This window comes from Glycine max, chromosome 18 (assembly GCF_000004515.6).
Source record: "Glycine max cultivar Williams 82 chromosome 18, Glycine_max_v4.0, whole genome shotgun sequence".
NCBI classification, from domain to species: Eukaryota; Viridiplantae; Streptophyta; class Magnoliopsida; order Fabales; family Fabaceae; genus Glycine; species Glycine max.
Genome location: NC_038254.2, coordinates 58,053,708 through 58,109,253, shown reverse-complemented (window position 1 = coordinate 58,109,253; position 55,546 = coordinate 58,053,708). Strand labels below are relative to the sequence as shown.

Genomic DNA, 55,546 nt, shown 5'->3' with positions numbered 1-55,546 from the left:
GAAAACATAATATACCATTTCAAATGTGTTATTTGGTTGTAAGTAATGACGTTGTCCCAGTCGAAACATTAGGATATTTTAAAGTGTGCTATTATTGACGAGATTGTTGATAAAGCATGACTGACTTGGTACAAAATGACGTCGACACAAGCTGGCAGGCGGCAACCATTGTGATAGGTTGTCGTAAATACAATTTACCCAGGAATGTAAAAGCAAACTATGCCGGTGACTGCACATGCCCCATTGGAAATTTTCTTGTAGAAATCAACACAGTAAAAGATACAACTATATTCTTCTCAATTAAAAAAAAAAAAAAAAACAAACTATTTGCGAACTGTATAAGACTTTATTGATTATTCTCTTAACTAAATTTTATATTTAAAACAATATATATTTGTAGTCTTTGAAGAATTTCACTTAGAGGATGTCTTTCTCTTAATTTCTTTGCTATAATAAAAGTGTTATTTTAGTCTTTTAATAATATCTTCAGCAAATTTAATCAATTAATTTTATAATTACTGCAATTGAGTTCCTTCTTCACTTTCTTTCAACTTTAAACCCTCAGAATTTCATTTTCTACTCAAAATATTCACAAATTAAACCAATTAAATCATTTTAAACAATCTATTTCTTAAAATCCATCTATAAAAATACCAAATTTAGCCTAAAATAAAATATTCCAAAATTTCATCTTTTGCTAACCTTAATCTCACATCCTATTTAATCTTTCAAATTTTCTCTATTTTCTACTATTTTTTTTACCTTTATACTTTTAAAATTATTTCATATATCAAGTCCTTTATAAATTTATAACTATTTTTTAAACCATCATATTTAGGATTTTTTTATTTTGTGCTCGTTATCTCCACAAGTTTCCATATTTTAATATGGATGTAAGATTAATTCTCAATCTAGAACTTAGTAACATTTACCGTTTATCTTATCTCTTCAAAGATATATATGTGATAATTGAATCTAAGTTCTTTTCAGCAAACTCAGCATATGCTGTCAAATGAATTATACCTATCAAATAAATCTACAACTATTTTAATAGAAAATTAAAAATTAATTTTTTTCTTCTTTATAATTTAGTGTTTTTTTGCTTTTAATCCTTGCAAAATTATTTTTTTTTGTTTTTAGTCCTTATAAATTATTATTATTTTTTTAAGTCTTTAAAGTACTTTGAATAATACTTTAACTGATGAAAAAATGTTACCTAAAACATTACAAGAATAAAAAAAATATAATTTATAAGAATTAAAAGTAAAAAAGTGTTAAATTACAAGGACTAAAGAAAATTACCTTGTCTAAACTAGAGGACAAAGGTATAATTAAGTCCCTCCAAAAAAGGTGTAATCAAACTTATGCGAACTTGGAAGGATAATAGTTGCTATTTAGGCTACTTACCTCTGGTGGATTTGTAGTGAGGATATTTTATGAGAAAAATTAAGGCAAGTCAGCCCATGCGAGTTGGGCGTTGGGTATCCACAGTCGATTGATGAATGTTGCTTTATGCACAACCAAAAATTACTTCCAGTATCCCGTTACATCTTTAATATGACTCACAAGGTAAGGCTTAAAGGTTAAATTATTGTTTTGGTTGTTTACGTTTTAGTTTTTTTTTTATTTTATAATTTGGTGGTTTATGTTTTTGAATGATTTTATTTTAATTCTCTCAAACAGAAATGTTAGATATGTTAACATAAAAGTGTGACACATATATATAATTGAAAGGATGTCATTTTAAATGATTATATTTTGGTCTTTTATGTTTTTTTAAATGATTCCATTTGTTTACTTTGAGTTTCTTAAATGGTTTCATTTAGGTTCATCAAGTTTGCAAAAATGATACATTTTATTCCATTAATTAGTGAATGTAATTGAGGACATTCTACCAAAAATGTTTTCAATTGGATGTGTTGGATACTATAATAATGTATTTATTATATTTAGTTTTTTTTAGCATCACTAGTTGACCTACTTATGTGTAGGTGTGCAAGTAAAAATTATTTTGAAGTTAGACATATTAATCATATGCACAATATTGAAGTAGATACAAGCTAATTTCTATTTTATCCTAGGTAAGACAATATCTTCCCAAATAAGATATGTAACTTTGGCAAACCTCCATAATATTTACATAAAGTATAATATTTTATTCATCATCTTTATTAAATATATAAATTACATATATTGCTTTTCAATATTTTTTAGCAATAACGTTAAAAACTTGTTACTTCCTGAAATGTTTTAATTAAGAGGGAGTTTAAATTTATAATACAGGAGATAATTAAAATAATTTTTTTTATCCTTATCTGAGCTAGGCCCATTTTTTTTTTGTTGTCATTATCACTCATCACTGCAGCCACGAAAACATTGTAATTAAACTAATAATGAACCCTAGTGAATTTGTTTTGTTGGGTACTGAAAACCTATACACGTTACTATCACTTGATGTGCATTGATAATGTATGTCTCTTGACAACATGTTTTTGATAAAGGTTAAGTGTAAGTAAATTTTGAATGTTATTTATATTGTGACGCACAGTCAGACTTCATACCTACGTTGTATCCTTTGGATACTTGAAAATCAGTGAAAATATTGGACATGGTAATTAAGCAAATAGAGGGAGTCGATCGGTAGCGACAAATTGACATTTGTGTCTACATCTGGATTACTTCTTTAACCTTGTTGCTCCTCACATCTTGACATATGCCATTTAAGAGAGGTTTGGTACGCAATAAAGTTTTTTATACTTGAAAATATATTCCTGAGAAAGTCAATTTATAGAATCATCATTCTTAAAAATTTGTAAAATACGTTATGTTTTCTTAAAATTAAAAGTTTATATAAAAATACATAATTATTTTTTTCACAGATTTTTATCTCTCTCTTTGGAAATATGTTTACAAAATTGATTCTCGATAATCACAATTTTCTGATAATCTTTTTTTTTAATTACACACCAAACATAAAAATCATAAGTTTTCACTTTAAGATCAACAGAAAAGTAAAAAAAAATAAAATGTCTAGCTAACCTTGTTTTAATTTTATGGATTAGTAGTGTTTATCACAATAGGAGATGATGACTGACACAAGCTATAGCAAAAGACTTTTCAGGTTCTCCAGATATGAAAGAGTTTGAATCCATACTCTATCAATATAGGGATATTTTTGTTAATTAAGTTGGTGACAATTTTGACCTCATTGTTCCTTTTAAATTTCTTGTTTTTGATATTAAATTTGTAGTACCATATGACATTATCACACTCGACATTTTTCTTCCCTTAAAGGATCGGATAAGGATAAACACATAGGGTCACTTGAGAAGGAATATAATTCCAATGTGGTGTGTAACTTCTGTTGCATTTTTGCTAATCTTAGTCCAAATTTGTCACTTCCAAAACAAGGCTTCAACTGTAGCGCCTTATCAAACGTACATGGATACTGTTAGTTTATGTTTCTTTACAGGAATTGGGGAATTACTGGAAAGAAAAAGAAGGAAACTGGGTGTCTGTTTGTATAAGAGACAAAATCCAATTTTACCTCCAGCTTGACAATTCTGTTCTTTGTGCTTCCAGTTCAATTTGTTTTGATTTTTGCTGGTATATAAGTGCTTCTGACTTTTGTTTCTTTTTATTGGATTTAATTCTCTCAGCGTAAACGAGGAGGGAGCGTCTAAGGCTCTAAGGAGAAGAAGGGGTAGTAAAATTCAAGAGGAGTTTATGGCGGCTTTCCCAACTTTTTGAGCAGGGAAGCCATTCCTAAATAGATTTATCGTGTAGCATTTCACATGACTTAATTGTATATTATTTATATGTATTTGTTCACATGTCTGCTTTGGTTGGCGTGTTGACTTGCCTCATATATAATACAAGTGAAAGGAATGGGAATAGTTTCCGGCACCATCATTAAAGTGCTGTATGTAGTTCCATCGTCCATGGTTATTTCAATTCTCATTTTCTAGAGTTTCACTTTTAGAAAGTGACTTGTCACTTGGCTCGTCTTCTGAGCGTTATGCATATTTTGCCTTCATGTTTGAGTTTACCTTTAATATTTTGTCAATCATGCAATTCTCAAGTTATTTGATTGTTCTGTTTCAGATTTTATCCCTCTCAAATCAGGAGTTTACTTAGACAAAATATGAGGATTTTTTTTTAAAAGAAAAGATGACGTGTGGGTATGGATACTATCGTATCAATATTGGGTAAGATATGAGATTTAAAAAAAAATTTAGGGTATGGGGATACGTTAATATATAGTATATGTTTGTGTTGTGTGGATTAAACTTTAAGTCATGGAGATAAACTTCTCAACAACAAACAAACTTAAAATTATCCTTCCAAAATTATCGTTTTCAGGATAAAATTATCATTATAGTTATTTATTATTTATGTATATGGTAAACTAATTCTCCTAATATATAAATTATTAGAATAACTCAGTAAGACTGAGACATATGTTTTTATCCTAATCACGTGTTAAACATTTTTTTATTTTAAAATTTCCAAATATACTTGTCAATTTAAATTTCAAATTTTATTTGATTTATCAATTAGTTCAAAAAATATCATTTTCGATTATCTCAAATTATTATTATTTTTTGGTATTAAACCACTTTTATTTTATCTTCGTCTGTATATTTAGTTTTCTTAACCACTTATTTTTTGAATCTATTCTTTTCTCTTTTTTATAATTTCTTTATCAAATAATTGATAGTAGTAAGAACCAGGTATCATAAATCTAAAGTATAATTTATATATTAAAGAACAAATAATTTATTAAAAATTAATTATATAAAAATAACCATTTACCCTGTTTACTTTACAAGATAGTAAAACTAGCTAGTGTGGTTGCTTTTAATCGATCCATGCGTTGGTGTTGGCAAAAGAAGAAATAAAAACTTTTGATTAAAGAAGCAAAATAATAAGCCAATTTAGGAGAAGACCAGTTCAAGAGAGGCCATGGATCCACATAAATTGAATTTTGCTAAGTTATCGTAATTCAGTTACACTTAAATAGCTAGCTACAATCTTGGCCGTTGATCAGTCGTTGGTTGTTTTACACTGAATAACTGATCTCACTAGACCTGGCACACTGGTTAATTAATTAAGATCCGGCTCCTTCGTTGACTATACTATTTAAATAATTTAGAATGCCATTCATTGAACAACATATACAAATAAAATAAAATTTAACTAGCTAGCTAGTGATCAAAAATTTATCACTAGTCTAGTGCATGTGTTCACCGCTACTTGCTGCAGAGAAAAGAAAGGATTAAATTAATTAATTAGTTTGCATGCATGCATGCAAAATTGTACATGCACGCATGAGAGATAGAGAGAAGTGGCGGCGGCATTGATCTTTGCGAGCTCCATCAAAATTATAAGTTTCATCCATAAATGAAAAGAGGTTTGAACCGGCCAGATTCTGGGGGAACATTGGCCTTTGTAATTGCTGCTTCTTGCTCTTCCCCCTCACCAGAACTTGACACAATTCCCCAACAGTTCATTATTTCTGTCACCAGGTTCCGCAAAAGGTTTATTATTTTCCATTCTTTTTCTTTTTATGTGGAATTGTCACGTTTAATTGTTGAATATGTCGTTACGTGGAATTTCCGTCATAATTTTTTTTTTAAAAAGAAAAAAACGTTCATGTTCGTAAAACTTGTAACACAAGTCATCATCGGTGATATTTTCTTGTATTATGTTGATGAGTTTTATTCTTATTAGCTCAATCTGTTGGGCATCAACTTTGTAGGATCGATGCAATTCAGCTTATTTGTGAATGTAAAACAACTAAAGAAGAGTAGCAAAGTACCTGCTTTGTTATGCTTATGCATAAATGAATAAATATAAATACTCTTGTTCCTTTACTTGGCTGCTTAATGCTTATTCAGATGATTCTGTCTCCATTTTATATATTCATCCTTCCTTATTATTATTTGATCGAGTCGCCCAGCTTGGAGATCGGAAATTCATTGATTCTTATGGAGATAAACAATCTATCTTATCAAAAACATACTTTATTTAGGATTCTAAATACTTATACAACACGAAACAAGATAGGAGTGGAAATCCATGCTTGAAAATGACTCTAAAGATGAGTTTCATTGTCTTTTTAAAAGAGAAATTCGTATATGTAGAATTTGAAGTGTTTCAATATTTTTGTTATTTCCCCATTAATATTGAAGCTTTCAAATTGTTACCTTTTCCCATCTTATCAACTTCAATCATTATGTTTTCTCTCTCTCTCTCATCATTGTCTATATCAATAATGGAGCTTAGTAGTTTTAAACAGAGTTTTACATGTTGCAGATGGAACCAGGAATTTGCAATTCTGTCAACTCCGTAAATGTTGAAGCAACCGAGGTCAGTTATTCTTACTTAATCAGGTTTAGTTTCAATTTGCTTCCCAGTGATAGAAAAACAAAGGGAGGGGTTCTTTGTGTTAATGCTAAATAGAAAACAATTATACAAAGCATTTATGGCTTATAAATATTTCTTGTCACACAAATTGAAACTAAATAGTGACACAAAGAATCCCTCTACATTTATTAATATGATACTCAACTTTTTTACCTCTATTTTCAACGTAAGACTTCACCTCACACTTATAGTTTAATATTTTGTTTACTCATATTAAAGTGTGACACATTTTGCAGAAATAGATTGAACATCATATTTTTCAACGAAATACATATGCCTATGTTATCCACTAAAATATCATATATAGATTCTTTTTGTTGAATGAAATAAAAAAAGGTTATAAACTAAATTTGTAATTTTATTTATGTATATTGTGTTTTTTTTTTAAAAAAAAAAAGAAAAAGGTGACAGGAGGAAATGGAAGCTACACAGAGCAGTCAGACACAAGCTATAAGAAGATTAAAGGAGGTTGGAAAACTGCAATTATCTTGTTAGGTAAGAAATAAATTCTCAGTTTTCAAAAATCAGAAATGAATTGCAACAGATAAATAATAAGTTGGAATGTAGATGCACCATGACATTAATATTGTACTGAATGCAGCGAATCAAGCACTGGCTACACTAGCTTTCTTTGGAGTTGGAGTGAACTTGGTTCTGTTTCTGACCCGAGTCCTTCGCCAAGACAGTGCTGAGGCTGCTAACAATGTCAGCAAGTGGACCGGAACTGTTTACATATTTTCACTCATTGGAGCCTTCCTCAGTGATTCTTACTGGGGACGATATTTAACCTGCGCAATCTTTCAGTTCATTTTTGTTGTGGTATTGTATTGTATTCACCTTACATCTTACCATAACACTTTGTTGGCATTATGAAATTCTGAATATGCACTACTCTGAACATGAACATGAACATGAACAGGGCTTGGGGATGTTGTCATTGTCGTCTTGGCGGTTTTTGATCAAACCGGTTGGTTGCGGCAATGAAGAAACTACATGCTTGGAACCATCATCAGTGGGTGTTGGCATTTTCTACTTGTCCATATATCTAGTGGCATTTGGATATGGAGGGCACCAACCCACCTTAGCAACCTTTGGTGCAGATCAATTTGACGAGAAGAACGAAAAACAAAAGAACGCGAGAGAAGCTTTCTTCTCTTATTTTTACTTTGCCCTCAATGTTGGATCTCTGTTCTCCAACACTATATTAGTATACTACGAGGATTCAGGAATGTGGACAATGGGTTTCTTGGTGTCCTTGGCCTCAGCTGTTATTGCCTTAGTTTCATACTTAGCAGGATATCGAAAATATAGATATGTAAAGGGATATGGGAATCCGGTGATAAGGGTAGTTCAGGTGTTTGTGGCCACTGTTAGAAAGTGGAAGGTTGGTCCAGCCAAGGAACACCAACTTTATGAGGTTGATGGTCCAGAATCTGCCATAAAAGGGAGTAGAAAGATTCATCACAGCAATGATTTTAGGTAACACAAAATATATGTGATTGAGTAAAACAACTATATAGTTTTGATTACCTGGCTTGGTTGCATGTAATTGAAACTTACTTTACATCCTTGGTTCATTTTTGTTGATGTTGAGCAGATTCATGGACAAGGCAGCAACAATAACGGAGAAAGATGCAGTTAATCTCAAGAATCACTGGCGGCTATGTACTGTAACTCAAGTTGAGGAAGCCAAATGCGTACTGAGAATGCTACCAGTTTGGCTATGTACTATAATTTATTCAGTTGTGTTTACGCAAATGGCTTCTCTTTTTGTCGAGCAAGGGGATGTGATGAACAACAAGATAGGAAATTTTCACTTGCCAGCAGCCAGCATGTCAGTGTTTGATATCTGCAGTGTCCTTTTATGCACTGGAATTTATCGCCAAATCCTTGTTCCTCTAGCAGGAAGATTTAGTGGCAATCCTAGGGGACTAACTGAGCTTCAAAGAATGGGAGTTGGCCTAATTATTGGAATGTTAGCTATTCTTGCAGCTGGTGCCACAGAGTTTGAAAGGCTCAAACACATTACACCCGGGGAAAAGGCTAGTTCTTTGAGTATATTTTGGCAAATCCCACAGTATGTTCTAGTTGGTGCTTCAGAAGTTTTCATGTATGTGGGTCAACTGGAGTTCTTTAATGGGCAAGCCCCAGATGGCATAAAAAGCTTTGGGAGCTCACTTTGCATGGCTTCAATTTCTCTTGGAAACTATGTGAGTAGCTTGCTGGTGTACATGGTGATGGGAATCACTGCAAGAGGCGAGAATCCGGGATGGATTCCCAATAACTTGAATGTGGGGCACATGGATAGGTTTTTCTTCCTCGTTGCAGTGCTAACTGCTCTTGATTTTGTACTCTACTTATTATGTGCTCGCTGGTACAAGAGCATCAACCTTGGAGATGGTGACATGGGAAGCCAAGAGGACGAGGAAGTGATCAGTAAAGTTTGATTCAGTTGTTTTGAATTTTCATTTCCTTGCTAGGAATTTGTTTATCTTAGTAGTTTTAATAAGGCTGTTCAAGGATGTCCCTTTTGGTGACACAAAGCATGACCAGTTCAATTGAGAGAGGATTGACAAAATATTGGTGGGATGATTGCTTTCTTGATACCATTACAGCTTTGGTGAGATGTCAAATTTGGCATTTGGACTTGTGCTACTCTGTGAATCACTGAAAATGTTTTTAGTGAATATAAATGAATATGGTAGGCCTTCTTAGTTTCTATGTAATGGTTCTGAACATTGAAGCCAGCCTGCTTGTGCGAGAGGATCAAACTATAAATTCCCACGTCATTTTTTCAAGACCTCTTAACAATTTATCATTCTAACACTAGTCTTTAAGGTGTGAAGCATATCACAATTACAAACTTTTTTGCAAATTTCCAATCCTAGACAAACGACACATTCTGTGGTTATTCATCCCGATAAAACATAAAAAAGTCAATGAGATCAATTTACATTTTTTCTAGACAAAATGTATCATGTTGAAGTATTTGTTTTTTCTAGAACAGTCTATGCAAAGGATTTTCATATATAAGCAGCATAAATTTTCTGACAAGAAAAATTCAAAATTGGAACTTCAGAAATGATGATACGAGAAGATATGTTTCCTGAATACTACAGATTCTCCCTCGACACAATGGCATGAAGCTGTTTTGCAGTCCATGTTACATCATCAAGTTCATGAAGAAGGGGACCAATATCTTCTGCCATAGTCTTCAAAAGCGTTTTGCACTCTGTTAAAACAATTTACAAAGCGTTAAACAGCATAATATAAATTATGCATGCTTGGTGTAGCTGCATGCTCATGTTATCATCCTTTTGAATATATTTCACACCCTATGTCATAATATCACAAGACAACAATGAATTTTTTCTTAAGAAATTGGAAAAATGGACTAAGTCTCATAAAAACTTGCTTAATATTATCTTCGGTAGATGATTCTCCAACAATTGGTTAAGCAAAACTCAGAGTAAAATATTATTTAGTCTTGTCCAAAGGTCCTAGAAGAACAGTTTTACGAAATCTTATTTCCATTATTAAGAAAGAAGAAATAGCATTCTAGGAATCTAGATTCACGTCTTGGTTGGTTGTTGTGAAGGTTTCACGTAGAGGTTTGATCCATTTCAAAGGGTATTTGATCGATAATTTGAAAGAGGGTCTTTGACTCAAAGAACCAAATTAAAACATTGGAATTACCTATTGGGAAGAAAAACGTATTAGAACAACCTACGTAGGTTACAAAGGGAACATATCCACCTGTCTTCAAATGGCATGGCATATATATAAAAAATAAAAAAAAGGAATAGGCGAAATAAGTAAGCAAAATTATTAAACTTCACGTTTTACCACATCCTGTAACAAATATCATCATTTTTCCATCACATTATATGGAATAAGAAAAGAAAAAAGGGGATAAAATCATCCCAGCATAATATATATATATATATATATAAAACTGGGGAAAGAATGATAATCGGCTGTGTACTTTGTTCTCACATAAGTTCATACCAAAAATGGCAAGATTTTTAGCATCAAAAAACAGAAGTGCAGAAGATGGTGAACCTGATATTTTACTGAAATTAAGCAAAGACAGAGAAGCAAGAGTCTTGAGCTCAAGTTCTCCATTTTCCAGGATTCCTTTCAACTGAGAGATGATGGATAAGAAGGCGGGAAGATGCAATCCAGCACTAAATAGCATAGACAGTGAGGAGCTCAACCATGTCACAGTTATTAGACACGCTCTCACCAAATCTAAGTGCTTAGAATCTAAACATCTAGATATGTTCTTCAAAAACGGGCTTTCTCCATCACCAATCAATGACTCTAACAACTTCTTTAGCAACTCTTCACCCCTTTTTTCTTCACCTTCCTACGATTTTAATTAACTTATCAGCCAAGATACATTCAGTATCCAATGCAAGTTACAAAAAATTCATTTGTGCACAATTGGAAGACAAGTATTTTACTTTCTTCAATCACATGCCAAGAGATTGATTGTATCCAGTATACACAAGAAAACATTGTTTTTCATCCAGAGAAAGACCTTAAGAGATGACAAAGTCCCTAACAAAGAAAACTTACCGATGAAATGGCTACATATAACCGTTGACCCTCTTCTTCATGGCCAGGAGGTTTAACTTCTAAGCTATCATTATTATAACCTGCTTGTTTTAAGATGCTAGTCTTGGTTGGTATCTTTCCAGTAGAAGAAAAATGGCTACACAAGATTACTAGTGCTCTGCAACACTTTTCTCTGCCCTTCTCATCATTTAAGCTGGCATCAAGTGCCTCTGCAATAGCATTCACAGCCACCTCTCTGTATATGCTAAACTTTTGAGGCTCAACCTGCAGTGCAAACTTGTTCTAGTCTTTAAGTGTGCAAGGCAGAAATTGAATTCCATTTATCATTTAATTCAAGAAAAAAGTTATAAACAAAAGAAATCTAAAGAGTGCTAAATATTGGATGAAACACTGAAGGCATTTGGTCTTTATATATTATACAGATAATGCCATATTTATGCCAAATCGACAGAATATCTTAATCTATTTCTATTGAAAAACAAAGGTTGATGATGAAGCTAATTGCAAGATTTTAGGTTAGGTTAGGATTGCATGGTACAAGCCATTATGTAAGCGTATTAAATAAGAATAGCATAGACATGAACTGCTAATGTTCTGGTTTCTAGTGTTTGTTCTATTCTAAACATCTGCTTTTTTTTTTATTTACATTTTTTCTGCAGAAGATGGAGAAATGTTCAAATGCAGTAGTATCCCTTAAATGCGTTGAAAAACAAAGATGATTTGGCGAATTGTCAGATGCAAATATGCGTTACAAGTAATCATAGGTAGTCATTTTATATGTAAGTGCACAATCTGCAGTTTAAGTTGCTATCGAGTACAATTGTATATGTCAATATTTAGAAGCAAGAAACTACAAAGTAAAAATTGTTCATTACTTTTCTTAATCTGACTTCTACAATTATTTTAATACAAAATTATATTGAAATATGGGGAGTTTTGTCAATTTCCTGACATAAGATTCCTACAGTTAACTTGATAGACCAGAAAATGTCTACAAAGTAAGGGGTGCGTTTTAGAGGGTAAAGTGCACAGTTATAACCTTTGGTTGGAAAATCTGTTGTTGAGAATTTGGGATTGTGTCATTGTGAGAAAATACATAAATAACAAATAAGAGGTTATTAAATTTAAACCATTGATTTTTCAGTGAATGGTTATAACTCCTCACTTTTTAGAGGAGCCATTTGTTAGGTCTGTTAGATTGCCTCATCCACTTTTCATGTTAGACCACCTAAAGTGATTTCTCTTTCCCCTTCAAGTTTACCTACTAGGGTACTGGAGTGAACATGATCTCCCCTAATGTTATTTCTAATGATGATACAAGAAAATTGAAATGAAATGTTTGCACTGGGAAAACAGGGATAACTTTTTCAACATTGCTTGAGCATACCAGCAGATCAAAGTGTAACAGAAGGACAGCGATTAGGGGCTTTTCAAATGGAGAAGATTTCTTGAGATACATGAGCAGAATATGCATTATATTAAATACTTTTTCACCCGCCAAGCCACTTATGAATGAGGTAACATCCTTTCTCCTACAAAAAAGTAGTCCAGAAATTAATATTTCAAGAGAAGTAGATATTAGTTGTCCTTGTAACAATTCGTTTCTGGAATTTATAATATCCAGAATATGCTGATAAACAGCTGACCAGAATTATTTCTATTATTTATGAAAATGGTTGTTAACTACTTCAACCATTAGATCATTATGTTTAATGCATGATATTATACAATTGTTTTTTTTTATGCGTAGGAATCGAAGACACGTCCATAGGTTTACAACAACTCACGTATCATATTTAACCAACTGAGCCACACCCCAAGGGTATTATACAATTGGTTTAAAGATCTATTCTAGCTGCCTTTAGCCTTTTAAATAAATTTTAGCATAAAATAGTGCTTACGTTAGCACAACTAGACAAGGTTGTTCTACGTTTATACTCAGACAGCTTTTCTAGACAAATGAGGAATCATGTTAGGAGTTATAAATCCAATTTCAGGCCTTCATTCAATAATTTAAACTCTTATTAACATATTAATCTTCTTTTCTTTTTTCTTCAAATGAGGTCATATTCACTCCTCAAATAAATAAGTCCATAAATTTTAACACCCGATGCCCATTTCCCCAGTTAATGTCCCAACCAACATCTAACATTTCAGATTGCAGCAAACTGTTTTCCCTGTTCTAAAAGCCTGAGTTATATCTCTTAACTTGTTTTTTGTATGTAACTGATAATCTTGAACAACAATCCTATGGTAACCAATTACAGCCAATTAAAAATATTTTTATTTGAAAAGAGCTCAGTAAGGAAAAAATTTAAAAGCTGAATAAATTTGACCCATATGTTGCCCTAGGCTATAAATCAATCTTATGTAATTGAATACCAAAATATGATAACATTCACCTCTTCATTGATAAAATTTCAGTAAGGAATAGTATTGCATTTGTTGTCGGGGTAGCCTTCTTACTGTGAAGAAGCTCAAGAAGACATTTTTTGTTAACACTTGTTGCTATCTGATATATGCAACCAGAGTCCACTTGAATACAGTTTAGCAAGAGTGACATCACATGTGATTTTTCTTCCACATTTCCCTGTTCAAACCTCCTAAAAAGAAATGGAAGAAATCCTAAAGAGATCAGATGCTTAGCATAAGTTGATTTGTCCTCTTCTTTCAAAGAGGAGAAAAGACTCTCTAACTTGAAAACAGCAGCCTCATCCCTCTTTTTCAACTTAAGCTCCTCCGGATTCTCCACTGTTTGAGAAGGAAGATCAATAAGGTAATCAAAAAGTTCTGACTTCCAAGTATCAATCAAACGCTTCAAAATAAGGTTGGTAAATGGCATGGTCACACATTCCAAAGTATTTCCTGTTACTGGGCATGTTCTATTTCCCTTTTCAAACCATGCTTTGATGGCTTCTCTTTCAAAGGTCTGACCAGTCTCTAGGGTGACTGGTTCCTCAAAGAGATTTCCAGTAAGAGGACAAATAAATTCATGAGGAATACTTGGAAAATATGGTCCTGCGCCAATATTTTTCATGCACAACATTTAGGAAACCAAAAATTTAATAGATGTTATCTGAAGGAAGGTATATCAATCAAACATATGAGTTCTCTCACCTTCAAGAGAAGAACATGTCTTATTTGGCTGCACATGAAAGATTATAAAGAAGGTGATTAGATATATGAAGTCATAAACACAACATAGATAGTGAAGCAGTAGTGAGACTAAAATAATATGCTTCACATTTCTAAAACAGATGTTGCACCTTTATAAGAACAGGTTCACTCGCTTTTTCATGTGATAGAGCATCAATACTGTGGCTGTTTAAATTAGTTTCCATAGAGAAAGAGTTATTAATGTCATTGCTGAGATTCCTTTTCTGCCATTCTTCTGAAGCTGTCATTGAATTTCCTTTCTGCTGTCAAGTATCATTGACATTGTAAACATAAGTGAGATGTAGAGCAAGAATAGAAACAAATATGTCAATGCCTCTCCAAGCATAAAACATTTTTTATAAAATGCACAGTGGTTCACTCCTCAACCTATATGACTCCAAATCTACAAAGTGTGTAATTTGGTTCAAGATGTAGAACCAACATAATAACGGTATCGATTCCAAACAAACTGACCAATGGTACAATTTCATTTCATAAATATACAATTCAGACTTTTGCATATCAAATACTGAAGAGGACTCCAGATAATTAATTTGAAGCATAAAAATCATTTTTAATTCATTCTTTTTTATGTAATAGAGGAACAATTCAATCAAATGGGATTAAAGAATAAACCACTATAGCAATGCAGGTGAAAAAAGGAGAGACAAAATTACCGAAAGGAATTTTAGGTAAAATTATTTTCAGTTTAAGAACAATTAATGACTCAAAATCCCATCATGTTCAAAGAGTGGTAATAAATAATCACTTCCTGACTTAATTAACCACTTGAGTATTCATTTTTAAACTGAAAGCAATTTATAGGACCAATAATCCCTTGATTGTAATTTTCCCAGCAAAATAATAATATACAGAAAAGAGAAATATCTTACAGGCTTGATTGTATCAATTGCTACACCTTGAGAGAAATTTTCAATATCTTGATCTGTAAATTTAACAGTTTCAGACTCATATGTTAATGTCTGTCTAACAATAGTTGAACCATAAGAGTCTTTCATGCAGTTGTCTATGTTATCATCATCCTTAATATCTTTGACTTGGTAAACTCTGGGTTTGCTCAAGCTACCAAACATAGAATCATACAGTTTCTTGCTGACCATTGGCTGTGGTGAGAGTGGGTCAATGGAGCTAGCAGACTCAAAAGAATAACCAAGTGAACTTCCCTCTTGACTGCCCATTACAGAAGCTGATGGAATGCCAATTGAAGGAGTTGGCGGAGATTCTACTCCTTCAGTGAGCCAATCTTTGTAGTATACAGCAAATATATGAGTTCCAGAATCCAAATGTTCATTATACACTTTTTGAAGAAGTTTTAGCTTTCTTGTTTTGCTTGGTGCATCTACTAGAAATTCTGCCTGCTTGCTGTACCATGCCTTCAAATGAGAAAATTGTGAAGAAAATAGATGCTCCCACAGTTCAGGCAACAATACTGTCCGTGCCTGAAAAGGTGAATCACAAAACACTTGCAAGAGATGCTTCGCTGACACCTTATTTTTTTTCTGCATCATGTATACCACACTGAGGTAAAGATGAGCACAGGCTGACAACTTAAAATTTGGAATCCCACACGTACACTCGTACTTCAAATCATTTAAACTCAAACCTGTAATAATGCTAAGCTGCATCATGGTTCTTTTCAGATACATGGTAGATATAGGCTCCTCAGCAGTTTGTTCAATGGCCTCGATTGCTTGCTCAAGACTTCTTATGACTTTGGTCCCCGTAATGTTCTCTTCTTCCAGTTCAATAAAATTCAAGGAGGAGAAACATTTGTGACGCAATGTTGACCGGAAATCCGCATCTTTTGGAAAACTCTTTATATAGCCATTTAGAATTGAAACTACTGCTTGGACAGCAACTTCATCAAGAGCAAGACTAGAAGCAGCTTGAATAGCATGATTGCTATCTTTATTCCTGCTGCTATTTGATCTAGTGTATGAGTCCTTCTGGGGTTTTATATTGTTTCTAGTTTCACTAGAGTGTCCAAGCATATGTATACTGGAACTTCTGCTGCGTGCCTTTGCATCCTTGACAGGATTTTCCTCCTCCACAAGTTCATTGAAATTCTTCTCTTTGCCTCTTTTCGAAGAAACTTCTGTTGAACAATTATCTTTGACTATGTTAGCTTCTTGCTCAGTCACCTCAGTAATCTCATTCCTTGGCATGTATTCTGATGAATTGGTATCAACTCCTCTGCCTGAATCTGTATCGATAGAAGAGTTCTTCAACCGTTGATCCATTTTGTCTCTCAAAAAAAGATTATCCCTTGACCTCCGGTTCATAGCAGTATCGTTGTCAGTTTTTAACTGTCCACTTGAAATCTGATATCGTGAGGCATCAGACTTTGTTCTCTGAGTTCGAATTCTTTCACTTGATACAGAAAATCTCCCATCCAAAGAGTGAAGAGGCTCACTTGAAGCGCCATAGTGGAAGGAGGATCTAGACCTTGTCACTCTTCTGATTCCTTTGAACCCCTCCTTTGCAAGAAGCTCCTCTAAAGATGAAGCCATTTATATGCCCTTTCCAACCCTATTGAAGGAAAAGATCAAAAACATTCCAAGTGAGGCATAATTATCAAGTAGAAAACCAGAATTAAGAGAAAAGTGAGAAAGAAAAAGAATAATCTCAACAACCCTGCCAGCAGTTTAGAATGATGATAGAAGAATAATCTCCACATCCCATGATAAGAATCAGACTTGTTCAGCAAACATTCCGAACTGATTGAGGGGAGCTAAGGCTTGTCATATTAAAACCGGCAATTATGCATACAAAGCTCAAAACAAGAGACAAATGAAAGAGAACAAATTAAGGAGAATGATAGAGATGTTGATTGGTGAAAGGCATGAATGATATAGAACATTAGAAGAGTTTTTTGAACAAGTTGATTAATTAAAAACAAAAGTAAGAAACAACAACAATTGGCAACACATGAGTTGAGTGGACAAATGGAAGAGAATGAATAGACTTTTGACAGTTGCGAGATTTGAATGTTTCAAGGACGGTAGACCTTGTCTTTTCTTTTATAAACACTTATTGTTTTTTGTATAATAAATTGTAATTGCAGACCTTTTTGTTGCCTTGCCTTGGAATCTCAAAATCATATTCATATTTAGCGATAGTACTGATTAAATAACTAAGCAGTAAGCACTAACTGTCTCCAACTGCCACCTTTTTGTCAATGGTCCCACCAAACTTAATCTTAATCTTTCCACGTTGTCTAGTTTCCAAGTGGAAGCATCAGTCTCTCAGAAAAGAAAAGAAAAACATTATAAACCAATTATTGGTCGCCTGAGAGACATTGAGTTCCTGAGAGAGACAACCATTCTCCAAAGAATTAGTCTTCTACTATCAACTAGAGAATATCCTTAGTGCAGAAAAAAATGGTAAAATAAAAATAAAGAGATTATTAGTTGATAAAGTATTTAGAATACACAAGACTATCATTAAATGTAGCAAATAATCTTTATAAAACACGCAAAAGTATAATATTTTTCTCTTAAAATAACATTTCTTTCTTTTGAAATGACTTTGGTTCTTTCTACTCAGATATCAATATTGATCTCTTTTCTTAATTTGTTAAAAATATCTTTTTTATTATTAGTGTCTTTTTAACATATACAAATATCAAGTCTAATAATTTCTTTATAACTTTTTTTTTTTTACTTTTTAAAAGTAGGTGATACTAATTTTTTATACATATATATACTTAAGTGTTAAAAGCAAGGGTTATATGCATAAATCTTGAAACCGAGCAAGGCTATATATATTCAAGAAATTTATTTTATTTTTCTGCTAAAAATAATGCAAGTTGTTTCAATTCTACTTCTTTTATTAATTTTATATGCTTTGATTTAGTAAGATATAACACTGATAACATGTTTTCTTACGCATTCTTTTAGCGTGTCATAATACAACGCTGGCAAGTGGCAACATATTCTTTTGCACATTTATTCTAAAATTTATAAAGAAATATATAAATTATAATATTTCGAGTGAAATTTATTAAACAAAAAACAATGCGCACAAAAAAAATTATTTATTTTTTATAAATTCCAGTCAATAGTAAAAAGTTTACTCAAATTTTTCGGTGGATTGTTAACGCTAACAAATCTATCCATTCAAGGAGTTCAAGATTTTAAATTTCTCTGTTTTTTTCCTCTGTTTTTTTTTTCGGTGGATTGTTAACGCTAACAAATCTATCCATTCAAGGAATTCAAGATTTTAAATCTATCCATTCAAGGAATACATTCTCTGTTTTTTTCCTCTCTGTTTTTTACTCACCATTACATTGGTATGAAATTGGTACTCCCTTTCCAATGGGATAGGATCAATATAAGATTTAAATTTTAAATCACTTGATTAAAAGATGACAAGTTAGTGACAAGTTGTTACCACTTATGACAGTTGTTGTTGATTGTAAATATTATAATTAATCTTGACTTGATTTGATTTAGAGAACTTAATTTCATAATTGAAATAATAAAATTAAAATTGTTTAATTCAAAATCTTATTGAAACTAGATTAATCAATTTGTTTTCAATAAGAATTAAAAATATTGACAAGGAATTTATAATATATGACCCACCAATAATGCGAGTCAATTGAATCAGATTATATTATAAATTAATCAACCACAGTTACAATTCTTTTCCAGTTGTTTAAATCTCGTAATAAATACTACATCCGATAAGAAAGAAATATCTAACTTATCAAGACTAATAAAAAAATAATTAATTTTAACTAATAATGTCATTAATTTAATTATAAACTACCCATTAATTAGTTTAAACTATGATTGTATTTCAAAAGATAAATTTTTAACTAATGGTACTATCTTGTATTTCAAAAGTATCCTTGATAGGTCTATATTATCAATAAACCTCACAATTAAAAATGAACACACTTAAAAGTAATCATATATTTCTTGAAATTATAATAAAAAATTATTCTCTTGAGGGATGTCTCACAAAATCATCTTGCATTTTCGGAATTACATCTATATCAAGATGCTAAGACAAATGCAACAGGAAAAAAATTTAATCTTACTAATAATCTCTATTACAGAAAATTGATCATTTTCAAAAATCAACTTGTTCCTAGAGAGACAGATTGTAATTGTTCTTTTGGTTACCTTTTAACATTCCTAGAAATGTTTTTTAAAGTTTTAAAACAATATATGAAAAATAAAAGTTATAATGGATTTAAAAAATAATTACTTGCATTGCCATGAGAATGTAACTTTGACACCCCATTAACATGAGAATAAAAGTTGGAGACATGAAAATACAACTTTCCTGAAGATAAAAGATACCTCAAAATATCTTCAAATAAATTCCTAACAAATATGAGAACAAACATTCCTACCTTTATATAAAAAATTTCATATTCCTACCTTTATAAAAAGAATCGGAGATAGTATCAAAGAACTTAGTTTATATTTTGGCTTGGAGTGCGACACTCTAGGGTCCACGCCTATTCCTACTCTCCCCTAACGTTAGCACGCACAAAAAAGAAAAATTAAAACGATCCTGCACGCAAGTTCGATCGATCCTATTATATTTGTTTCGTAGGTGCAACACGTGAGAATCTATATCTCTGAAGATGCATACATGTGAAGACTTAATAAGTTTCATGTTGGATCATGATAATGATACTCAAATGCTACAATGAAAGCAAAGAGTAGAATCTGTCACATTCATAGATACAACTACTTACAATTGCTACAGCTCTTAAGGCAACCAAGAATTTCGGGCTCCTAATAATTAAAAGCCTTCAGAGTTAGACAACCTATTCTTTGTTACGAGAAGAGCGCTCCTTCCTTTGGCCACCAAGAATACGAGAAATTTGCAAACCTCTGCTGAATGCTTGGTTGAACAACATACGGGTTTGAAATTCTGAAACAAAAGGAAACCAAGCCAGAAAAGCAACAGGAGTAAACAATAGCAAACCCATGACAATCTCATAACCTCGAGCAAGAGTTTTCACTGATCCCCAAAACCCAGCCCGGCGTACTACAGGTTTTAATGCTTGAGCAATCTACAAAAAAAATAACATAATCAAAACCACAAACAAGTTGAAGGCAACAAAGATAATGCAATAGTTCTATAAATATGCCCCATGATACAAAGACAAAATGCACAAACAAAAACAAGACAAGATAAACCATAGAACTACACCACGCTAAAACAAATTATACACAAACAAATATTTCCTCAATTCCTCATCTACCGCTTTCAAAATCAAAAGTCAGTGAGTTCTGTTGGTTAATTTTGAAAATCGAGATAATCCTGGATAAATCTGAAGTCGTGTATAAACACTTTCAGATTGAATCAAATTTCGGGATTCAACCAAAATTGTTCAATCGGATAAAATCAGAAGATTATAATTCAAGAGTTTTGTTTTGGTCTTGTGAGTTTTTCACATGTTATGCTTTCTGAACCAGGATGATTATTTATAATCAAAGAACAGGTGGTTTTTGGCGGTTGATGGAAGTTATTTATTTTTAAAAATTGCCGTTAATGGAAGTTTTAGTAACTTCCATGTAACTTCCAACCGTTGATGAAAGTTTTAGTAACTTCCATGTAACTTCCAACCTTTGCCTAAACCGAACATCTCGTTATTACATTAAAACAAGCGTGCACTCTTATTTTAACATAATAAAGAGATCAATTACACTAAAATGTCCAACAAACCTCCCCCATTTTAGTGTAATTACCGATCAAATCACCAAAGTCATAACATACCACAAACTACTGCATAGATGAAATATCGTGACGATTGAATTTCATCTTAGCAAATTACACGTTTCAAATATTCGAATATCAGGGTGTCACTAAGGATTGAACCCTTTCTATTCATAATGAATACATGAAGATAATCTGCACAATAGTTTATAACATTACTCTTGCTCGACACTAGTTTTACTAGCTTGTGTCCCTATCCTTCATAAGCATATCAAAGCCAAGTCCCAGCTTCTTGAAGCGGCTAAACTTCATGCTTATATAGGTAGTCCTTTTCTTTCTTGCACCTGCAAATGCAATTTTTCAAAAGAACCATTGAGAAGTTATACTTCAACCTCCTTAACTTACAGAACCGAACACATTCCTTTTGGGATACTTTCGATGATGTGTTCCAATCTCTACATGTTAAGCTTTCCACATTGAATTCAGCACCTAATGTCATATTAGATGGGAATTGGGTATCTTAACATAAGAGATTTCAGATGGACTTTAATCCTAATCCCACAGCCGACCTTTTTACGAGATCTCTACTTAACCCTTTGGTTAAATGATCGGCCAAATTATGCTGAGTTCTCACAAACTCCACTGATATCACACCATGCATGATTAACTCCCGAACCATGTTGTGTCTAACACCCAAGTGTCTAGACTTCCCATTATACACTTGACTATATGCCTTAGCCAAAGTTGCCTGACTATCACACCTGATAGACATGGGAGGTATAGGTTTGGGCCACAATGGAATCTCATAGATTAGATTTCTTAGCCACTCAGCTTCTTTACCAGCTGCTGCTAAAGCTACAAATTCAGATTCCATTGTTGAATTTGTAATGCAGGTCTGTTTCTTGGATGCCCAAGAGATAGCACCTCCTCCAAGGAGGAATACCCAACCACTTGTGGATGAATAATCCTCCATATTGGTTATCCAACTTGCATCAGAGTAACCTTCAATAACCGAAGGAAATCCAGTATATGTCAAACCATAGTCAATGGTTCCTTTTAAGTACTTGAATACTCTATTCATAGCTTGCCAATGATGAGAACTAGGATTACTTGTAAACCTACTGAGTTTAGCAACAGCATAAGCTATATCAAGCCTAGTACTAATCATTGCATACATGAGTGATCCTATCGCCCTTGAGTATTCAAGTTGAGACACTGCTACACCTTTATTAGGTAATAGCTTCAGGTTAGGATCAATGGGAGTACTTACCGGAGAACAATCTTTAAAATTAAATTTCTCCAATATCTTCTCAATATAATGTGATTGAGATATGGAAATACCATTGTTTCCACGTTTGATCTTTATTCCTAAGATCACATCCGCCTCCCCCATATCTTTCATATCAAACTTAGAAGACAAAAATGTCTTAGTTTCATCAACTTGATCTTGGTCGGTACCAAAGATCAACATGTCGTCTACATACAGACAAATGATAACTCCTTTGCCATGAGTATCAAACTTGCTGTATAGACATTTATCTGCTTGGTTTATAACAAAACCACTAGACAACACAACCTCATCAAATTTTTGATGCCATTGCTTAGGCGCTTGTTTCAAGCCATAAAGAGATTTCATCAGTTTACACACCTTATTTTCATTTCCTGGCATAACAAACCCTTCAGGTTGTTTCATGTATATCTCTTCATCCAATTCACCATTTAAGAATGCAGTTTTCACATCCATTTGGTGAATCATCAGATTGTGGATAGCAGCAAGTGCTAACAACAGTCTAATAGTGGATATCCTAGCAACAGGAGCATATGTATCGAAAAAATCAATACCCTCCTTTTGCCTAAAGCCTTGGATAACCAATCTGGCTTTGTACTTGTCAACAGTACCATCCACTTTCATCTTTCTCCTAAAGATCATCTTACATCCTAATGGCTTACATCCAGGAGGTAAGTCAACCAATTTCCATGTATTATTTTGCATGATGGAATCCATCTCACTTTGGATTGCTTCTTTCCAGAATACAGCATCCCTTGAAGCCATTGCTTCACTAAAAGTCTTTGGGTCTTCCTCAACATTAAGGCAATATTGATATTGAAATTCAATATCATTCCTTGACCCTTCAACCAAATAGAGTTGAAAGTCATCACCAAATGACTTAGCCTTTCTTACTCTCGTACTCTTTCTAGTTTCAGTACTAGTTGAAGGTATATCCTCAATATTAACTGAGACTTTCGACATGGAATTCATGTCCTTTGGCCTAGGTATAGATGTAAACCTTTGTTCATCAAAGATAGCATCCCGTGACTCTATAACCGAGTTCAAAGCAACAGAATCATTAGATTCTAGCACATAGAATCTATATGCTTTAGAATGTTCAGCATATCCAATAAATATGCAATCTATACCTCTTTTACCTATGGTTTTCCTTTTAGGTTCTGTAAGCCTGACTACAGCCCTACATCCCCAAATTTTGAGATAACTCAAATTTGGTGTCTTTTTGTGCCAAAGTTCATATGGGGTAACCTTATTCCTTTTGTTAGGAATTCGGTTCAACAAGTAACAGGCTGTCAACATAGCCTCACCCCAAAATCCTTCACTTAAACCCGAATAGGATAACATGGAATTCACCATTTCTTTCAAGGTTCTATTCTTCCTTTCGGCTACACCATTCTGTTGTGGTGTATAGGGAGCTGTAGTTTGATGTATTATTCCAGTAGATTGAAAATAAACCGGATCATAATACTCACCTCCCCTATCCGTACGAAGAGTTTTGATTAGCCCATTTTGATGAAGTTCTACCTCTTTCTTATAAATTTTAAATTTATCAAGAGCTTCATCTTTTGTATTTAATAAATATACATAACAATACCTTGATGCATCATCAATAAAAGTAACAAGATATTTTTTATGACCTAATGATGGAGTAGCATGCAAATCACACAAATCACTATGAATAAGGTCTAAGACTTTAGTCTCACTTTTAACATCCTTAAAAGGTTTCCTAGTGATCTTGGTCAACATGCAAGTTTTGCATTTTTCAATGTTCATATCAAAAGGAGGAATCATACTTGTTTTTGACATATCTTTTAATCTTTTGTAATGAACATGTCCTAATCTAGCATGCCAAATTTCTGATTTTGTCATATTAGTTATAGAACTACACGAGGTCATACAAACAGATTCATGAACAAAAGGAACATCAATGTTTAATTTAAACATTCCATTACAACGATAACCAAATCCAACAAACGAACCATGTCTTGACAAGATGTACTTGTCACTTTCAAGTACTTGCTTGAAACCACAATTATTTAAAACCATACCAGACAATAAGTTCTTACGAATACCAGGTACAAATAAGACATTATCCAAATACAAACTTTTTCCGGAAGTAAAAACTAAATTCACACAACCTAATCCTAGGATTGGTTCAGTTGCAACATTGCCCATCTTCACAATAGAGCCATCATCGATTGGTCTAAATTCCTTGAACCAACGACGATCTTTGCACACATGGCTTGTTGCTCCCGAATCAAACCACCAAGCAACGTCATCATCCTGCACATAGAATGCATCAGATATTAGTGATACATAATTTGAATTCGTATTCGAATTAAAATTATTCACTACAATCTGACCTTGTTGCTTTTCAGGATCATTAGACCCACTTGGACCAGCCTTGTTCTTTCCTTTGAACACCCGGCAATCCCTCTTTAAATGACCAGGTTTCCCACACTTCCAACATGACAATTTTGTCTGTTTGTTTGGACCTTTGTTCTTATTTCCTTGAAATTTTCGTTTGTTACCTTTAGCATTGTAATTTTGCTTAACTGTTTCACTTTCCTCTACCATATTAACGGAAGAGGAACCTGCTACGGTTTTATTATTGACTTTGTCAATTTCCTGAGCCCTCAGCGACTCCTCAATCATGAAATGACTACCGAGTTGAACCAGAGTCAACTCTTCCTTCATATGTTTCAAGGTATGCTTGAAGTCTTTCCAAGAAGAAGGCAATTTATCAATTATAGATGAAACTGCAATGGATTCATCCATTTTCAAATCATGTTGAGTAAACTGACCAAAAATCCGCAGCAGTTCATTATATTGCTCCATAACAGGCCTCGAATCAATCATTTTGTAATTAAAGAAATTACTAACTAAGAATTTGTTACTTGAGGCATCTTCTGCCATATACTTGGATTCAAGAGAGTCCCATAATTCCTTAGCAGACTCAACATATTGATAAATATCAAAGAGAGAGTCAGACATACCGTTCAGAATGTGTCCACGACAAATGTAATCGTCGTTCTCCCATTTCGAACGTTTCCTTGTTTGATCCAGAGTTTCGCCTTCCATATACACCGGCATCGGTGTACTCAGCACATACACCACATTCAATGTTGTCAAGAGAAAGTGCATCTTCTTCTGCCATCTTCTGAAATCCTGCCCTTCAAACTTGTCCAACTTCGCAAACTTGCTTGTCATCTTCGAACTATCGTTCGTCATCTCGAAAGATTTGATTCAATCTTTTGTTGGTTAATTTTGAAAATCGAGATAATCCTGGATAAATCTGAAGTCGTGTATAAACACTTTCAGATTGAATCAAATTTCGGGGTTCAACCAAAATTGTTCAATCGGATAAAATCAGAAGATTATAATTCAAGAGTTTTGTTTTGGTCTTGTGAGTTTTTCACATGTTATGCTTTCTGAACCAGGATGATTATTTATAATCAAAGAACAGGTGGTTTTTGGCGGTTGATGGAAGTTATTTATTTTTAAAAATTGCCGTTAATGGAAGTTTTAGTAACTTCCATGTAACTTCCAACCGTTGATGGAAGTTTTAGTAACTTCCATGTAACTTCCAACCTTTGCCTAAACCGAACATCTCGTTATTACATTAAAACAAGCGTGCACTCTTATTTTAACATAATAAAGAGATCAATTACACTAAAATGTCCAACAAGTTCATGTCAAAAACTTCAGTCTCCGGCTCATATTCAGAAATTTTCCAGATAGATAATGTGATCCGGGATGTCATGGCTTGGTAGTTCCAAATTTTTCACAAATTAATAAATACAAATATATATGGGGATATAGCACTCCCCTCCAAAGGAATATTCATTTAGTAGGGAAGAAGTGAAAAGAGAATTCACCTGCAGCATTCCCCAACCAGTTGGCATGAAAGCTAGAATGCAAACAACAATGTCCAGCACTGTCATATGCGGAAGAGCAATCAAAATGACAAGAATCGAGACAAAAGTGAGGAATATCATTCCCTTGATTAGTCGGAAGACAAGTTGAAAGTTTGCACTGAATTTACGCCTCCCAACAGATACTGTCTGAGACAAGGAAAACAAAAAACTGAATTGTGTCAGACCATGGAAAGGTGTATAAATTTTTTAGGCAAGAAAACGAACAAGACCACACTATAAGAATACACCCACCCACACTATACATCAATGAGCAAAGGCTCCAGTGAGACAATAGAATGTGCACACTGTGGAAGCATATACACACAATTATAACTTGCCCATACAAGATACACTAGCAGCTTGTTACTAACCTTCATCACAAACAATATTACGAATATCACCAACCACGAAATGCCATAGACCTGTTAGCCAAGGAAAGGGTATCGATCATTCCATTCAACTTACCAAATTATAATTAGTGAGATAATAATGCAGGAAAAGGGGACAACGTATTTTAAGAATTACCAGAAAACTTTTTGGGCCTTTCTTCGTAATATTTAAGTGATATACCAGACCATACTGGTAGATAAAAAATCGCAACGATAACAGTATCTCCACTATGATTCCCCGCATTCCTGAATATTGGAGATGCTCTTGTTCCTCTTCCCACCAAGATTCCCAACTTTTTTCAGGCGGTACACCTATACCCCCTCGATTACTAATCCATTTATTCCAATCGGTCCAATCATCAACAATTTTTTGCCATTCAAAACCAGAAGGATTGAACAAGAAGGGAGCAAACAGCCAGGTACCCACCATAAACCACATTGATGCGGTAATCAAGATATACGCAACAGTACTTCTGTAAGAATGACCAAAAATTTGATATACAACAAGCAATATCATGAGCTCAATACCCTTGACAAAGTGGCTACGAGAGTAAAGTCTATAGTTGTCAGCAAATTTAGCATGGAAAACCACAAATCCTCGACCAGTGGGTCTATACTTCGCACCTCCATGAAGCAATGTCCTTCCAAAATAATGAGTTTTTGTCCCAAGTGAAAATGTGAAGAATACTGGGGCAAGCTGCAGTTGCATCAATATGAACTCACTAAGTGCAGTTCGGAAACCCCTCTCCAAACCAATTTCCATCAACATGGGCAAGGCCATCAAAACCCCAATTTGAACAAATGACTGAGAAGCAAGAGCCACTTGAAGAGGCTTATTGTCTCGAATGGCTTTCTGAGTGCTCAGACCTTCTTCGAGCCCACTGAGAACAAGATAGAGGCGACCATAGAGGAATACATACACAGTGAGAACAGTTATCTGCACAAAAATTGAAGTGAGGGGAATAAGTTCAGAAACCTAAGGTATAAAAAATTCAAAAATATGATCAGTCTTTAGCTCACATGGTACTCCCTCCCATCTTTAAAATCAGGGGGCTGCAGTTGGGTAGGGGGTTCAGCCCCCCCCCCCCCCCCCAACTGGCATATTTCATCCCCTTTCCTATTCCTAAAATAAAAAAATAAATTTAAAAAAAAACCTACATAATATGCAAGTAAAAGTTAACTCTGAAGATAACATACAAGAGTGCTGAAATAAAATCCAACTGTGGTGAAATAACAGGACAACATTCTGAAGAAGTCAAAACGGTGCCCAAGTCGGTATACATCTCGACTTAGTGTTTGCTCTCCATTCCCATTAGCTATTTTTGCTTCAAACATAGAAATCTGATTGAGACCCACATCTCTTCCCTTCCCTACTTGTATGTACTCATGGTGAGTAACATTTCCTTCACGGAGTGTAGAGTTGAAGCCTAGAAATAACAGAAAACTCCAATGAGGATGCAATCAAATACGAGAAAATAATGAGGAATTGGAAGACACAGTACCAGCAAAAATATCTTCACTTAGATTGATAACTTTGGAGGCTTTACTCACACCCCCTCTTGTCAGGTGAAAAAGCCTATCAAAGACATCAGGATGACCATAATGGAAACGAACCCTACATAAATACAAAAAAGGAAAAAGATTAGACATTTCTATTTATTTTTAGGTTTAAATACCTTTTTAGTCCTCGCAACTTACCACTTTTTTGCTTTTTGTCGTTGCAAATTATGTTTGTTTTGTTTTTCGTCCTTAAAGTGGTTTATATGGCACTTTGAACAGTGAAAATGTGTTATCTAAACCGCTTTAAATATGAAAAACAAAACAAACATAATAAAGGACTAAACCAAAAAAAAAAAATTGAAAAGATGAAAAGCAAAAAAACGCTAAATTGCAAGGACTAAAAAGATATTTAAGCCTAATTTTTAAGTACTCAGGATGCCCAATAGAATATAATAACTTAACTTCCTGCAGAAATATTAGTATGTATTAAATATTAATCAGTACACCGAAAGTCAATCAAGAGCAATGCTTTAGATTAAAATAAAGAGTGATTTGTTACTTGCTACGATTGACAAAGAACAAACAAGTCTCTCTTTTAATATTACTTTTTCTGTTTATTTACCAATTTCAATCATTTCTATTTACTTTTAAGAACTCTCTCTCTTTCTCTCTACGCAGCTTAGGAGTTCTCTCATGTTAAAAACTAGAAGTACATTTGTTCCATAATTCTGTCAATATTATCCTGCACCAGAAAAAAGAACCAGTAGAACAACTTACTTCAAAGGATTAGCCAACAATCTCTGACCAATTGTCACAAAACTTGTTTCCTGATTTGACATGAACCATGCAAGGGAAGAAACACTGAAGCCAAACCAAGACAACAGTCACAAACACAAAAATCATGTCTGGTTGCAAATATAGCAATATGAATTTACCTTCCAGTAAATATATGCTCCCTAAGTCCAAGAATACTAGGGAACCGAACACCATCATGCTTCTTAAGAAATTCTTGCAACAAATTTCTCATTTTCAAAGCTTCTTCCATGTAGTTATCCTATAAAAAATGCAACTTAATCACATGGCACTAAGAAACCTTACAGTAATAAGTCCTTTGTATATGACCATCATACCTGGTTCATATCTATTGTTTGCAAGCCCTCTCCACGTGTGAAAATTATGGCATGATTCTGATTTTCGGGCTTACCCTCACCCAAAATCGCTGGTCCAGGAAGCTTTATTTTATATATGATCTGATTGAAACAATCAAATACAGTATATTATTAAGAAAATAAATGATAGTTTAGGTAAGACTGTAACAGTTAAGGTTAAGAATTGCATTTAGTTATATAGAAAGAGAAATAGTTTGATTATTTTTTCTTGAATTAAATAAGAAAAAAAAATGCCTATTTATACAAGTAAGAGTTAGTTCAATTTTATTCCAATGTTTGTGTTTCTGAAAATGTGGATTTGGACCTAACGCAAGCATATTTCTACTTAACCGATATTCATGAGAGAGCAAAGCATATTGACATCAATTGTCAATTTGTTACACAGAAGATCCAGTAGAATCTTATTTCTACTTCTAATGTTTGAACAAGGGAAAAACAAGGAAATAATTGTCTGTCTCTCGCTAGAGTTGAAACTAATTTCAAAACAACACGCTGGGCAAGATTTAATCTATGTTCCCAGTTGCAACTTGAGGTGATTGGTTTAAGAAGTTGAGTGAGATTGTCATGGGTCAGCTGGACAAATGTTGATATATTCATGTAATTAGAGTTTACAAATATAGGCATTCAGCACATCTTTTTTTTTCTGCAACCAAGACTTGTTATGGGATCAAACGATTAACAATTCTCTTTGGTATTTTGCTCAAAGATCAAAGATTCGATCTTCGAGCAAAACACCAAAGGCTACTTGAATGGAGCTTAGATTTTGACAATACAGAGCAACTGAGCATAGCAACCTTGCTACATTCCTAGTTTTCATGGTTCCTTTTTGTACGTAGATTTCCTCATTCTGGAGGAATTTCTGTTGTCCATCTAGTTGAAATTTCCTTACAGTCATCTAATAAAATTTCTCCTATCAAAACAAAAACAATACTAGGAAAAAAAAAGTAGCATATTTATCAAAATCCAAATACCTGGTCCAGATTCCGCTCAGGCTCTGAAGGAATATTCGATTTAGGCATAGCCTTCACCAAGCAAGAGTAGTAAACCTTGTTGATCTTTTTCTTGCTGTCTTTGACAGGTTCCTCTACCTCATCAATATAGGCAACTCGGAGTGACGGATATCTGCCAAATGTAAATATACAACCCAATTATTCAAAAACTATCTATGCAATATATAAAGGAGAATGATTCCCATACAGATGTCGACTCTATATTAATTGTTCTCCCACCTCATTGAAAGGATATTTTCATTAAATAAATTATTTGAAATAATTTCTGATCAATCCAGTCATCCTACCCTTGCCTTTGCTCACAAACACATCAAACAATCCACCTCTTTGTATTTTTATTTTTTATTATTTACCAGACTAATTCCTTTAAGGGACTATGCGGCTGGCAGTCCATCATGTTTGGTTATCCTTAAATACAAATAAAATAAATGAATATAAATTCAAAATATTTAATAAATTTTATAAAATATACATTATATAATTAATCTATGTAAAATAAAAATGATAAAAAAATATGTTTAAATTTAAACAATTGAATAAAAACAATGCATTATTATTTTTTTAAAAATAAGAAAAACATTTAAAAAATATTTCAATTTAATATATAGAATTAATTATCTTAATATTATTACTCCCTTTAAGTGACATCTTTGTACCTATAATTTTCTAAAGAGAATACTATCATGTTTAATCACCTATGGGTGAAAATTCCATTATATAGTACTGAAAAACTCTTTCAATGATTTTAATACATAAAAATGTAGAATGTATTTATGTTTTAAAATAAATTATAGTATTATTTCCCTTTAAACAATTCAGAATATTATTCTAAAAATTAAAACTATTTAGAAAGAAAAGAAGAGACATGTATTATAAATTGAAGAGACCACTGACAAAATAAAAAATATTCATTAAAGTTTTGGATTTGGCATGCTAACCCAAACCAATCCATTGTGAACACCTAATTTTGTCCGGATAAACAAAACAAAATGAAAACAAAAAAAAAGAAACTTCTAAATGAATCTTACAAAATAAATGAAAAAAAAAAAAAGGAAATACAGATCTACAATTAGAAAAAATGGAAAAGTTCACAACAGTAAAAGAATAATATATTATATAGCACTGGAAACCGCAACTCACCAGGGTTGTGCTGGGTCGGGTTGAGATTTATAGCCCAATCTCACAATAGGTCCAACCAAACCCACAAAAAACGGTTGGGTTGCACTACCCATTTAGACATTGTAATAGATACCAAAAACATTCAAGACTTAAGAATATTAGAATTGGAAGTACACAAATAGCTTCTTTGTGATTCAAATTACCCCTCACCCAGGTATATAGTTTTATAAATCATTACACCAAGTTTATATAATTACACGGTTCGCTAAGATTTTTAAGTTGTATAAATATTCTAGCATAGTCATTAGTACTTTCAACCTCTTTTCTTAATATATTTTCCTTGAGACATTCTTTTCACTTTAATTCTTTGATCGATGTTTTCCATGTTATTATTTTAAGGAAGAGGGTTTGAGATGAATTGATCAAATTTTAAATGAGACAACTGAACCACTGTTTTTAATTGAGCCAGATTGTGATTCAAGAGGGTACACACAATATCTAGGCTTTTACGTATTTGTGCAAATTTTACAATAGACTTCATTTGTGAAAAAACTGGACAAATAATCAATGCCTTGTCATTTTTGGAGCAATTTGAACAAATTTGCAATAAGTGAATTATATCATCCTCTTCATGTTTGGCTTCATATATACTTGTCTTGGAACATTACAATGAGATATTAAATCATTTTTGCTAAAAGCAAGTCATAAAACTTCTACATTCATACATATGAATACAAATATATAAAATGGTTTAGAATCCAGAAGTCATGCTGAAAAAGAGCAACAATTTAAGTTGTGTATACTAAATTGTAATGACAAGTTGCTTGATTGATATATGAGAAGTTAGTGTTTTAGCCCACGCATTGTGCTGGTTCTAGCACATGTATTTTTCAATTTAAAAAACAGGCAAGCATTAAGGCAACCTTTGGCCTAACTTGTTTAAAAATATTAAAAGCTACTTTATATTTAAAATTAAACTTAAAATTGATTGATAAGGTTATGAATCTTTAGCTTATAAGTTACTACTAAATTAAAAGCTCTTGGGTGGCATGTTCTTGGGTGATAGGTACTAGGAATTTGGAATAGAAAAAAGGAAAGGTCCCAAAACTAACTTTAATAAAGGAGAGTTTTTTGTTCTCTTATACTTCAGAACTTATGTACAGAGCTTCTACTTTTAAGGAAAAAAGAAACTCAAAATTAGATGGGTTAAACACATCCTATTGTTAAAATTACTGAAGCTCCGATGCTTACCTTGTCATAAGCCTTAATATGTCCTGTGCACGAGGAGAACCAGATCGCTTATCAATGCCATATTGTTGGCACGATACCACATATGTAAATTTCATATCAGCTACTGCTTGACACTGTGTCCACAATGATCTTTCCCCCCTTGAATTGTCATCTGAGTTTTCCATGGCTTTATAACCTTCCATCAAATCTGCTCATTTGTAACAGTTCAGTCATACAAACCAAAAACAAAAAATTTAAGGAATATGATTAAATTACTAATGAACTGAGTGACAACCAAAGTAACATGTAAATAAAAACATTTCACTTGGTCATTCCCAATAGGGAAGGATCATTTACCTTCATCTTTGGCCATATCAAGAAAAGCCTGGAGTTCCAAAGCTTTTCTATAATACATCATACCTCTTACTGCATTAATAATACACAATATATCAGTCAATCACAATGACATGTTACATTCTAAACTGAGGCTAGAACATAACTGCATATAAAGTAAATAATAAATATGTTAGAATTTTTTATATCCAAGTGTTGGCCTTTAATTGATTTATTAAATACATTTGTTGAATGGAATCTTGATGAGTCTTGGAATATCCATAATGTGATAAACGAATATTAGACGTCACATGGTGAATGTACCTGAATGGTGTAGCCTATAATTGAATGGAACCATGATGGGATGGAACCAATGCAATTTCCAACTCTTCATGAAAGGGGATAGTTTGAATGAACATGACTCTTGGTGAAGAGACATGGAACCATTGTGTTCCTACATGAAAGGATAGGTCCCCTCTCCACTTTCTCTATAAATATATTATGTCTTTAGGACATAGGGAAAAGACTCGAGGAACTTTTTGAGATTTTTAGTCCACACACTTACCCATCAAGTTTGAGAAAGGAGAGGAAGATAAAAAACTTCGTACCCCATTACCCAGAGGCTCTTCGCTATGCGAAGGTATGGGGGAGGGATATTGTACGCAGCCTTACCCTTGCATATGCAAAGAGGCTGTTTCCGGATTCGAACCCATGACCAACAAGTTACCAAGGCACAATTTTACCGCTGCACCAGGGCTCGCCCTCATTATATAATTCAAAGTTACTTAAGGAGCATTCAAGGGGATTGCAAAAGCATTCAAGACTCAGGGCGCTTGAAGAACAATGAGGTAAGAGGTTAGTACCATGATCCTTGTCTCATTATTTTAATGCCCTAGTTTGTGCAACTATAATCCTATTTAATTATTCGTGAAAAAAGAACTATTTATTCATGATTACAAAAAATTTTAACAGTTAGCACTTGAAATCATGTGTGCATATTTTTTAATTTTTTTTGGGGGGGGTGGAGTGAAAGAGAAATAACCAGTTCTGGTCAATGTTTGCCCCTTATATGATGCCCAAAGACGAAGTTCTTCTACTAACTCATCAGATTCACTCCCTTTAATATCCTCCTCAGTAGAATTCACTCGTTCAAGAAAATTGTTCCACTCATCTGTACATTGATAACCAAAGAGGTAACAAGTAATACATTAGATATATGCTCATGAATTTTGCATATTTATGAAACAAAAGAAATTTGAGAGTATTGGTAAACCTGGAAAAATCTTTTGCAAGTAGAACAGTATTGAAACCCCATCCTCATTCTGTGAATCCAAATCATTCAAGGAGAATAGAACTTCTTCTGTATAGTATGGTGTCAAAACCCTACAACCAAAATCCACAATAACCAAAAATTAACAACAAAGATGTAAATACACAAACTGAGGGATTTATTAATTTTAAATAATGCTTACTACATATACTCAATATATTAATATTTATTGGAAAAAATACACATCTCACATCAGCTAGAGATAGTGACAAGATGGAATATATAAGTGGTAGTAACCCTCCCCATAAGCGAGCTTTTGGAGTGGAGTTAAGTCAAAACCCACATTCTAAGATGGTATCAAAGTCTATCCTAGATCCATTAACGGGCCACCTACCATATTATCCACGTAGCAAGACCAAAATTGCTATGCATGAAGGGGTGTATTGGAAAAAAACACAGGTCTCACGTCAGTTGGAGATAATGCCAAGAAAAAATATATAAGTGGGGGGTAACCTTAGCCTATGAGCTAGCTTCTGGGGTTGAATTAGACCCAAACCACACACTTCAATACTAGAAAATAAAATTCTGCAAATTTTAACCAAACATACTTCAATAGATGATAGCTTTGTTTCTTCCTTGCGAATCCTCCCAAAAAATATTATCCTTGAGAACATCTTTGAGAAACCTGAACTAGTCGTTCAATTCTATCAAGCTTTTCATTTCACAACATGACAGTAGTCCATAAACTTTACCAACTAAAACATAGGTGCTCCATATAATTAAATTCTCATGCTTCATATACCAAACTGAAGAGTTAATAGCGCATATTGTTACAAGTTAACAAAATCCCAGAACTTTGAATCTCCAGACAATAATGCAGGGAAAGGAACTGATTAAGATAATGGAAATCACATATTAAGAGGGGATATTTCTGCAATATTTAACTTTACTGATTCAAAAATTACAACAATAAAGCATGGCAAGGGATTTGGGACTAAAAGATAGCTTACGAGAATGAAAGCATGTTGCGAACTTTTGGTGCCATAGGCATGTCCATAAACAACGAATTTGAGAAGAAAGAAATACGTCTCCTTGCTTCCAAGTTGGATGGTACATCCATGGCAGATTCTTTTGTCGTAAGCAGCAAGTGAAGTCGTTTAATCTATCCCAAAAAAGGGTAAAGAAGTCATTAGAAAGCACTTCGACATTTAAACTTTTAGCAGAATAATTCAATTAGTAACAAACCTTCTCTGTCCAAGCTGCTGTAAGTGGTTCAATTGGAAACTTGATAGCTCCTTCAGATGCAAAAAGTTGGTGATGTGGCTCAGGCTCAAGGTGAAGCATCCCCTCATGTCCAGTACCACCATGGCTTGAATCTACCAAACTATGGAAACAATGTTGATACAATCATAATCAGGGGAGGGAAGACAATGCTATTTAAAGATGTAGAGACGATAATCTACGCATGCATTTACCTGAATATTTGATCCTGATCCTCCATCATTATATCTCTTGTCACAACCTCCAGCATGTCCTGGAATAGAAGAACAACTCGGTCCCTATCTTTCGGATCATTTGTCAACTGCAATAATTTAAATAACTGGGTAAGATTTTGACAATGATACTAAACAGCTAAAAGAGAAACTAAATGTACAAAATTGCATAAAAGAGTTCTAAAATATTACCAAATATTGGATTAACTCAACAAACTGTCCATAGAGGATAGGAAGTGCACTCATTTTGAATTCACTAATCAGTTTATCTGATTCTATATGTTTATCCACTTCATTGAACATGTACTCTATAACCCTGAAATGAACAACAGCAACAAAGTTATAAAAAGAATTAGATAGACATAGAACCTTTAAGAAGTCAGTTTGAATTTAAAAAGATATCAAAAGTGATAAAGCTGGCTATTTCCTACAGGATTTTTTCAATCGGCCTACAGTCCAATATTTGGAGCTAGGTGGGAATATTAAACTGAACTATCATTCATAAAGTACAACTACTTACGGTATCTCTCGTTCCCCTTGAACCAAGTGCTTAATAATGCTCTTAAATGAAGCATAGCACTCACGGACAGCACAAGACATGTAGTTATCAGCCGCAATTCTTTTCTTCAGCTCTCGGTCCTTTCCATTGCTGTCCTTCGCCATATCCAGTGCAATTGGAATCTAAAGAGCATGTGGCCACAAACACAATTAGTGAATGATTAGATGGAAATGTAGCCGCAAAGTCTCATATCAAAGTGCAAATAAACAAACCTTGCTAGCAAGAAGAAAGGGGGGCCATTGTATAAGGTCCAACTGAGTATCAGCCCAATAAGGTACAAGCAAAAGGTTCATTTCCCTGAATAATATAACCACCTCAACACTACTGTAGAAAAATACAGCGGTCCATTGATCGGTCGGTGACCGATCTAGAGAGAGAGAGAGAGAGCAGATCAAGAACCAATAACATGAAATTATCCCTTCCATTACCTATCATCAATAAGATCTTCATCCCTGAAACTAGTAATTATTTGGTTCCACAACTGTGCAAACCTTGCAGCCTCCTTCCCTTTGTTAGATGAGATCTGCATCAATCAGTCAAAGTAATGTAATCCAAAGTTATAGATGCTCAAATTTTAAACTACAAGCTCAAGTAAGTGGTCATAAAAGTAAAACAATAAACCTCAGGAAATCTGCGGGATAAAGTGGCTTTTAATCCTTTTTTCTTTGGCTCATTTGTTTCTTCCGGAATCAAACTGGCATTGAAGGCACCAGGCAATGATTGAAAACGAGACCTTAGCATTCCCAGTGTCCGTATCTGATACCAGGATAAGCAGTGATGCACAATAATTATTATTTTAAAAAAATAGATACTATATTCAAGAATCAGTGTTCTAAGCATAAAAACCTGGAACTACTCAAGAATTATAGTTCTGTAAGTTAATTAAAAACAGAAAAGTCAAATCCGTAATTAAGGATCTATAGTCAATTGACAGCAACCAAAAGTTAGTTGTAAGTCATTAGCAAGTTAACAATCCAGTCATTTCCAGATATATATATATATACATAATGGATCTATAATTAGTGATTCTTTATGAAATTATCTACAAAGATCGGGAGAATACAGTGAAGTATATTCCAAACATATCAGTCTAGATTTTTTTCAACTTAGGATTAGAATTCTGATCATATGATTTCTATACAAGGAAGTAACCCCCACCACACAAAATCTTTTAAATCTCACACACAAACACAACCTATAGCATAATTTCCTTTTTCATCTAACCATAAATCTAAATAGACTTCAGCACTGTATCAAGTTAAAGTGAGGTGATAACCAAGGCATGTAACAAATGACCGGATATAGAGATGGTAGAGATAACAATCATGAAAACACTAGATTGCTTTGATAGTAATTTCAATAGTAAAGTTTAAATCCTAGCAAGATAAACAAACCTAATATTCCTAAAGCAAAAACCCAATCCTGAGGCAACCAAACACAATCTAAGATGACAAAACCAACAAGGAAAAAGATATAACATGACCAAAATCATTTTTTAAAATCACATAAATAAACCATAAATCCTACATTAATAATTTTCTTTGGTAAAAGGAAATCCCTAAATAAATTAATGCAATAATCATAAGTATCCCTTCTAGTACTGCAACAAGACCAATGAGCAAAGCAAACAAACAATAAGTAACTATTTAGATGATGGAGTGGCAAAATAACACCGAAAGGATATTTTCAGTTCAATTTTATTTTGGCACAAACCATAAGAACATTTTAGTAGAAATATAAATCACTCAAAGGCACAAGAACGTGAAGTATAACAAAATAGCATTTTCCACCACCTACAAACCCAAGTCATTTAAAATAACAATACAATATCATACCCAATGAATATCCAAATAAAGGAATTGTGTTTAAAACAAAACATGCCAGTAGCAGAATCAAAATATCCATCAAAATGAACTCAAGATTCTACCAGGTAGTGCATAATACAAAACTTTGGAAAACAAGCCACTTGGCAAACATCTCAATTGCTCAGCATATTGGCATAAAAAAACGAAACCCTATTATTACTTCAACAACCCTCGAGGACAAGACTGTTGCAAAAACAGCTTGAGGAATTGTCACTCAGGTCTTTGCAATATAAATCAATGCAGGTAAATCCACATGATTTTGAGAAAGGATTACAAAATTACAGCAAGTTTCCTACTCTGACAGATAATAAAATCAAATAAATAGGCAAATATCAGAAACATAAATCATGGCAAATATCTAGGCAAATCTCAACTTTTAATACACCAGATAAAGTAACTGCAAGAAAAAATATTGAGTGGTTATCGGTGACAGGAAAAAAATGATTGGTCAAGAATTATGGCCAGACAATATTGCTTTATGTGCAGCCATGAAATGTTTAAGTACAGCCTAATAATGAAATGAAATTTGGCTAAACGAAGCAACAAGAGGAAAGGAATAAGAATAAGCATATCTATGAAAGCAAGAACAATACCTTAAATATTTTTTTTTTTGGACAGCAAAAGTAGATTTTATAGATAAAAGTACCAGAGGTACTAAAGATACAATATAGAATAGTTATACCTTAAATATGTTTAGATTTCCCACCAAATTATGCAAAAATAAATAAAAATAATGAATTGAGAACAAAAATGAACAATCCAAAAAATCACCATATAAGCGACAATGGGACTGTGGACAATCTACTAACCTCCCCAAGCCGACGAAAGGCCCCATAAACACCACCAAATAATGTTGAGAATATGGCATACCAAATTTGGGTATCCATAAAGTATACCTGGAAAGAAAAAAGTTATACTATTATACTACTGATGTTTAAAATAGGATGTAAACGAGATAAATTACAAACCCATACCAGAATAATTGGAGCCCAAAGTGCAATTACAACACCAATATTGTTCCTAGCTGCCAAACGCACAACCAATTACAAAATTTTCTCAGAAAAAATGAACTAATATGAAAGTACGAACATTCAAGCTTACTACCATGAGGAAAGAATTCATGCCACTGGAAGATTGTGATTTTTACACTCATTATAGCTTTCGTAGGTCCCACCAGAGGTTTTATCTACAGAAAGAATGTAAGAAGGTTAAAACAAGTAAAAAAAATTGGTAAAAGAAGAAATCCATCAAGATAAAAGGCGAAGATCTGAAGCTGAAAGATAAGAGATCCTGCTAAACAAAAATAAAATAAATTGATTATTCTAAAGAAACAATGTATACGGATTGCCCCATGATGTTTCATTAATGCAACACAGAGAGTAAGAACAAGTAAAATTCATCGATTATTACAGAAGACAGCTAAAAAACCAATTAAAGTTTGTTCATAAAAATACAAAATTACAATTCAATAACTGTGGCATCATTGAGATTAAGGGATTTAAATTAAGAACCCAAAAAAAGTTAAATTTATTTATAACCATCATTGTAAAATTGTGGAACTTAACATGAAAAGGAAAATGACTATCAGAGTCATCTGAAAGAAAGGATAGATTATACCAAGTGATAAAAAGTGAAAATGCATCACCTCTATATAGTAACTGAAAGCCAACTTCGTAATTATGAGCAAGATCCAAAACATTGTGTATCTGACATTATAAACAATGACACATTAATATCAAATGCAAGGAATATTAAACCATTCACATGAAATGAAATAGAAACTATTCAACTCATATTCTTACTTGAAAAGGGAAAATGCGCTCTCATGCATTCCCCTACCAACATACAATCGAGGCTGGCAATTATAAGACATCAGAAAAAGTTATTAGAATCTAAATATGTCAAATGACACAATTGTTCTTAGATGCACCAAACAAAAATCTAGCGAAAGCGGAGATATAGACTAAAATGCCCAGTGAGAATACAAACATGAGTAAGGAGAAATCAGAATGACTATAGTAAAAAAAAAAGGGTTTCATTACTGCCTACCTGTGACCACCACATCATTAGCATTACAATCCTATAGTTCGACCTTTCGAGATGACGACGAATAAAAGGGATCAGAAAGAATATCGCAGCAAGCATATTTGGTGACAGGTAAACAACAACAGCCAGAATAAACAATGAAGGAGAACTTGAACCACCACTTCCAAACCAACTTTTAATGGTTTGAGCAAACCCAGGAGGATTATCCCAAGTATACGCATAAGTAACTGAGAGAACAATCACCCATGCTGCAGCTGAAACAACTTTTAGAATGTATCTTAACTTAACATACAGCGACATACTCTGTTGTGCTTTCCAACTTAGGATCACATCTAGAACAGCTGTCCAAGTGGGAGAGAAAAGATTAACATGAGTAACATCACTTTATGAAATGACAAAATATTCCTATTTCTATTTCTATAATATACATTTCCAACAGGAAGAAAAAATAAAAATAAAAAAAATTAAAGAAATAAATATTGACTTCTTAAAACTCATTTTCATTTTCAAATCAAACCAAATCTTAAACAAATTATATAAATTGCTCAGCCAAGTAAACAAGGCATGCTAATGGTTTCCCACAATGAACTTTGGCGTCTAGAATGCTGTACCTTCAATTTGCCACAGTACTTAAACAAGTCATTAATTTAACAAAGCATTGAAACTATGGCAAAGTAAATGAACATTCCAACCACACTTGAGAAGTTACACGGGAACAGGATACTATTGAGTGACAGAGATCCAAATCTCTCACAAGACAACACATAATGAATAGAGAGAACGATGGACCATTTCAAAGTCACAGTGCCTGTTTGGCTAACACATAAAATCAATTCCTCAAACTGCAGCACTGCACATGTTCTGATATAGAATCTATAATTAAGATTAATTCAGTCAAACAAGTCAACTACTCAATATGTTCAAGTGTTCAACAGTTCAAGTTCATTCTATCAAAATCAATTCTACCCAACTTTAAATCAAACAAGCCCATTATGGTTTTCATGCTGAATTGTCTGAATTTACTTGGAAAACCAGATATGATACGAGATATGCAAGTGCATTCTTAGAAGAAACCTATAGCACTCCTATAAGAACATCCCTCCTACCATAAACTCAAACCCCACATGCATGAGGACCAAAATACTTTCATCCAATGCTTCTACCTATTATTTGTCAATTCTACTTGCTTTCTTTCTCAGATTGCCACTGTCTGCTTTCTTGTAAAACAGTTCCACCTATCTTGAAACTTTTTATAAAGGACTATTAATGCACTATGTAATTAACAAAAACTATAAACTTTCACTAATTTAATCTTACTAAGGCAGCTACAGCTTTCACAAATGTAAATCACGAAAAATGTCAAATGTAGGAGGTCAAAATGGCAAATTAGGTAACAAATTCACACAGAAACAATTGACTAAATGCAGAAAGGATAAGGCATAATATCAGAGTAACAGGGTAAGCTACAAGACCATAATTGGAAATTGAATATAGATGCAAATAAATTTGGCTATTACCTACCTTGCCCAAACTTCAATATTGCTGCTGTTATAAACACACTCAATGCCTTCTTGAACACATCACCATTAAATATTGCACTGGGATCCCCAGATCCATTCCAAGCAACAATAATCATAGCCTAATGAAAAATTAACCATTTTCAGAGGTAGACTCTATTCTACAAAGCATCGAAAGGGAAAAAAATACTGACAAAGAAGAAGGGTATCAGGGCAACAAAATGCAGAAAATATTTAATACCTGTAAACACAGAATGAAAAAACTCCACATTCGATCAAAACTTCTAAACATATGCCAAAATGATCTAATCTCAACAAAATTCACTTTTCCAACCCATCTGTCTCTGCTAGGTGGCTTGTCATCCTGTACATTTCAGCAAGGCTTAAGATGCAGTGGTATATATAAAATATAACTATAAACATTCCAAACATAGAGCAAATGCATATCATCATTTTATTTCTTGATTGGGGAAAAAAAGACTTGTCTAACCAACATATCATTGCGAAAATTATCATTTTCAATCCAAAGAACAGCATACAAGGAAATTTGTTTGAATTTTCTGTTCTGATACCTAAATTATATATAAGCATCTAAAGAAAACCAATCTTACAAGTGAGGATAGAGTGAAAGAGCCTTGGATAATCAGGAGAGAGTTTAAAGCTACAATATGGTCAATGAAAAGTGCATCTTTCCACAACTCATGATCTAATGTGATCGGTTGAGTTCTCAAATGTTTTGTAAGATCACAATTGATCCTGACATGCACATTTCATTTTTTTTTTTTTTTGGAAGGCAGAAAATATATATATCATTAATAGGTAAAACAGTACCAGAGGTACCAAATAGTAGAAATACAAGGCACCAGAGTGCTACCCTCCAAAATAACACACATACTCAACAGAAAACATTCAGACCCAAACCCATCTAGGCAAGAAAAGTAGATATATTAGAAGACCAGTAATGGAAGTTAATACTGAAATCTTTATCATAAGCCTTTAACCATGACCAAGCTAAGAAAATAGCATGGTCCATGACTTTATAGGGATCAAAAGGTTTTCCTTGGAAAATCAATTGATTCCTATGCTGCCATATAGAATTAGTTAAGGCTATCCACCACCCACATCTTGAGCTGTAATTCACATTTGATCCGAACCCTTCGCAGAATTGGTACAAATGGTGAATTGGGTTAATGGAAAGGGGACCTACTACCCGAACCCATCTCATAGATTCCCACCACAGACCATTTGTCATTTTACAATTGAAGAGCAAATGACCCACATCCTCTTGCACACAGCCACATAAGGAACAGGTGTCTTCCTGAATACTGACACTTCTTCTTAGGAGGTTGACCTTGGTAGGAAGCCTATTTCTAAGAAGTCTCCAACAGAAGATCGCCACCCGGGGGGGAATATTCAGCTTCCATATTGCCTTAAAAATGTTGCTATCAGAATTTGCTGAAGTGGTGTTCATGCATAAGTTATAAGCAGACCTAGTAGAATACTGACCATTAGATTCGGCCAACCACAATATGTTGTCTTTCACCTGTCTTTGGATAGGAACAGAGCTGATATCCTCCATAAACTGCACAGCCAAGAGACTTTCATGATCAAAGAGGTTCCTCCTCCACCTCAAGTCCCATGTCCAGATATTATGAGTAAAATGGCCCATTTGGGAGATATGATCCTTTTGCTGTCTGCTTATGAGGAATAACTGATGATACTTCTGCTGCAAATTGTATTGTTCCCCTAGCCAATTATCAGTCCAGAATTTGATACTTTCCCCACTTCCAACCTTCCAAGACAAATTGTCTTTAAAAATACTGCAGTCTTCCTGGTGATACAGATTTCTAATATCTTTCCACCATTGGGAAAAGCCCCTTTTGGTAGAACCATTCTGGAATTCAGACCAACCACCATATTTTGAAGCTAAAATTCTGACCCAGGGCTGCTGCTGATCAGATGCAAATCCCCATATCCATCTACCCATCAAAGCTATGTTGAATTTAGGGATATCCTTTATCCCTAAGCCTCCATCATTCTTAGACAGACAAATATCTTCCCATTTTACCCAAGGAATTTTTTTGTGGTCGTTATCACCACCCCACAAAAAATTCCTTTGGAGGGAGATCAGCTTTTTGGCTACCTTCTGAGGAATTTTAAAAAAGGAGAGAAGATAAGTTGGAATGGCATTAAGAACAGAATTTATAAGAGCGATCTTCCCAGCCATGGATATATCTCTTTGAGCCCATTTGGCTAATTTATGAATGTCATTTATTAAAATATAACTTGTGGAACCAAATACGAATTATTTGAAGACCAAAATGGTAGATTCTCTAAAAATCATTGCCTAGTGTGCAATAATTTGGGCTTTGTCCAAAAAGCTTGACCACATAATATCTACCAATTGCCAAAACAGCATTAAGAACAAAGGCACCCGCATATGTCCAAGCTGCAAACTTCTACATAGAAACAAAAGAACAAGTATAATACAATATATAGTGTTGATCATGGTATCAAAGCCTATCATAACGATTGTTGTTGGGCATATCATGCCACTTGCCATTGGGCCACTATTGGACCACCCGCATATGTCCAAACTGCAAACTTCACGCTCGAAATACCCAGTCCTCTGTGAGGGGGTGTGTTGGAGATTCCACACTAGTGATGAGACCAAAATAGTGTATATAAGTTTTTTTTTTTTTTTTTTGGGGGGGGGCAGCCTTTCACCTTACGAGCTAATTTTGTAGGATTGAGTTAGGCCCATAATCCACTTACTAAGATGGTTAGAGCCTGACAGAGGTATTATGAAAAGTCTCACTAGGTACCCCCTGTCCCGAGGGACCCCTTTTACTCGTCGCTCATTTTTCGACTAAGATTTTTCTGGTCGCCAATCCTTTTATTGTCCATATCCGACATGTTTTTCGGCCACCACCTTCTACTCGCCAATGATTCCAACGAAGAACTTTCTAGTCACCTATCTTGCTGCCATCCTTTTCTGGCTTATTTTTCGGCAACAGCCTTCTGCTCAACTCTCATTTTCAGCAAAGAACTTTCTAGTCACCTATCCTGCCGTTGTCCTTTTCCGGCGTGTTCGGTGACTTTTGTGCTTCATTGGTTGTGCATTTCTACCATTGTTTTCCTTGTCCATGGCTAATGATGATGATTTCCTCTTTTTCAAGTTTAAATAATTTTGGTCTCCACTAATTTGATTTAAAGCTTCCAAATGTGGCTCTTAAGAAGGTCGAAACTTGCTTTGCTTGCCATAATTTTTCTTAGGCTGATGGTTATTCCAACTCTCTGGCAATGTTATTTTTCTAGCAATACTGCCCAACTTCACCAACATCCTTGAGTTGTCTTTCAAACCATCGTTTTTTGGTGGAACTCCATTTTTATGGGTTTTTTATTTATTAGTTGGGAATAAATTTTACTGTAACAAGTTGAAAGCTTAGTAAGCTTCAACTTGAAGGGGGGTGTTGAAAATTAAGATAAAATAATATAGTAGGAAAGTAGGATCTGATTTTGAGGAAACAAAATATCCTCTCATTAGTATTTATTGTAATGGCATCTTTATAATACAGCATCTGTAGAGGTCGTAAGCACACGGTTTTCAATCCATTATACCTCTGTTTTCTCCTATTTTAACATGGTATCAAACCTTATCCTATCATTTGTTGTTGGGCCTATCATGCCACCCACTATCTGGCCAAAATAATATATATGATTAATTATATAAAAAATGGGGAAAAAACCTTCCGCAGCAAAAATAGAATTTATATTTGATTAACATTGTTTGTGTTGGAGAGTGGCCAATTAAAGGTGCATGTCCAATACCCACTCTGATCCAAAAAGCAAATGAAAGTAAGAAACCTAGCTTTTCTCCCATCAGCCGCCACCTAATCTTTATCTTCAACTTTTTCTGCCTGGCCAGGAAAGTAAGAAAATTCCATCCCTCCACAGAAAAGCAGCTGCTCCACCCAATTTTGACACACAAACTCCGTAATATTTAGACACAAATTGCAGCCACTTTTCCAGTGGCGGCAGAGCTTCAGTCACAACACACTTTTGTCTCGCACCTATTCAACTTCCACAACTGCATCCCAAGATTCACTGTGATAGCAGGGCAATTGACTACCTAGCTAATAGATAATCAAATAGAAGCAAGGCCAACTTTATACTACATCCACATAGAAAATCATTATCCCAGCACACTGGAGCGTAGTTATCAGAATCTTTCATGTTTCAAATTACATGATTTGATGTGATTGGCTAACCATAAATTTGTATGTGATGAATCATGGATGATTCTGAATCTTGCAATGCATGGACAGTCTCTGATAAATATCACACAATTCAGCAATTCATTATTTTTTATTTTTTATTTTACTTTTCTTTCAAAGGAGGGCGAGCCCTGGTGCAGCGGTAAAGTTGTGCCTTGGTGACTTGTTGGTCATGGGTTCGAATCCGGAAACAGCCTCTATGCAAGGGTAAGGCTGCGTACAATATCCCTCCCCCAAACCTTCGCACAGCGAAGAGCCTCTGGGCAATGGGGTACGAAGTTTTTTTACTTTTCTTTCAAAGACTCTTATCAAAAAATTGAAAACATAGATAAACTTAAATTTTTAAAATAAAAAAGGAACTTAAGGAGCACTACTAAATACACCCTATTTGATTATTTAGGGATTAGGTTTTTGTTTTATTTTCAGTCTTTTGAAATAGGGGTTTCACGACCATCACCATATTTGCCTGTTCTACTTCTCTTCTTTCTTAATGAATTCTTATTTTATCCAAAAAATAGTAATAACTATCTAAAAATGATCTAGAGCCATATAAAAATTCAAAGCGAGCAATGAAACCAGAAGCCTTGCAGTTATTCTCAAATTTTTAATGAACACAAATTAATAATCAATACTTACATTTGATTTATCAAAAACCAGCTTTTCGGCTGGGAGGCAAAAGAAATCAGCATCAGCACGCATTGGCCAACCTACTCGAAAACAATCAGCAGACCTACAATTATGTTGTTAAAAATTAACTCATTGACAGGTATGACAATGAATAGAAGAGAAAATTTTAATCATTAATTATACCAGAAATATTCATTTAAATCGTCATAGTTTCTCCATTGTGAATGCTTTGACCTTCCCTTTTTGCTACGTGCAGCTTCCTTTTGAGCAAGAAAATATCAATTTATTTTCATATCATCAATGTGACAAATGAATCCAAAGAATTTTATATGGATGTGATGGCCACAAACAAAAAAGAAAGAAGGAAGGGTAGACTGTAATCAATGGGAGAAAAACCTTAGCAATCACGTTATAGATAGGAGTGACCACTTTCCTTAAAAAAGCCTCCTCTTCACCTCCATACGCTGGCTTCACATTCTCTCCTGTCATCGGACTGACATTACCCGCAAGCATACCATACAATTCAAAAGCCATCTACAGGAGTCATAATGAAAAGAACCAAATGCATGTCAATATTCAACAAAAGTAACAAGTTACCATCAAAGATTCATTTAAAACCATCATGGCAAAGATGACAATGTAAGCAAATGCCAAAACCATAGGGAGAAAACAAGCATTGCCGGCAAAACAGTCATTATGCAACACCAGGAAACAAAATGACAAAATCACAGCATGACAAAAGTATCTATATATAAGAACATCATGTTTCAATGCAAACAGCCATTGGCAGATATTACATAAAATAAAGATACAATACAACAACAATTAAAGATATAAACAGCATATTATATCTTTCAAGACTGAAAAAGATATAAACAGCATATTATATCTTTCCAGGCTGGAAGTTTACATGCATTAATTTTATAATATCAGCAACTCATGCAGGATACAGAGATTATGATGCTTTTAATTTCCATCTCGCATAGGTTTAAACATTGAGGAAGTATAAACATCAGCTCTCTGAAATACCTATTCCAGATAAATGGACATAATTATATTCATCCAACACACCACCACAGTCAATGGTGGAATCTCATCACAAATAGTTTCTTATAAGCTCACTTTGTGTTGCTTATTTTCTTACAAAAATTATCCTTTTGAAATTTAATCTAATTTTCTTATAGAAGTAATAAACATATTAGCGAATGTTGAAAAGCATAATTAGGTAAGAATTATGAAGCCATTTGGTAAGGATATTAGAATGTTTGGTGTACATGACTAAGACAATGAATTCAAAATTTCAGTATCACAAGGCACAAAACAATCAACTTTTGCATTATATATATACATAAATCTGTAAAGGAACTATTCCCAGCCAGGATGCAAGAATACAGCTCCCAAATACATAGTCAAACATAGAACACCAAGTCACAAAGTTAACACATGTAATTGAACAAACTTGTTCATAAGCTTCATACAACTTAAAAAATAATAGTTCAAATATTAGACATTGACTTGAAAAAATAACATAAATTAAGCATGGCTATGCAACCCTGACAAGTTAATTTAGTGAAAACAAACTAAAAGTCCGACTCCGAATACAGTTTGGTCATTATCAGTTAGCAGCCTATTGTTTACTGTTTACAGAGCGTCATTCGCATTTGGGCTCAGTTCATTATCATTAGCCAACCCCCAAAATGCTATACTAAATAGGGACCTCTAAGGATTATGATGCATGATGTGATTGTGAACAGAATAGAGACCAAATAGAGGAAATTGACGTCAACCAGTTGCGCTACGATACATAAACAGATTGTCCAGAAACAATGACGAAGAGTGGCCAGAAACAAAACACAAGTCAGCCTTCATATTTTTGGTCTCAAATAAATAGTGAGATTCAAGCTTTGAACCAAATCAGAAACCTCATGTATTTCTGAAAAACAAGGGGAAATAGCAAAATACTGATAAAAAAAAGGGTTCAATCACACAATTAATAACCCTGTGTGATAGTGTGTCTATGCAACTACGGTTATCGAACGAGTCAAACTCCAACTGGTCAAAGTTATGATGCATAAAAGTACAAAATATGGGTTATTCAATTTTTTTCATGTTAAAAGGTTTGGAATGAAGGGAACAAGCATACCAAAGGAGAGGAATAAGGAGAAACAACAGATCGCACAAATCAGTGTTATTTTTGTTCCAAAATGAAAACTGTATAGAAACAAGTTCATGCACAAACACACATATATGCAGGGATCAATTAGTTTGGTAAGGGATTCATATATGTCATTGTATATCCAAAATTAGCTTTTCATTTCAAATGCATCAAAACATCCCTAAATCCAAACAATGGGAAACAACAAATATTATTCAAGCATTCTGGGAAAAGTAAATAAACATCATAAATTGGTTCAAGTTACAAAGCATACATGGTGATATATATAACAAAGGCATTCTGGCATGAATCTTAGGTTGGCAGCTTCACCCCATATTAGAAGATACAGACCCATATATAGTAGTTTGCGCTGCTGTACTTCTTGCTGAATGGTAGGTAACCTGCAATATGCATCCACAAGGCACGTTCTGCTAGTCAGAAAGACAGTAGCTATAGTATATTATCTATCTTTCAACATTAAAACAAAAACACTCACCAAAGGCTACTTTTCCGACCCAAATACTTGCACCACTTTTTGTAATTCTTGAACAGTTTCTTCATCACTTCTGTCAGAGCACGTTCATCCAACTAATCAAACAAAACATACCAGTCACAAGCAGATATAATACAAATTATTGTACTGATGAAAAGTAGGGAAAAAAGATTAGGTGGTGTTTTTTATTTTTCTAATTTCATTGTTGCTTGATATGTTTGACAATTACAAAAATGTCACCTTCTGTCAGAGCATGCTCATGTCCAACCTTTATTTGTACATGTTTTCTTATTCTGATTGACTTTTCTATTTATATTAAATAAAAATAAACAGGGCTTTCTACAGACACTAAAATTGAAAATATGCATCAGTTAATTAAAGGCTGACCTTTGGTTGCTGATCAGGCTTTGGAAATTGTCTTATGTGAACATTAGCAAGCAGTAAGATCAAATGTTCTCTCTGATTTGCAACATTGTGTTTCTGCATTATGTATTGTATAAAACTATATATTAAAACCGAGAGGAGGCAAACAAGCTCAATTCAATAGAAATAAAAATACAATATTAAAATAGATAAATAACCTCACAGTTTGTTATTGTGTTTTACCTGAAATCCAAACATCGACCCAAGCCAATCCAGGATGTCTTCATCCTTTTTTTTCTTGTAGTCCTTAGGCCAAGGAAGACCCCTGGTGTTACGAAGAGCATATACAGCAGCTTGGATCTGTAAAAGAGTAATGAATAAGTATTTTCATTAAAAGTAAAATGGTCAGAATTACTATGTATGGAACTAAATATCATGCCTCAGGAAATCTCATTATAGCCTGGTTAGCACTGTCAGGATCAAGAGGAAGAATATTGTAAGGGACTAAGATCTCGGTTTTCTCAGCAACTTTATCTTGGGTCTCCAAAATCTGTAACGAAGGCAATGCAATGGCAAATCAATCATGCGTATTAGTAATGTAACAGCCTGTAAAAACCTACCAAGTTATTTGAATATACATAAACAATGAAGGTTAACATAGAAGGGGAGCCCAATAGGAAGATAACATCTTAGGAGCCGCAGAAAATAACCTCGCGATCAACTTCCATAGATTGTGTCATGTTAACAGCCTTCAAAACCTCAAAAAGAACATTAGCTGTGTTATACGCCTTGGTAAGCTGTGCACTGAAAGGAGACAATGGCAAACTATTAGTCACCTAATAGCCAGATAACATATGAAATAGAAAATTATCTGGAGAGTCTACCGGTCAGCTTTATCGGCAGCATTTTGTAAAGCTTGGATATATTTTTTGTAGTAATGCTGATAAAAACTCTGCATCTCGCGAGCATCACTTTTCTTTACCCTTCCCTTCAGAGTTGGATCGTTTTCCTAACAATAATGGAACAAATTGAAAAGGAGAGAGAGAGAGAGAGAACAAGCATAAAATAACTTAAATTAACACACAGGACTATACTTGAGTTCTCATTCATAAAATAAGTTAATTTTTGTGAATGAGAAGACAAGTATAGTGTAAAGTAAGACATGCATTTGAAGTGATGAATGTATAAAGTCGGTTTGAGAATGGTGGTTAGTTACTCTTTCAAGGCGTTGAAGAAGCGCAGTTTTGAATTGGCGAACACCACGACCACTTGAATTGGGATCCAACCTATGAGCTTTCTCAAAGGCATAAAAACGGCCTGCAATGCAAAGATCAGCAAACATACACACTAAAAAAAAAGAAAGAAATTTAGACGGAAAGTGAAGAGAGAAACGAAACATACAGAGATAAGCAACCCTGGGATGAGTCTTTTCAACTTCGTTAGCGACACGAAGAATGGGCGCAATCTCGACCAGAGAGGAAGGCACCACCTCACTGTCAATCACCGACTCTCCCAAGTTCCCCGCAGTCTGAGTCCGCATGATCCGCCTCGGCGGCGGAGCCTCCGAGGACGGCCCAGCGCCTCCTCTGGACGACGACATTCCGAGCACTCTCAAGCAAAATGTGCAAAGAAAAAGATGAGTAGGATGGAGAAAGGAGAATGGAGGCAATGGCAGGGATGAGGAAACCCTAGGCTAAGAGTGTGAAGCTTGCTAAGCTACTTCCAAGCTAAGGAAACCAGAGAGAGTTACTCTTACTTACTAACTATTGCTGCTTGCGGACATTGCACCACACTACTCCATACATACATACATCACAAAGACCATTTTCTCTTTACTTTATTATTACTGCTACTCATACTAATCGATAATTAATTAATTAAGCATTTTATTCGTCATGTCCTTACTTAGAGAATTATAAAAATTTTTAAAAAAACATTTATGATACGAAACATACCTTAGTATAAATAATATAATATTTCATCAGCGTGGGTGTGTTCAAATTCAAATCCTGCCACTCGCACAACATGCTTCACAGCTGTGCTTTTTCAATTTTCACCTGATATTTTTATTTTTATTATTAGCAACAGTCATATGGGTAAGACTACAAACTACAAAGATTCCAATAATTATTTAACAAATCAATCTTCTACTTATTCTTCTATATATCAAATATTATAATCACACCAGCGTTACTTCATTTCAAATTTTACAGATTTTTTTTTTGTGTTTTTGTTCAAGATTTTTAGTGGGATTTAGTAAAATGGATTTTGAAGTATAGTGATTTATTATGTTTGGGAAAATAAGGTAGTATTAAAACTTAATAAATAGTTTTTTATTTGGCACAAAGTCAAAATTATTTCAATTCATAATTAATTATGATGTCAAAATAGACTCGTAATTAATGCTAAGCAATATGTTGTAGAATTAGGTTAGAATAACATTTTTAAATTGGAGTTTTATGAATAAAAAAAATTATCGAGAGAGGAGAGTTCACTTTAACATAAATTAGAGTATCATTAATTTATATAATTTATTTTAATGTTATAATATTTATTGCTGACCATCATGAAAGAACCAAAATGATAAATTTAATAATAATGAGACTAAAATTGTGAATTAAGAATTACAGAAATAATAAAATTATAATTCAGCCAAAAATATAAGGTTACTTTATTATGTTAAGCTAGTCAAACAAATTATATAAGTGGTTGGTACATTTGTGCTCACCAACTTTAGTTTGTACAAGGCTTAACCCATTGATTGCTTTTGTTAGCAAATTCTTGCATTTCAACATTTGTCGTAATAGCCGTTATAAAATTCTTGCATGTGAAACACTTAAAATAAACTCACAATTTAAAAATACCTGTGCTGTATTGTACTTCCAAAAAACAATTTAAGTAGCATCAATATTTTTTTAAAAAATACCAACTATTTTAAATATTTAGTTATAGGAAATTTTGTGACAAATTAAAATCTTTCTTTGGAAGTAGAGAAGAGAGGATAGTGAAAAAGAAGGAAAAAATATTAATTTCTTTTAAAATACAATAACACCCTTAGAAATAAAACATCGGAGTAATCTCCTACATCTACCAATTCAGCCTAAAATTATGAATTTTAGAATATTAAAATGTGTAACATTATTTTCAATTACTATCTTTAACTTTCAATCAAGTTTGCATAGAAATAATTGTTTATGTTATGTATCAAAATAATTGTTTTAGTGTTGATCAAGAATGAAACGAAATTGAACTTGATATCATTTCAAGAATATAGAAAATGAACATTCCTATTATTTAATTTTATATTTTAATTTTAATAAGTTTTTAGTTTTTTTAAATATCAGATTTTATAAAAAAATTCTTTATTTTTAATTCCAATAAATCACAAAAGATGTATATTTTTGGTATTCAAAAACCATGTCATTTGTAAAACATAAGTCTATATTATGTGACAAAACATTACACGGAGAAAGAAAAATCATAAGATTTGAACATTCGTGTGGTCTTTAACTAGCTCAATTTTACATACTATAATGTGGAATACATTTTTTTTTAATTTTAGGTAATATGCATGGTGAAAAACGTATAAAACTCTAAACAAAAATTCTACTTGAGAATTCCATCTTATATTGGATGAAGACCAAATGGTAAAACATAAAGCATGGTTTCACACAAAAGAAAACTCATTAGAAAAAAATGGGTTTTATGTGTAAAAGATTCCACTTCCTTAAATGTAAAACAAGTGGAATTCTGGATTGTTTAAAATGTGTTTGGATTATAGTTGAATCTAATTGAATCCACCTTAAACTTAATCAATCATTTACATAATTTTTTAGTTGTGTATTGCAATGTGTAATTTTTTGTCTAACCAACATGCACTATTAATTACACACCCATTGTCTATGCCAACATTCTAAATATACAATAAAATGTAGTAAGTCATGAATTAATCTTGAAAACACAACACATTATCCGCAACCTAAGACTAAAAATAAATCCTACCTTAATTGTGAAATGTTAAATAAAAAAAATTGTTACGAAAACAATGCCAACATATTTTTGCTCTCATTCATTTTTTTAACACCATCATCCTGTTCTCTCTTGCAAAGGCAAAAAAGCTCAAGACCCCTTTCATTGTCTATGCCCATGTAGTTAGCTTGAACATCCATATTGGCATCTTCATACTCACTTCCACCATAACTATTCTCCTTATAACCTACCAATTTTACATCAACATCTACCAAACTTGCATTTTCTTTAGGAAGTCTTGTTGCAGCGGTACCACATCACTGATAACAGGGTTCATCTTCAATTTCTCACGATGACCCTCCATTTCTATCATGTATTTCTCCTTTTCTCTAATAGTTTTCTCTTGATTAATCTTGAATTAGTGAAACTCAACACATTATTATGACACATGATCTTAAAATAAGGGAAAGGACTAATTGAAAGGTGAATAATTTTCATACTGATTCACTGTCTTTCTTCTCTTTTTTAGCCCAATGACCTTCCCCCCTTTTAAGATAATTTTTCTCAAGTGGTAAAACTTGAGAGATTTTGCAATGGATATAAGAACTAGTATCTAATTTGAATAAGTATCATTCTTTTAGGGAATCTTCCAATTAACTTACCAATCCAAATAATCTCTCAAAATCTTATAAAGATAATTAGTCTATTCATAAAAGGAGATGAAATCATATGAAAAATATAATTGATTCTTTCTTTTGTTTGGACTATTGGCCATTGTTCCACTTCTTTCTACGATGCTATTCGGCAAGTGCATCGAGTCGCGCATGTAATATAAAACGGTAAGAATCGAGTATTCTATCCACAGGGAATTTGTTTCACTCAGAAAAGTATATGTTTAGCGAGCAAACATTTGTACACAACCAAAAAGCGAAGTAAATATCAAGTTAGGTTTTTGTGTGGAAATCTAGTTAACTACAAACTAAATATATACGGCCTGAGAAGTAAAAACAAATAAGTAAAAAGCGTTAGGTTGTTCTACTGAATCTACCTTGATGTTGCTATATATTTTTCTCTATTTAATGTTATCCTAGTGTTCTTATGCTAAGAAATGACCCAAACCAAGATCTCTCAAGTGAATGAGCCTAACTCTTTTTAAACCTCGTCATTGATCCCTCAACAAACTCAGTCTAAAAGAGTTGCATTAAGTCTACAGCATAATATAGACTAGATCGCTGCACTTTATTCCTAGACATACAGTTTTCTAACTTGCTTTATCAAGTTCTAAGGCTTTAAAGCACTTCCGAGTACTAAAAATCCTAACTATGCATACAAATGAGTGATCAAGCCATAAACATACAAAAATAAGCATAGATAGAAGCAATGAACACATAAAAACAACATTAAATAGATAGTAAGAGAATTTTACATAAAAGGTTCAAAGAACTTCCCAACCAAGAGGTTTAGTCTTCCATTATAAGTAATGAGCTTTCAATACAAAGGTCAAATTTTGAGGGAAGAAAATGGCTAAGGAGGGTTGAGGATGTCTCTTTCAACCTTTAGAACCTTAATCTCACTCCTCTAACCTAGACTCTCTTGGTGGCTTCATTTCTGTCGCTCTAGCTTCTCCATTGGCTCTGTTTTTCGACTCCTTTTTTTGGTTTCTGCCAACTTCAGTGTTTTAAAGGCTCCTTGACGTTTCAAATTCTGAAGGCTCACTAAGCGAGAGGGAGCGAATTTTGGCTTAGCGAGCTGGGCGCGTTGAGCACGAGAAGAGACAAACGACTCGTCGTGCTAGCTTGCAGCGCGCTGGGCGAGCAAATCTCTGACTGATCCTCTTGTAGGGTTTCCCAACCCGCTAAGCGAGCTGCATGCCTCGCTTAGTAAATGTCACTCACTAAGCGCATATGCCTCGCTTAGCGAGACATCAGCTGCTAGAACCTTTTCTTCTTTTGGCCTGAAACTGAAGTGGTTTCAATATTAATTCACAAAATGAGAGTATTTACTATATAAAATCAAACTAAACATGAAAATATGTACAATTCCTACAAAAAGAACCATAAATTGAGGAAAAGAGGCAAATTTCACG

General features: G+C 33.7%; 3 protein-coding genes across 5 annotated transcripts; 1 reads left to right on the top strand and 2 right to left on the bottom strand.

Annotated features, from left to right (window-relative positions):
- The first annotated feature begins 7,032 nt into the window (after window positions 1–7,032).
- On the top strand, window positions 7,033–8,952 carry LOC100777732 (protein NRT1/ PTR FAMILY 7.1). Its single transcript, XM_041012240.1, has 2 exons — window positions 7,033–7,908; window positions 8,027–8,952. Exons 1-2 carry the CDS (start codon window positions 7,313–7,315, stop codon window positions 8,874–8,876), a joined length of 1,446 nt encoding a protein of 481 aa, XP_040868174.1. The 5' UTR covers window positions 7,033–7,312; the 3' UTR covers window positions 8,877–8,952.
- A 309-nt stretch (window positions 8,953–9,261) lies between these two features.
- On the bottom strand, window positions 9,262–17,220 carry LOC100820501 (putative E3 ubiquitin-protein ligase LIN-1). 3 transcript variants are annotated; one of them, XM_006603011.4, is made up of 9 exons: window positions 16,821–17,220; window positions 15,060–16,716; window positions 14,277–14,429; window positions 14,128–14,155; window positions 13,413–13,761; window positions 12,398–12,542; window positions 11,011–11,274; window positions 10,492–10,798; window positions 9,262–9,661 (listed from the first exon to the last, which is right to left on the bottom strand). In XM_006603011.4, the coding sequence occupies exons 2-9, from the start codon at window positions 16,695–16,697 to the stop codon at window positions 9,543–9,545; spliced, it is 3,003 nt and encodes a 1,000-aa protein (XP_006603074.1). In that variant the 5' UTR covers window positions 16,698–16,716; window positions 16,821–17,220; the 3' UTR covers window positions 9,262–9,542. The 3 variants fall into 3 exon arrangements, with proteins under 3 accessions (XP_006603074.1, XP_006603073.1, XP_003552751.1); XM_006603010.4 differs by having other exon boundaries at window positions 13,413–14,028; window positions 14,277–14,426; XM_003552703.5 differs by having other exon boundaries at window positions 13,413–14,028; window positions 16,821–17,219.
- A 2,580-nt stretch (window positions 17,221–19,800) lies between these two features.
- Window positions 19,801–51,291, bottom strand: LOC100777209 (callose synthase 3). Its single transcript, XM_003551811.5, has 42 exons — window positions 50,893–51,291; window positions 50,708–50,808; window positions 50,376–50,500; window positions 50,202–50,295; window positions 49,931–50,041; window positions 49,735–49,851; window positions 49,516–49,608; window positions 49,132–49,223; window positions 48,910–49,036; window positions 46,877–47,014; window positions 46,664–46,740; window positions 46,490–46,583; window positions 41,818–41,940; window positions 41,581–41,698; window positions 40,063–40,400; window positions 39,816–39,868; window positions 39,659–39,719; window positions 39,118–39,199; window positions 38,988–39,037; window positions 38,823–38,909; window positions 36,770–36,904; window positions 36,577–36,671; window positions 36,361–36,445; window positions 36,110–36,270; window positions 35,782–35,905; window positions 35,572–35,678; window positions 35,342–35,480; window positions 35,107–35,258; window positions 34,100–34,209; window positions 33,869–33,997; window positions 32,851–32,919; window positions 32,515–32,701; window positions 30,106–30,256; window positions 29,096–29,215; window positions 28,901–29,019; window positions 28,743–28,826; window positions 27,968–28,080; window positions 27,663–27,892; window positions 26,602–27,402; window positions 26,448–26,498; window positions 26,038–26,223; window positions 19,801–20,224 (listed from the first exon to the last, which is right to left on the bottom strand). The coding sequence occupies exons 1-42, from the start codon at window positions 51,089–51,091 to the stop codon at window positions 19,976–19,978; spliced, it is 5,877 nt and encodes a 1,958-aa protein (XP_003551859.1). The 5' UTR covers window positions 51,092–51,291; the 3' UTR covers window positions 19,801–19,975.
- Window positions 51,292–55,546: the final 4,255 nt, after the last annotated feature.

Excerpts from the sequence above, each read along its gene's own strand:
- LOC100777209 (XM_003551811.5), bottom strand. The coding sequence starts at position 51,091 with ATGTCGTCGTCCAGAGGAGGCGCTGGGCCGTCCTCGGAGGCTCCGCCG. Across the intron at positions 46,584-46,663 it reads GATTTAAATGAATATTTCTG|GTCTGCTGATTGTTTTCGAG; the intron begins GTATAATTAATG and ends ACATAATTGTAG. Across the intron at positions 28,081-28,742 it reads TTGTTGGCTAATCCTTTGAA|GGTTCGTTTCCATTATGGTC; the intron begins GTAAGTTGTTCT and ends GTATTTATGTAG.
- LOC100777732 (XM_041012240.1), top strand. The coding sequence starts at position 7,313 with ATGCACTACTCTGAACATGAACATGAACATGAACAGGGCTTGGGGATG. Across the intron at positions 7,909-8,026 it reads CATCACAGCAATGATTTTAG|ATTCATGGACAAGGCAGCAA; the intron begins GTAACACAAAAT and ends GATGTTGAGCAG.
- LOC100820501 (XM_003552703.5), bottom strand. The coding sequence starts at position 16,697 with ATGGCTTCATCTTTAGAGGAGCTTCTTGCAAAGGAGGGGTTCAAAGGA. Across the intron at positions 11,275-12,397 it reads TGTTACACTTTGATCTGCTG|GTTGAGCCTCAAAAGTTTAG; the intron begins GTATGCTCAAGC and ends TTTGCACTGCAG. Across the intron at positions 10,799-11,010 it reads TATATGTAGCCATTTCATCG|GAAGGTGAAGAAAAAAGGGG; the intron begins GTAAGTTTTCTT and ends TTAAAATCGTAG.